General features: G+C 38.8%; 2 protein-coding genes and 1 non-coding gene across 3 annotated transcripts; 2 read left to right on the top strand and 1 right to left on the bottom strand.

Annotated features, from left to right (window-relative positions):
• Positions 1–12,966: 12,966 nt before the first annotated feature.
• Positions 12,967–21,252, bottom strand: LOC145124975 (protein ENHANCED DISEASE RESISTANCE 2-like). The gene is made up of 22 exons (XM_079060457.1): positions 20,906–21,252; positions 20,593–20,667; positions 20,394–20,447; positions 20,120–20,185; positions 19,988–20,046; positions 19,807–19,889; positions 19,606–19,728; positions 19,490–19,524; positions 19,321–19,421; positions 19,118–19,213; positions 18,255–18,319; positions 18,011–18,082; positions 17,687–17,857; positions 17,327–17,565; positions 17,164–17,218; positions 14,404–14,579; positions 14,224–14,325; positions 14,096–14,143; positions 13,783–13,926; positions 13,608–13,703; positions 13,336–13,437; positions 12,967–13,164 (listed from the first exon to the last, which is right to left on the bottom strand). Exons 1-22 carry the CDS (start codon positions 21,128–21,130, stop codon positions 13,072–13,074), a joined length of 2,280 nt encoding a protein of 759 aa, XP_078916583.1. The 5' UTR covers positions 21,131–21,252; the 3' UTR covers positions 12,967–13,071.
• Positions 21,253–22,465: 1,213 nt separating this feature from the next.
• On the top strand, positions 22,466–27,300 carry LOC145126958 (CLP protease regulatory subunit CLPX1, mitochondrial-like). The gene is made up of 11 exons (XM_079062222.1): positions 22,466–22,622; positions 25,698–25,753; positions 25,956–25,997; positions 26,096–26,128; positions 26,268–26,324; positions 26,412–26,482; positions 26,556–26,616; positions 26,703–26,768; positions 26,923–26,985; positions 27,064–27,186; positions 27,271–27,300. The coding sequence occupies exons 1-11, from the start codon at positions 22,466–22,468 to the stop codon at positions 27,298–27,300; spliced, it is 759 nt and encodes a 252-aa protein (XP_078918348.1).
• Positions 27,301–69,874: 42,574 nt separating this feature from the next.
• LOC145127921 (U6 spliceosomal RNA) lies at positions 69,875–69,979 on the top strand. The gene has a single exon (XR_013716527.1). It is a non-coding gene; the product is annotated as a U6 spliceosomal RNA (small nuclear RNA).
• The last annotated feature ends 2,110 nt before the right edge of the window (positions 69,980–72,089 follow it).

Here is a 72,089-nt window from a genome sequence, read left to right as displayed (position 1 = left end):
TAGGGTCTCTGGGAGTACGCTGGGCGTACCTCTCGTACGCTGGGCGTACTCCTCCCCATAGGGACACGTGCATGCTTCCCTTGCATGCATGGGACTTGCTTGCCAAACATTTCCATTAGGGACCATTTATGCCAAATTCTTTAAAGTGCTATAACTTCTTCATTCTAAGTCTGTTTTCGACGAACTTTATATCCACGAAAAGGTGGCGAGAAGCCCTACGCTCCTGACCACACACCCAAGCCTTAAACCTTCCGAATAAATCCCGGGACCCTAAAAGACCGAATTACTTATACATTGGGCCTCCGAGACCGCCACAAAGTGCTTTTTCAAAACGGGGTGTTACAACTCTCCCCCACTTAAATTAAACTTTGCCCTCGAAGTCCGCTACGGCCAACTACCCCGCAACCTCTCACGGTGCTTCGTTATGATTGGAAATCCTTGGTGCTGACAGGATAAAGCGTCCTTCAGCTCCCAAAATATCACACATGATCAATCCACTAATGAACACGAACACTCATTCCAGAGAAGATGATTCCACAATCCCATGCGACATACAACCATTTACCACCTAACACCCGATATCTGGAAACCTGGATTCGGTCCGACTCCCTGGCCGCCCACTCATACTATCCATCGCTAACTTTCTTCTCATTACTACTAACGGACTATACAGCCCTGGGAACCTGAAGTTCCTACCCGAAACAGAACCATGGGTCATAATCTGCTGAACCCCTGACCCTACGACTCACCGTTAGCCCGCACCGGGTATCTTGGCCTACTGCATAAAGCAGGACCGCCTCAGCCCGATCAAGCACAACATGCCATCTAATAGACCATCAGAATAATATGACCACATAATACCGACGATAATTTACCATGTCGTTCCTTGCCATCCACCACTTCCATAGAATACAGTCCCGCAAGCGATTACCACCAACAACATACCTACCACTACCGGCCAACCAGTACGGTACTCACATCTAGCCCATACCACCCTTCGGGTGGGAATACCAATATGCCAAGTGCAAATGATCATAGGGTCCGGTCATCCTCAGGATGGAATACCCTAGATTGGAATACCAACATGTCGAATCAATTCAACCATCGTGTTGAAACTCTCAGGGTTTGTTGGCCTATCGCCTCAACCCTACCGCTCCTCCTGAGCCTTCGTGCCTACGAATTTCAGTCGGCCCGCACCGGGTATCTTGGCCTACTGCATAGAGCAGGACCGCCTCAACCCTATCCAAACGCCATAGATGATCATGATAAATTTGTAACCTGGTTCCCAGAACCTGAATGACAAGACATTCTAATCCCAAGCCTTCTTAAAGCTGACGAATACCCATTCGGATCTACTCCCAGTCCCCAAGTGGAGTATTACCCGATCCAAGAAGATTAATCCTTTGAGACACTCCGAACTGATGAGATCACCAAGACCCTCTGCACTCCATCCGATCTCTAATAACAACTTCCTATCAAACCAAAAATACACCAGAGTCTTCAGCCTACTCCAGCAGCATGTTCAATACTTGGGGACAGACCTACTGAATGCTATAGCATAGCAGCATACTCAATACTCGCACATAGATCTACAAACACATACAGAGTCTTCAGTATGACTGGACCGCCTCACCAGGCCTTCAGCCTATCTGGACCACTCTCAGAACCTTTCAGCATGTCTGGACCGCCTCTCTGGGCCTTCAGTCTGTCTGGACCGTTCTTCGAGCCTTCGGCCTGACTAGTACGCCCCACCGGCCTTCAGTCTATCCAGACCGCTCTAAACTGTTGAGCATCTCCCTGGACCACCCCTCCTGGTGATCTCTCCCATGCAGACTGTTCTCACCCACTTGGGGTTCCGAACTCCTGATCCATTCCGTGGACTCTAAACCCCGGCCTAACCCTAGGCCTCATGTCGATCGTCCACCCTCTCGGAATTCCGTGGTCTGTTCCCTGACCCGCGTATCTACCACATATGCTAAATAACCCGCACACCCATGCTGAAAGTGCTGCCGATCCCTGGCAGCTAACAAAACCTTCAATCTATCAATCCAATAACCCTCAGAGTCGAGCACACCCTCGACCGAATACTCGAACTGAACTCAAATCATGACTAGAACTCCAACCTGATTCCCCAAATTCTGTTATCAACCACCGAGAAGACGTGATACACATGCTGGGGAGTTTTACCGAACTCCCAACTCACACAATCCTCAAACCAAACAGCCACTTGGGTTGTCTTCCTTCCTGACAACGATGCGAGACTTATCCCATTTTCAACACCGCTCCTGCTTCTGTATCCCGGGACGATTCTCCCCCACTTATATTCGACTAAGTCTTCACAATACATGGAAATTAGAGAATTCCCAACCATTATCACTTCCCAACGATCGATCCGATGACAACCAACTCTTTCCCAATTGATCACACACTTTTAATAACCAGATGAACACTTCCTGAATCCCAGCGAAACTGACAGTCACTAATGCTTGAATGACCCCATACTCATGTCCTGAAGACCAAAAGATAAATGCTCCAACTAATACCTCGGCGACGAACCACTTCCCTTGGCGCTTTCGTTCTTCAATCACTAACGATTGCTGAAACCACTGAATCCTGACAATGATGGATAATGATTCTGTGGGACCCTATCCGCATACCTCCCACATAATACCCCTTTTCCCAAAGGTGCTCCAAACAAGTTTCCCGCTCTCGGGATCCAGAATCATTCTATTCACGGTTCGCACCCTGACTCACTTACCCGCTCAAACGTCCACAACTGAACTACAACAGCTGAAGCAACCTCTGCCCTAACCCAGGCTACAAACTACTTCCCAAGACCTAGTCTACAATCCCAAAAGTGCAATAGATTGCACAATCAACCCTTACCGCCCAATACAAGAGATCCAAGGCAAACCAGACATCACAAAATACTTATGCCACATCGACCCACCTGAGCTCAACGACGCTGAAATAATATCGCCAATCCAAGCAACCAACTGGCCCTGAGCTAGAATACCACCTGATCCTGGGGTCACAAGCCTGCTCACTCCTTCGAGCTCGAAAAACTGAAAGGGCACAATCCTTTCCCTATAAAACGACAGTCCAATCCATCAATTAACCATTCCACTTCCAACTGAAAAACCCCAGCTGAACATAATCATCACCCCTTTCCGGAGTCCCCGCAACTCACATTACGGCCTCGAGCAAACCCCCGAGCCTCAAATCTAGAAACTCATGTGCCAGCCTCTCCCGCTCAACCCGCGGAATGCAACGAGTACAGAACATCTCCCTGATCTCAAGTAACTGCAGTCCTCTGCTCTTCAGAATATGTCCCAGCAACGAGTCCCGATACTAGAAAGCTCAACCAGATCCTCCCCCTGCCATCGTTACAGCTGCTGCAACAGCCGTCTCCGCAAGGCTGCATAGCGCTCGACAAAATACTCAACCATGACGGTCTTAAAAGACCCAATCATCTCCGGAATCTGTCCCCAAACGATCTCGATCACCTACTCCCGGATGATCCCCCTGACACGATCCTCTGACAATACTGGCCTATCCTGGCTGCCAGCTCTCGATCCTGATCCGTATCCGGTCTCAAAACGTCTCGAATAATCCATACCATAATCATGGGACCAACTTCCAACTAAACCCCAGGGGTTGTGACTTCCTTGCTACGCGTATGGATCATGTGCTTTCAGTAATACGGGCCCATACTACCTTCCACACCTACCCATATTTGTCTAAAGTATCATCACAACACCCTAACAATATACATAATCATAGCAAGTGCTCAATCCTCACTCCTAGAGGAATGCTAAAATTTCTCATAACTGGCCTCCCGGCCTCACACAACCCACCCATCCTTGAAACTTCCACCAACCCTGCAGCACTAATGTATGCTAGCCATACATAACGCTGGACCCTATACACTTTCAAATATCTGATCCTACCCTAAGCCCCTAATCAACAAGAACAGAACATAAGGCCAAATCAAACATTCTCAGGCTATAAGATCTTAGTTATGTACAGTCGTGATACATACATAAGCAACTACAGTAATGATGTCAATCTCATATAAGGAAAACCCTAGGCTAGCAGGCATCATGTAGTCAGGCAATTCTATCATGCAATTCCTGAAGATCCCTAGCCTAGTACTCGCATGTTGTTCTAGCAGATCATATAGCATAGCAACATTCTAACCAGGATACCGACCTAACCGGTCACTAACATAACATCATCCTATATACCAGGATACCGACCTAACCCGGTCACTAAACATAATACCATCCTAACTACCAGGATGCAGATCTAACAGATCAATAAACATATCAAACAAAACCAGTATACAATCCGAGAAAGGGTCGGCCTTGGTGCCTTAGACCCTGTTGATATAGTGAGGATAACTCACCTCGCACTGCCGATCTGAACTGAAGAGTCGAACTCCCGAATCGCTGCCTCACCAAAATCCCGAACAGCTGAGCTCTCGACTCCCAAAGCTATCAATACCGAAATATCACTTAGTTCAAAACAATAATCCTCCTTAGGGTAAAATGACCATTTTACCCCTAGTCCAACTTGGTCCATTTCCAAGGCCCAAAACTGCAATATAAAAAGGCCGAACACTAGGTAAGCTTCCCAAGCCCACTAGTGGTCCACTAATGGACCAATTTGCTACATTGGGCCCAATCCCCTTAATGGGCCTTACCCTAAGCTCAAACATATTCTTGGCCCATAACAACTGACTCCTGATGGCTCATCAAAGCCCAAATACCCAAGCATGACCCAAATCGTGGCCTAATAACACAAAGTCCATACTGACAGATTACACGGGGCGTACATCTACGTACACTAAGCGTATAGGCTAGAAGGTGTGTACGCTGCGCGTACCTACACGTACGCTCAACGTAAATCCCCTGTTAAGTCCTTTTCCCATTAAGGGATTAATACTCCACTTCAGAAGCTATAATCACAGATCCTGATCCTTTTCCATGTCTTAATCCATAAAGTCACTGACTTGGTGACTTTACTTGGCCCAAACAAGCCCGAACTCCAAAAATGATGCATTACTTCCATGAAGAGGTCTAGATCTCATACATGAACCCATTAAGACATTCAAGATGGAGACTTTACTGCTTATGGGACCCTTTTAGCTCTGAGGGTGGCAACCCTAAGCTCAAAAACGAGATTTCATCATGAAGGTCCATTCTTGGGACCAAAATGACTCCAAAACCAAACTACACTAGATCTAAGTATTCTTAGGTAAAGTTATGAACTTTATACCTCCAAAGAGTTCCAAATGATGATTATATTCCAGATCTATGAGCTCCAACTTCCCAAGTTCTTCCTTGCCAACTTCTTCTTTTCCTCTTCCAAGCTTACACCACCCAAAATGAGCTTCTTGAAGTCAAAATCACCCAAAGATGAAGAAGTGAGGCGTTTAGGGTTTCTCTGAGGTTGGGGTGGCTGATAAGGAGGCTAGGGTTTGAGCCATAATGTTCTTTATATAGTGGTTAGCCCCAAAAATTAGGGTTTAGGGTCTCTGGGAGTACGCTGGGCGTACCTCTCGTACGTTGGGCGTACTCCTCCCCATACCCGCGATCATTTACTCCACTACGCTGGGCGTACCCAGCCGGACACGTGCATGCTTCCCTTGCATGCATGGGACTTTCTTGCAAAACATTTCCATTAGGGACCATTTATGCCAAATTCTTTAAAGTGCTATAACTTCTTCATTCTAAGTCTGTTTCCGACGAACTTTATATCCACGAAAAGGTGGCGAGAAGCCCTACGCTCCTAACCACACACCCTAGCATTAAACCTTCCGAATAAATCCCGGGACCCTAAAAGACCGAATTACTTATACATTGGGCCTCCGAGACCGCCACAAAGTGCTTTTCAAAACGGGGTGTTACATATGGAGTTAACTAGATCTAAGAGAAGAATGATCAAGTTGGAAGCTTGATTACCAAAAAATGCAGTAAATGAAGTGTATCTCCTGGATCTACTTCTTCCCCTTTGAGCCTTTAATCTTCTTCTTCTCCCACAAGCTTCACAATGCACAAAAACACTCAAAAATGGCAAGAACTAGCTCCAGATCACGTATGGCGGATTAGGGTTTCGATAATTGGGTTTGGAGGTGGTGGAGGCTGGGGTGGAGGCCATATATGATGCTTAAATAGGGTGCAAACCCTGAAAATTAGGGTTTCCTCCTGATGGACCTACTCGCCGACTCTAGGCTCAGACTCGTCGAGTAGACCATTTAAATCTCACGACCAAGCTGGCACCTACTCGATGAGTTAGGACTACCAACTCGTCGAGTAGCTCTTACAAAAATAATATTTTAATAAATTAAATGCGTACCAGGAACGGGGCGTTACAATTTCGGTTTTCACTTCCCGTTAACTCATAAACACCGTGCAAACTTTCTCCCAAAAACAACCGAATGTTTGACTTTCGCCTTCGATTGGGTATTGAGAAGCCGAAATACATGCCTCCGCTAGCTTTTCGTCTTCCTCTTTTGTCCACGGGACCCTTTCTTGGGTGGTGTTGGGTCGGGTCGGTTTTTTTCTTTTTTTCTTTTTAGGTTGAGGTGGTGGTGAATGTTGAGTTTCCGAAACAAAATTCGGCGAATGAGGGGGTTGTGATGGTTATGGTTGGAATTGTTGTTGTTAGAGTTGTTGTTGGAAAGCTTGATATTGTTGAAGTTGTTGTTGGAAGGCCGGGAAAGCTTGATATTGTTGTTGAGAATTGGCGATGGGTTGTGTCTAACGCAAAAGCATTATCGGGTTTGCGATTTCTAAATGTTTTTTTTTTTTTTTTTTTTTTTTTTTTTTTTTTTGGGGGTGGGGGGGGGGGGAGAGGGGGTGATTTAGTTGGGATCCATTTTGATCGATATGAAATTGTTGTGTGTGTATTGTGTATAGAGAAAAAAAAAAGAATGGTGTAAAGAAATGAGTGTAAAAATGTGGCATTTAAAAGAAGTTGTTTAAAAAATGTAGCCGTTCAACGGCTACTTTCTTCTCCTCTTCTCCCATTCGTTGTTGTCCCTCGTCTTCCCGAGCACGAAGCTCCACGACCACGACCACGACCGACCACGATAAGCCGGGGTGATGTGCACAGACCACTATCGTGGCCATGTAGACCACGAACTGGCTCGTGGTTGGTATACCGTATGGTCTAACGAATGGCCTAAACTGTAACACGACGTAAATTCCATTTAAAAAGGGAAGTAAATTTGTGGTATACTATATCGTCCTAATAAATCTTAAAAACACTGTTTGAGCTCCGTGTAATAATATTATTTTAGGAATCATATCCTATCCTTAAATTTCAATAAAACACTGAGACAAATTTCGTAACTTACTCCACAAATTATTAGATTAATTTTGTAACTTCTCACTTAAGTTGTTATGTGTCATTTGGTTTGTTAAGGTCAAACCCTTATTAACAGAGTCTATGTTTTTCTTAAAATAAATTAAATTAAATTTGGAATTTTTCATTTGTTCGATTATTCTTTTCTTTATTTTGGCATCAAGTCAAAGAGCTCATGAGACATGAAACCAACTCCCCAAATAAACAAATCAGTTGGTAGAATGATTAGTTTAAATACTTGTTAACTAAACAGTTTTCTATTAAATCATTAAAACTTTTATATATCTTCTTAATATCTATTATATAAAAGTTGATATAGATGAACAAACTGTTAATATATGCAAAATCAAATAATATAAAAATATTTGATTTCTTTTACCTAAAATGCTTTGTAATTATATATTTCCATTAATGAAAATTGATTTCAAAATAAGGCTCTAAGCAAGCCCAATCTATATCAAATAATTAGAGCTATTTTGACTCAAACTCTATCAATCTCAATTTATAAATTAATATGAGTTCATAACATATAACACGCTCAAAGAATAAGCTCATAAATATGATCTATGCTTGATTAACTTATTACCCTAATTCAAGGATCAAGATTGATTTTAAAGTAGTCTGATACTATGTTTTGAAACAACGAAAGTACATTTAAGTAACACAATTAGGAGACATCTTTCAATCAAGCTTTAACTTTTCCACAAATTCGAGACACTAATTAGTAACAGCTCCCACTAATAACCTGATTGGTTTTAGAATTTTATATTATCCCTAATACTTTTGGTTTTTATTTTTATTATCAAATATTTTTTAGAAACAAAGTTTTCTTTTAACCAATTAGTACCATCAACTCTTTTGTAAATATGATAACATATTGATTCAAAAACTGAAAAATTCCAAAACACATAAAAAGTAAGGAAGACTGGAGTTACAATATTCATAGGATATCATCATATCATGCAACATGTTATTACATCCATCTCGATATCAATGTTAAATTTTGTTCGATAGCCCTAAACTAAAATGAAATACATTTTGATGTAAAAAGAATTTGAAGTAATATCTACCTTTAAAAGAAATGGCATATGTAATATCTTAAGAAGAAAAATGAATTGAATTTGTTAAATATAGTCCTTATATATATATATATATATATATATATATATATATATATATATATATATATATATATATATATATATATATATATATATATATATATATATATATATATATATATAGGTTCATGTGAGACAGCTTAATTTTGTGAGACCGTGAGACGCAATCCTAGCCACTCATTTAGTAGATAAAAAAACATTTTTAAAATGCAAAATAATTGAAAATTTTCGAATTTTTTTTTCAAATATTTTTTTCGGAATTTATATTTTCCAAAAAAAAAATAAAAAAATACCAAAAAAAATAAAAAAAATATATTCTTTTACATATTCTAGTAGAATATTAGAATATTCGACATATCTGAAAAATATAATACAATATTCTAATATTCTAAAAATCACATTAGAATATTTACAGTGTAATATTCTATTAGAATATTTCACGTATTTTTCAAAAAAAAAAAAACGGTAATTTTTTTTTAGGTAATTAAAGTTCCGAAAATAATAATTAAAAATAGAATTTTTGGATTTTTCATTTTATTTTGCATTTTAAAATTATTTTTAGATTTGGTCTCACGGTCTCAAATATTAGCATGGTCTCAAATGAACCTGAATATATATATATATATATATATATATATATATATATATATATATATATATATATATATATATATATATATGCCGTTACCCGCGATAAATGACGGGTGCCAATAATTTCTTTCAGAAATTAGTTTTCAAAAACAATTACACAAATAATATACTACATCTAAACAATTAAAAATAAAAGATAGTGGAAACAAAATCAATAAGAATTAAACATATAAATGTACATTGTTGCCTGAAAATAAACATATATTGTTCTTTTGAGTTATTCAAAAAATAACCTAACATTTAAAAGATGAGGGTTAGAAACAAAATTTTAGGAGCATGAGACTCTTTTTATCATCGTGTAAAAAGATATACACTTCTAATTAGATTATAATTTTTATAATTTAAATTGTTTAGAAATATTTCACTTTTAGATCTTTATTGCGCATAAATACTTTAATTTGATAATAGAAATTTTGAAATACAATTTTTCTATCTTTTCGTATATTACAACATACTTTTAATAGTTACTATAAATTTTTTTTAAAACTTATTAGATTACATAATAAATCAAATACTTAATTCAATTGTTTTCGAAAAAAAATCAATTTATTTGGCTGAACTTAATCAATTTTTTATTTGATATTCGGCGAGTCAAAGATAAATGGGTATTTAGTGAAGAGTTTAAGGGTTTATGATTTAGGGCTTTCGGCTTATGTATCTGAGTTTAAAAATACGATCCAAAAAAACAGACCTAACAATCTATTATTATAACTCATCCTATGAAAATGGCCTACAAACCCAATTTGTTGGAGTGAATATTTTATTTTGTTATTATTTATTGACCATTGAATATACTATTAGAGTAATACATATGATCCATTGTTTTAATAAATACTATTAATGTTAAATTTAATTTCTATAAACTTGGTTAAACAAATACGTAAATTGTAAAGGATGTTTAGCCTTTTTCATGATCCCCACATGAATTAACCTTCATTTGCTCAATTAATTGACCTCAAAAGAATAATGCTTTGTTGTAGCATCTCCTTTGTTGTAGAATCTCACGTCGTGAGATATTGCATCTCACGCCGTGAACGCTGTCTGTGGCTAAAGGTTACCATTTTAAGTTCTTAATCCATTAAGTCCTTGAACCCATTTCATCTAGAAGATAAAGGGGACTCCTAAGGTCCATAAAAATGTTTCCTTTATGGTCATGCATGCACCATGCATCATCCAACCTCTTTCTAGGTCAAAAGTGAAGAAATGAGCTTCAATCTTTCATACATGCCTCAAATCCACACCATCTTTCAGATCTGAATAATATCATGGTCTAGGGACTCTTAGAATCCATACAGTTGCTAACTTTATGGATTTACTTCACTCAAGCATGCAGTAACATGAATATGATGGACAAAACTCTAAATCTATCCATAATAAGCAATAAAGTTGGAGCATTTGATACTTACAAATGTCCAAAAGCAGGAAAAGATGGTGATGATGATGATACTTTGCCCATCCCACCACTAGAGTACTTCTTTCTTCTTCTTCTCTTCTTCTTCAAGCTAGAAATGCACCAAAATCTTCATAAACGGATGGAAGAGGAGAGGGGAGGCGAAAAATGGTGAAAGGGAGGCTAGGGTTTCTCTCAAGATGATATAGACATGATGGAGGCTCATAAAATGCCCTAAAAACATGGAACCAACCCTTATATATGTTGAAAACCCTAAAACTTTATGGGCTTGGGCTGCACAGTTCTCATGTCGTGAGCCCCTAATGCTCACGTCGTGATCACCGTTAAAATCAACAATTCTATTTAATCGCTTCTCCCGTCGTGAGCTCCAATTGCTCACGTTGTGAGCTCAGATTTCCCCCAAATCCTTGCCAACTTCGAACAGTCATAACTTCTTTGTTTCAACTCCGTTTTCGACGATCTTTATATCCACAGAAATGTATTGAAGAGCTATACAATATCATCTAGCTATCTTGGACTAGAAACTTCTCGAACAAAAATCCATATTTCATGCAAGAACCCGGCCTATGACTTTTCCCTTTCTACCCTTCGACCTAAAACACAATTCAAGGGTTAAATCTCTTAACCAACCTTACATCCTTCCACAAGGACTAAAATTTGCCTCCTTAAGGCTTAAAACCTTACACAATCGAGTTCCGACCCACGACCCAGAAATGACAGGAAACAGGATGTTACAGTATTTGTCGTGTTTTTCGTGTTTGTCGTGTTAAGTATGATTAAATATTAATTAAATAAACTAATTGTTATTTTATGTTATCTTTTTCGTGTCATGTTGTGTTTGTCATTTTTTAATTGGTTCGTTTTCGTGTTAGTTAAAAAAAAAACACGACATCGTGTCGTGTTTGTGTTACATAAAATCTTGTTGTGTCGTGTCGTTTCAGACAAAAACACTACACGATGATCCGATTTGCCACCCCTACCAAAAACCATGAAATGGTCAGCTTTCACCACCTTTCATTTTTTATTTAAAAAAATATATATACTATACAAATATTATACTCGTTTTGTAGAGAATTAAAAACCATGAATTTTAGTATATATTTTCTTAATATTTTTTTAATAATAATAATAATAATAATAATGATAATAAATAATTAAAATTTTGAAAAAGAAAAAAAGCAAGTTGTTGTCCAATCAGGAGAGGCGAAAGAACGCGGGGAGGATACCCCTCACCTCTAAACCGCACCCAGGATGTAGTGTTACCGAGTTTGGTTCCCGCTTTCTTTCACCCATCCCGTAGTTATACCGTCCAGCCTAACAACGTAAAAGTTGATGATTGGATTTCTATATTAACATTAAAATAATGCTTTTAAACATTTATGACCAAAAAAAATGATGGTCCAGAATTCTAATGTTCCATACTTTAAAATACAAAAAAATGAAAGTTCAGAATCCAAATGTTCTACTTTGAAATACAAAACAGTTGTTGAGAATGACATATTTTGGACAAAAACATTATTTTTAAAAATCACAAATAAATTTGTTATTTGATCAAATCTTTCATTTCTAGTGGTCATTTTTTTGAATATCCATTAAAATTTTATATCTTCTTCATTATTTATATAAACAAATTGATGGTTTATCCATTAAATTAAGTGAATTAAAAATCTCATAACTCGATTATTGACACCAAAATAATTTGATGATAGGATTGACACTTTAACGGTCTTATAATACTATAAACACGAACTAGCACTTTCATGACAAACTGAAAAAGACAGTCACCCACCGTGGGGCTTTGGGGCAAGACAAAGAAATCCATAATCACTTCTTTTTAGGAAAATTAAAGTTAAAAAAAAAAAAGAAAAAAAGAAAAGAAAGACAATATTCGTGGATCAAAATTTCCCCTTTTCTCTAATATCAATCTCCTGTATATCACTGCACAATAACAAAGAAAACAATAACCGATTTTTCAAAATGGTAAACCGGTGCAATGATAACTTTTATGTTATTATTTATATAATTGAATTTGACCGTTAGAATAAGATCAAATTTCATAAAAACTATTTTAGTTTAAAATTTTTTTGGTTTAACCATCACAAATATATTTTTCTGATAGAATAAAACATTTGAGATTTTTCATATATCTCATAAACAAAAATCAGTGAGATTTTGATTTTTTTTTAAACAATGTTTATAGCTTTTTATTTTATATAAAACATTTTAGTTTGGAATTTGTTCAGTTTAACCATCTAAAGTCTAAACTGCTTGCTTTTTTTTTTTTTTTTTTTTTTGTACATTAGAAGTTTGTATTTCAAAACAAACAACTTTAATAAATAATTCACGAAAATGACCACACTTAAGGACAAAAAAAAAACAAATAAAAGAATGTAGTGTACTAAGCAGCACCTAAGTTTGATAAATTAATGAATATATCAATAATCTTTACAGTTTAATAAGTTCAATAATGGATATCTCTAGGCAATAGAGTAGAATCATAAATACCAAAATTACCCCTTAACTTTCAAGAGGAACAGCAGACTCAAGCCTCACTCTATTTAATCGTACAGTTCCAAGAATGTACTCTGGAAGTTCTGCTTGTTCCTTACCCTGAAATTTATAAACGAAAGATTACGAATCACAAGTTTTCAATATAAAGGGTAAAATCGTAATTTTTGTGTATGGGAAGCAACGGCTTCTGGGGTTTATCATTTTATGATGCAAATATTTCCAACAAAAGTTGAAAAATTTGAAGGGTATTTTAGGTATTTAACAAAAGACCTCTATTAAGATGGCAAGATCAACCACGATGCCTGTTACATATCCAAGAACGATGCCAACGACACTCCTTGCAACCGATGAGGAACCAACATCCACATCAATCTGCAAAAAGAAATTTACCAAATTGCCCTTATGCATAGTCACGTTTGACACATTCGAAGTCAACAAGATTTTCCCAATTTCATTGTTAGTAAGACCTTTTTTTTAAAACTAATTCTCATCCACAAGATTTAGCCTTTTTATAATTAGTGAAGGGTAATTTAGATATTTACCTCCAAAAAATTATCTTGTCTTAGATAATTGCATGTTACAGCTTTCCCTAATAGGCAAGCTTTTGATCCAACTGCACGTTTGACCATCCAATACCCCTGTTAAACAAAATTATCATTCAACATCATATATTTAAAAAACCCTAACAAAAAAAAAAAAAAAAGATAAAAAAAATACATCGACAATGCTTGGAATCAATTTGAATCTTGAATCACGAAAAGTGTTTGTTCCATTAATAAATCTTTCCAGCAAAGAGTCTTTGGCTATTGGCCTATCAGCAGCAAAGTAGAGAACTAGGCTGTAATTTGGCTTAGCTGGCACCTGAAAAGAAAAACCAGGGTTTTCACTATTAGCAAAAAGTCTTAAATGCCCTGATAAAATAAACGGTAGATAAATAATCTTAGATTAAAAGTGTTTCCAAGGAAGGGCAATATGGTCATTTTACATCATACGGGATGTGTTTATACTTCAGTTAAAGCTTAACTCATACTTGCAAGTTCATGACCAGAACAAATGGAAGTTTTTTCCCGGCATCCGACTGTAACAAGAAAATGGAAACTATATTAGTTTTGGAGTTGTATTTTTACCATTTTACCCTTTCTATATATGGAAAGATACCTGGACAAGGCATTTGGGATGCAAAGCAACCTTGCCTACCGGATTGTCAACTTTAAACCAATCAACTGCTACGAGTCTCAAAAGGGGATTCCCTCCAGCTACCTGAAACAGATTTTTGAAAAATGTGAAATTACATATCTACCCCTAACATGACAAGACTAATGAGAGGTAAAGTTTCACCTTAGCATTATTTTGCAAGTATGTCTTTCCTCTTATCATAAACCCTTTCCCATTTGGAGATGTCCAACAATTTGTGTCACTTTCACTCTTCCCTTCAGACATAGATCCAGGAAGTTGACTAGGATCAACTGTAATTGGAGATGAAAGTGGATCTAATTCACCATCAGCACACGGATCTGATCAAATTAAAGAAAATGATTATATTATTATATATAACTAGGCATAATTTGTAAATTTTCTATTAGGTAGGGACCATTTTTGTAATTTTTTAAACACGTGGACTGTTTCTGTAAAAAAAATAATAATGCACAAGGACCTTTTATGTAATGTACATAGACAATTTTTGTAATTTATTTTCTACATAGAGACTAAACCTGCCAACGTACGAAAGTCTTAAACACATGGACCGTTTCTGCAAGAAAAACTGCACAGGGACCTTTTCTGTAAATTACAGGGACATTTTTTGTAATTCATTTTGTACACAAGGACCAAAACTGTCAACATACAAAAGTGTTGTGGTCAAAATGAACATTCCACACAAAAGACCAAAGGTGCTAATTTTCTAAACTTATTGGTAAGGTCATTTGTGGTTAAAGTGTAAAATAAGAAACTTTTGCTTGTGGCCAAAGTATGAAAAGACAAAAGTATACTATTCATAAACCAATTGGTTTTAATATATAGCATCATAGTTGTTAAACTCGTACGAGTCACGAGTTGACTCGTACGAGACGAGCCATTTGATACCCAAAACGATTCAACTCGTAAGGTGACTCGTTTTTTGTCTAACTCGTAAAAAATTTCCGGTTCAAGTATTGACTCGGACCGAGTCGAGTTGGCTCGTAAATCGGACGAGTCATGAAACCTGTGCCTTACTTTCGTTTATCCGAAGGTTAAAGTTATTATCCAGTAGTTAAGGCTATTATCCTGTGCCTTACTTTCTTTTCTTAAATTGAACTTCATGTCCGCTTTTTCTTTTCTTAAACTGCACTTCTTGTCTGCTTTTTCTTTTTTCCTAACATTCTTCATTTCCTAAAACTTCTTCTTCTTTACCTTTCCTGTGATTCTTCTTCACTTTTCCTGCGATTCTTCTTCTTCACTTTTCCTGCGATTCTCCTTCACTCCTTCATCACTTCACAATCACTTAACAAGTAAGGTTTCTTTCTTCTTTTTCAGTTTTTTGTATAAGATTATGGGAATGAATGTGAATAAATTTGTTGCATCAGTTTTTTTTATCGCAAAGATTCGAATTTTCTGGGACAAAAGCAGTCCCCGTGGGTACTTTCAAAATATTTTGTTTTTTAAACATATTTGAGTTAGTCTTCATTTCGAGGAGAACTTTAATGCCGATAAAGAAGTTAAATGCAGATTGAATGATGTCATTGAAAGGATGTATGATAGGCCAACAATGGTGACAATTCATGAACAACTTGTAAAGTTCAATGAGAGCATCGTGATGTTTGGGATATCCGCAGCCGTGCTAATAAGAAAGAAAATGCAACCTGGTGAATTTTAGGAAAAACATAACCTGATAAAATATATAATAATTACATTATTACTTATTACTCATTTGTTTCAATAAATTGTAGCTAAATGGTGGTTAAGTTATGGAGACAAGTGCCCTGAACTTCAACATCTTGTTATTTGTGTGTCTTGAGCCTCACATGTAGTGCCACCGGATGTGAGAGAAAACCGGAGCACTTTTGACCATATACACTCCCAAAAGAGGAACTGTTTGGAGCAACAAAGGTTGAATGCATTGGTGTTTGTGAAATATAACGTCAACCTTGATATACGACTTCATTTGTTTCATTAAATTCTAGCTAAATGGTGGTTAAGTTATGGAGACGAGTGCCCTGAACTTCAACATCTTGTTATTCGTGTGTCTTGAGCCTCACATGTAGTGCCACCAGATGTGAGAGAAAACCGGAGCACTTTTGACCATATACACTCCAAAAAGAGGAACTGTTTGGAGCAACAAAGGTTGAATGCATTGGTGTTTGTGAAATATAACGTCAACCTTGATATACGACTTCAAAAGAGAAAAGAAAGAGGGGAGACCCATGATCCAATATGTTTGTCGGACATGGAGGTGGATGATGAATGGATTATCGAAAAGGAGGATGTATGTCTCTCCGAAGATATCTCATGGATGGATGTTCATAAAGGTTTAAAGAGGATGAAGAAACTGGTACTAATAAAAGGAAAAGAGGTAAATTATACAAATGGATAATTATATATTATAATATTAATAAGTATCAAGTTTAATAAATACAAGCTTTACTTGTTTGTAGGACCAATGAACTTGAGCAAAGTGCCTAATGTTAAAGACAAAGCTAAAAGCCAACTTGTTCACTTAGATGAGACTTAGATGATATTGGTTTCCATGAGACAATAATGGTTGAAGATGAGGATGATGATGACCACTTTATCCTGAAGTTAAATTTTATGATTCAAACACACTAAGTCTTTTTGTTATTTGCTTTGTTAATAAATCACTAGTTATTTTTTGATACTTTATGACATGTATGACCCTAACTAATGAATTTGTAACATATTAGTAAATGTGCTTAAATATTGGGCTTATATTTTGTTTACACATGATGTTATATATAATTTTTAGTGTCATGACTCTTACGAGTCGAGTCAAAAGTTAAAATTTAGGATTTCGAGTCACCACTTAACAACTAATGTATAGCATAATTTATTTGGATAAGATTAAAATTTAATCTAAAAAAAAATGATCCGAAATGAAATTGGCACCTGGGACCCTATTTGGATTCGAGAAGGAAGCTGTCTGCAACATAATACTCGATCCCTTGTAAAATTTAAAAAAAAAAATAGAATTAGTCAAATATATTAAATGAGTACGTTTTTGTAGAAATTGAAGAAAGCTTGAAGAAAGGAAAAAAAAAAAAAAGTAAACCTTGGTGTCAAGTGGAGCATCATCATAATCACTATCATCATCATCTGATGATGAGTAAGCGGAAATCGCATCATAAAATTGATCAGCAATTTCATCTTCTTCATATTCACTAGTGGGTGACGAAACTTCATTTTGTGAAACTGTGGTGGATGATGTTGATGATGATGATGATGATTCATGTTTGGGTTCTTCAGGCTTTGCATTGGGTACATACTTTGTGTCAAGGTACGACTTTAAACCTGAAAGACACATAATACAAAATTAATTAATTCAACCTAAAATCAATTATCAATGGACATTTCGGTTGTATAATTATAAGTTGTTGAGATTATCGATGTGAGAAATTAAAAAAATACTTACCCGATGCTTGGTTCAATAAGGCATAGGGAATCGTCTTTTCAAACTTTGAAGATTGATTATTCTTCCATTTCGACCAGCTTCTAGAATGTACCTCTAACATATGTGTTACGAGACATCTACCACCATTTGAAGGCACATTTGTTGTTAAGTTCTTGATCTCCCAAGTTGATGCTGATGAAAATTTCAAAATCCATTAATAATAAAAACCGAATTCACCTTTGTAAATGGTAGATAGATATGATATAAAGTTCCTTTTTGTCAATTTCTGTGAAATAATAATAATAATAATAATAATAATAATAATAATAATAATAAGTTTCTTACGGCTGACTTTTGTTCGCTGATATCCTGATCGTGGAGGTTTCTTTTTATGTACTGCAGGGAAGTGTAAGATTGCTGCAACATAAGTTTAAAACTCAGTAATTAGAGAATATTGCATTTATAATTTTATATATCCTTTTTTTATAAATTTGCTGGCATTTATATTTTTTCTTCGATTTCCTCAAATAATTTCTTTAAGATCATTTACTTTTTACTTACCATAAAAAGTAAAGAAAATTTTACTTACTGTATGCTCCATCTTGATCACGAAACCATTGCCTCGAGAATATGAAATCGCGCTTACATTTCCACCTACAAGAATAACACCCGAGTTGATGCTAATAATATATAATGGCAAAGTATGTTGATGTAAAAAAATATAATGAATTTACAACATTCGCACTTAGAATTTTATTTATTAAGCATGGCTTGATTGTTACCAATCAACTAGTAAAAAGATCAATGAAATTGTATTATATATATGACTTTAAATATCTAGATCATTGTTGAAGTCGAAGCAGTTGATACATTTCGTTTATTATTAGAATATGGTTTTTATTTGGATTTGCAAGACACTTGTAGATGGAATTTAGTTTCTAGTTTCAAATTGGATAAATTTGTAAATTTTTAATTAGGCATGGGCTATTTTTCTAATTGTTTTAAACACATGGACGAAAGAGTAATATTTAAACACATGAACAATTTCTATAAAAAAAATATATATGTAGGGACCTTTCCGGTAGATTACAAGGAGAGTTTTTGTAATATATTTTCTACACACCAAACCATCATAACATACAAAAGTATTGTTGCCAAAATCTAAAACCCAAACATAAAAAGATGCACAGGGATCATTTTGTAAATTAAAGGGACAACTTTATTAATTTATTTTCTACACAGAAACAAAACTTACCAACATATGAAACTATTATAGAAGTCTAAAACCCAAAAGTTTACTATTCATATCATAGGCTAGTTGCTTTTTGTTATATATAATAATTTAGTTTGTCTTTGAATTCAAATGTTATGTGTATTGGTTCTTTAACATGTTGTGACAAGTTATATATGTTTAACATCATAACTTCATATATATTATGTATAACAGTGTACCTATTTATATGTCTAGGATCATAAGACCCATAAACAACATCAGAATTTCCACTTATAGAATCTACTAACTCCAAATCACTTGTCAATGCATCCCACCTACATATATACATGTCATCAGAATTCCATGTATGGAATATGGATAAATAAATAAATCTTGAATACAAGTAACATCAAAAAAATATATTATTTTAACATTAGCATACTCATATCTTTGATGTCGATCAAGGCTCAATATCACCTCAAAGGCAGAATCTGGACTCACATCCATAATACCAACAGCCTTCACTAGGACACCTTTATTACCCTGAAAATTTAGGGTTTAGGGTTGAGGGTTTAAGGTATATAATATATCTGAAAAGAAAATGTAAGCACCTTATAAATAGACGCATCCTCAAAGATTCTGACACCTGAAATCCAACATATGATCAATTAAGATTTTCGATATTTGAAATTTTTGTAAATCCACTATTCAAGAGACTCTAGGGTACCACGGAGTGTGCGAACACATTTCCATTCATGCCCTTCGATGACATCAGCAACATCGCCTTCACAGAACTCAACATTCTTATTACTTCCACTCAAGCTTAATGATCTACGAACAAGTGACTCGCCTATAAAAAAATGAAGGAATGAAAAAATAATTTTTTATCATGTAAGGGGTAATAACGTCATTTTTTTTAAAAGCATACCGCGTTTTATACTTATGAGCCTCTTTAGACCACTAGCGTATCGCTTTACCCTATTGCGAGGACCTTGTCGTTCAAGATCAATCCTTTACAAAATAAATAAAATAGTGAGACATAAATATATAAGGAGAAGACTCTATATGAAAATAATTAAATAAAAATGAAATGTGTGTTTTTAACATACTCGCTCTCCTTGCTTAATTTGTTTCTTGTATTAGAGGTTTGAGAAAGCTCTAATTCGGCCTATTAAATAAGAAATATGAAATGATTTTATTATATTGAAATATTTGTAGTAAAGTTTGCAATTATCTGTTACCTGTTTCTTTGCTTGTTCTAATGCTTCCATCCATTTTCGGGTTTCTCCAGCTGTAGCACAACCAATCTTGCAAACACATTATGAAGCAAATTGGATATTATGACATTGTACTTTCATTTTTTTTTTCTTATTAGACAATTGAAGTACAATGTTGTAATGAGATGAAATAAAGTAGGATGCGATAATAAATAAACATATGAAAGTGTGTAGCTATTTCTTGTCTTTAACCCTATAATTGTACTCTTGTAAGTTAGAATGTGTAAGTGTAACTTACTTCTCCTTTTTTCTCCTCATCTAGTCGATTGGAGAACTTCAAAACATAAAGATCCTGAAAATATGAAATTTAAAGCAGACACGTAAACTTCAATTGATAACTTGAATTACAATCTACAGCTATAGACAAGAGAAATTAATAAAAAAAGGTCAAATTATTAGCAAATAAGGAACATGGTTTAAGAATTTAAGGTGCTTACACCATCATTGACTTTCCGACATCCTAGCTCCTCCAGCTTAAGTGTGTGGCCAACAACACCCCTTCGTATTGGTTTCTGCATGAACATGCTAACATGAATATATGTTCTTTACTAACAATGATTTAATCCTTTTATGGGTTTAATTGAATGCAGAAACAAGTGAAACCCTAACGCAAAAATAATGCAAATATGTTGTTTTCGAAATTCGAACCCTAGACAATGGCTACAATGTGTGTATATGATCAGGATGTAAGGAAATGAATGAAAATGGGGTGAAAAGAATTATAGAATACGAGATTGTGTAAAAACATACAGTGCCTGAATGTTCATGAGGATCGCGCTTATACATCATCACGTATTTTCCCTTAATATGTAGAAATCGACGATTACAGGATTCGCGTTTGATGGAATTGGTGCCCAGATGATAAACCCATCCGGAGTGTTCAAACTTAGAGCGACTACTACCAACATTCTTCTCCTCCGGTCCACTATCTCCTCCACTTCCCGACGATCCACCACCACCTTCGCTCGTTCCCATTTCTCCCGCCAAAAATTTGGGGCGTCTTTTCAGATCCTAGAATCCGAAAGTATGAGAGAGAAAGAGACTGTGTAAACTTTGTACCCGACGTGTATGGTGGTTGTTGTTGTTCATGAAATCCACCGATTCCCATGGCGGAGGGAAGAAAAATATGGATTTTTATGGACCGTTGGAAGTTGGTGCATGACAATGGCGGAGAATAGTGGTATATCAATGAACGGGGTAACCGCTGTCTCCGGTTTATTAGTCTTAAAACCGGTTTGCATTGCACGATTTTATAGTTGACAAAGTTATATAAATGGTCCTTGTGCTTTACGAAATATCACAACTTTAGTCCCTACTAATTTGTTTGATACGAATGGTCCCTATGGTTTCTAAAACATACAAGGTTGGTCCTAGACCATATGAAATGACCTTTTTACATTTTAATTTCTTTCAGATTTTTCTTATATAATTTCAATTGATTTTAATTAAAAAAATGAATGTCAAATTGGGTCCACCAAACCCATTTCTCTCTCAACCTTTACCATCTTCCCGTTTTTCTTTCTGGATCGAATGACAATCATACAGGTATCGCCAATGCTTGATGCTTCCCCCTTATATATTGACGACAAACCTTCCCTACAACATCATCGATGAACCAACACACACCCCACTACTCAGTAAAAGTCACAACATCATCCATTGATTGACAACAACTTACCAGTTGAATACCTTCGATCAAAATCATTAAGATACCAAAAAACAGCAAAGTTTTGATTTCTTCTTCCCCGTTTTTTCCTTTGGAGTTCAGTTCCGATTTCCACTTCCCCATCTCTTAGAGAAAATCTAATTTCAGTTCTGGTTTTAACAGCAAGGCGCACTACAAACAACATGTTATTTAGTGGCATATATTTTTAATGACACATATATGATGTGCCACTATATCATGTTTTTAGTGGCATATTCTATGTGTCACTATTAAAATTAGAGGATTTAGTGGCACTTAACATTTTATGTCACTAATATTCATAACTATTAGTGGCATAATGTTTTAATATGCCACTAAAAGTTTTATTTTTTGAAAAAATTATATAATGAAATTATTATAACAATAAGAATAAATCATAAAATGGTCCCTAATCTTTACGGAAATTACAATTTTGGTCCAAAAATTCCATGATCTTCACTTTGTTATCCTTATGTTTTATCTTTTTACCGTCTTAATTAGTATGTATACCTTTTTGTTTTTAATCCCCTAAAATACGAAGCTGATAGTCTGATACATACACATCAATTTTTTACAAATAGAAAAATTTACCCCTTGCTTCGTTTTCTAATCCCCCCTCCTAAGAAATGATCCAAACAATCGGTACAATCGACACAACAACTCACACCATCGCCCCTGCTCTACCAGTTACCATCGTTCCTGCTGCATCAGCGTCGTCATGGATTAGCAGTTCTTCTCTCTTCCTCCTAATTCCAACCACACGAGAACTCCCCATTCGACTAGGTATATGCTTTTTTCTTTAATTATGTTATTTTTTTTAATACATTTCAAATCAACAGTTGAATTCTGCTTGGAGAATCTTGTAATTAGTTGTTTTGATTCAATTAGAGCTATAAAGTTTAAATCACGTTTAACTCAAATCAAATAAGAGATTCGTAACCAGATGAGGGCTTGTTTCAGTTCGTTATTAGGGTTTATCTATCTAAAAATCACATGTCACACCTATTCTCCATGTGCTACTTGTAGCCACCATAGATTACGAACCCCCACCCTTTCTTTGGATTGATTCAAGGCCTGGGACGCATTGTGTATCTGTAACGCCCTGTTCTAAATTACTCAATTATAGAATTTTCAGAGGCCAAGGCTAGGGGCGTTCTAGTCTTTTAAGAGTCCTAGAGGTATTATTCGAGAAGGTTTTGGGCCAGGGAGTGTTGTTAGACGCGTAGAGCTTCTCGCCACCTTTCCGTGGATATAAAGTTCATCGGAAACGGATCTAGAATGAAGGAGTTATGACACTTTGAAGATATTGACATTTATGGCCCTTAATGGAAAAGTTTACAAGGCAGTCCCTAGCATGCACAAAGTGCACGCGTGTTTAGCTGGGTACGCCTAGCGTAAGGCTGGTGTACGCCCAGCGTAGCGGGGCAAAAGATCGCGGGTTTTTAAGGCGTACGCCCAGCGTACGAGAATTATGCCCAGCGTACGCTAACGGCCTCTAAACCCTATTTTTAGGAGTGCTACTATATAAAGAACATAATGGCTTCAACCCTAGCCCCCATATCAGCCTCCCCAACCTCAGAAGAAACCCTAGAACGTCCCAACCTTCATTTTGTGAGATCTTGACCTTGAAAAGCTTATTTTGGTGGTTTAAAGCTTGGAAGAGAAAAGAAGAAGATTGGCAAGGAGGAACCTTGGAAGCTAGAGCTTATAGATCTGGGATAAGTGCTTCATTTCGGACCTCTACAAGGTAAAAAGTTTTGAGCTTGATGATTATTCTCTTAGATCTCTCTTAGTACAAGTTTATGGACTTTTAGGTCCCAAGAATGGGTCTTTGAGACTTAAGCATGTTTCTAAGACCAGGGTTGCCTCCCTTAGAGTCATATGTGTCCCATAAGCACTAAAGTTCCAACCTTTAGGACTTATATGAGTTCAAGCATGGGTTAAGACCTTCATCCATGGAAATAGATTATGGTTTTTGGAGTTGGGGCTTATGTGAGTCAAGGAAGCCATAAAGTAAGCAACTTTATGGTTTAAGACGTGAAATAAGACTTGGATCTGAGTTGGTAGCTTCTGAATCGAGGTATTCAGCTCTTAATAGAGAAAGGACTTAACAGAGCATTACGCCGAGCGTACGTGCAGGTACGCCCAGCATACACGTCATCGAGCCTGTACGCCCATCGTATATTGAATTACGCCCCGCGTAACGCTACGAGTTTGGGCCTTGAGTATTTGGGCCTCGGTGTGGGCTGTGCTTTGGACTTTGGATCTTTGGGCCTTAGTGGGCCATCAGGAGTCAGGGAATATGGGCCAAGTATGGGTGTTGGGCTTAGGGTAAGGCCCAATAAAGATATTGGGCCCAATGTAGCAAATTGGGCCATTAGTGGGCTTGGGAAGCCTACCTAGGGTTTGGGCCTTTATATATTATGCTTGGGCCTTAGTTATGGACTACATTGGGGTAGGGGTAAAATAGTAATCTTACCCTGAGAAAAGACTATGATATTGAGCTAAGTAATATTATGATCTTGGTAGCTCGGGGAGCCGAGGAAGCAGCAGTCGGGGAATTTCCAGTCAGCAGTAGAGGGTTATCAGCAAGTTCAGCAGTGCAGGTGAGTTTCCCTTTGTGTGGATGGGTCTACGGCCACAATGCCGACCCATGTAGTTATGAGTAGGAAGACCCGGGGGTTAGCCTTAGGCACTGTTTGCTAGTATGATATTCAGGACCAAGGTCCAATGTCGGGCGGGTGCCCAAGGAATGGTTTGCATGATAGAGTATACTTGTTGTCTATGTGATACATGTATGTGCCTGGTAGGGAGGTGAGTGTGGGCGAGGTCCCGTATCTCACCAATAGCAGAGTATGGACGGTGTTCCATATCTCATTAGCAGCAGAGCAGGGGCGAGGCCCAAGTTAGGAAAAGAGTGAGTGTGGGCTGGGCCCGTATCTCACTATCAGAAGGAGTGTGAACGGGGTTCCACGACTCATCAGTAGCAGGACAAGGGCGAGGCCATAGAATGGGATTCAGTAGTATATGTTCAGTTATGTGTTGTGGTATGTTTATGTGTTAGTATATGTTAGCGGGCGGGGCCCAGAGACAGGCGGGGCCTAAGAGAAACAGATCTGTATCCAAGCGGGGCTCGAAGCCAGGCGGGGCCGTTGTAGCGGGCGAGGCCCGAGATAGTGGGCGAGGCCCGAAGTAGCGGGCATGGCCCAGTATTTACAGTATGTGATTATGCAGGGTATGTGGTAGGTTGGGGAACTCACTAAGCTTCGTGCTTACAGTTTTCAGTTTTGGTTTCAGGTACTTCCAGTAGCGGAGGGAAGAGCTCGGGATGATCGCATGGCACACACCATAGTTAGTCAGCCTGGGATGTTTTACTCTGATGAAATGAACAAGTGTTTTGGAAATGAAACTATGATTTGTCATATAAACCTTTTTGTATGTTTGAATGACTTAACGCTATGAATTAGTAATGTTTTAAAAGAAATTTTTGGACTCGAAATTTGGGATGTTACAGTATCTCCCACCCTTCTCTGTCGATCTAAAGATGATTGCACAACCAAACAATATCATGGATTGAGATAATCGTGCGATTTTGGCTGAAAGGAGAACTAAGTTTGTGATGTTGGTTAGGGCTGAACATGATGAAGGCGTAGAGGAGCTTGAAGATGATGGCATATGATGTGCTGGTTGTTTCAATCAAGTATCCATCTATTACACAGGTACCTAACAGGAAATTACCCCACCATTTTCCTTGGAAAATTGAGTTTAGATGTTCCCTTTTTCCAGTGTGTCATTCTTCTCCTCTGTTTTAATTCGAATCACATCCCTTCTTTTATCTTTTTTTTTTTCGAATTACAGGTGTGGGTTGTGAAATGGCGATGAAGACTGATTTGTGGTTGCTTATCGGAGATGTGGTTATGTGATTGTTAGATACTATATATGCTTACTACATTCAAGTCCATGATATACTTTGCTAAAACTAAGGTTAGATACTAGTAATGGATATTAATATCATCATATTCCTTTCCATATCCCTTTAAAAAAAGGATAAAGAATGTCCATACAAGTTAATAAACTATTTGATTCGGTAGTAGTCACATTATCTATTTTCAACAGGGTATTGTGTATATAGATGAAGTTGAGAAGATTACAAAGAAGGTTTTAATTTTGCTTTAGATTATTCACATGTCAAGGCTCAAGTTTACCATAATGTTGAATGTTATAATAATGTTTCTTAATATTTTTTTTTTCACAAGATGAAATTAATAACATTATTAGAGATGTTTCTGGTAAGGATGTCCAATAGGCATTATTAAAGATGCTAGAAGGGACTGTATCTTCTTGGTATTCCTTATATCCATTGTATTAGTTTTATTATGTCTAAAAATGGAAATTTCATTAATTTTATTAGAATTGACCTTTATACAGGTAGTTAATGTCCCTGAAAATGGTGCACAGAAACATCCTAGAGGAGACAACATTTGGGTAAATAAAAGAAAATCTCTTTAATTTACTAGTTTGTAAAGTAAATCAAATTATGAATGTTTGATACTATAAGGATATTTGTTACAGATTGATACCAAAGTCATCTTGTTTATTTATGGGGTTGCCTTTATAGATGTTGAAAAAACCATTTCAGAAAGGTAGCATTTACTAAGTACTCTTTGGTGTTCCTATATCATATTATAAATATAATATTATTCTAGAATTTTCAAGTACACAGATTTTATTTTCAGATGCCAAGATTCTTCTATTGACTTCGTCTTTATTGGAGATTGTAAGTCCCTTTTCTTCCATAAGTGTATGTGTTTGGATATAGTGTTGTATGGATGGATTTGGTTGGTGTTTGTTTATGTTTGTTAGGTTGGAAGTAGTGATCTTATTGCATATGGTCTCATACATGAATGTGTCATAAGGTTTCCAATTCTTGTCAATTTATTAGCTCTTACATATCCTCAACATGTCCAGATACCTTTTCATTAATGGTAGGCATTAAGTGGTTTTAATATGTCTATTTCTTTTTGTTCTCATTAAGTGTTGTATGGCTAAAGTAAAGTGGATGAATAAATAATAATTTTTATAGGTGCTAACTGATCCAAAGAATCCGTTAGGGAAACAATACAAGAAGTTATTTAAGATTAATGAAGTAAGTATTCTTTCATCTTAATACATTTACTAATGGAAAATGTTGTTAATTGTTTATCATTATTATTATTATTTACAGGTTAACCTACATTATACAGAAAATGCTTTGAGAGTAATTGCAAGAAAAGAAATAACTAAGAACACTGATGCTCGTGGTTTGAGGGCCTTATTGGAAAATAAATTGATAGATGACATGTCTAAGGTTTGTAGCTAAACTCTTGTGCCTAAAATAAAACCTTTTTCTTTTTATCAAATGATAGAATGATAATTTGTGAATGTATTGCAGATTCCTGATGAGAGAACATGTAAAGAATAATAGATGATGTGGTAGTTAATGAGGAGACAGTTGGAATTGATGTACCAGGTTCTGGTGCTAAAATCCTCCATGGGCAAGATTCTCTTGCCCATTATCTCTCATAGCGTTACATGTAACGTAAAAGGTTATACTATTTTTATTAATTAACATTTTAAAAATGCTCTAATGTAACTATAAAAGATTTACGGTTGTATTTCTATTTGTAGACGAGCGTAGATAAAGAGGCAAATGGTGGGGCTGAGGCGGAAATGGGGGTGAAGATGGAGTTGGAGGCAGAGGCAGAGTTGCCTTCTATTGATGCCATGTAAATCATGGGATGTATCACCTTGTGTATGTATAAGACAATATATACTAATTTAAGCTCTAATGAGAAACATTAATTTAGTAATTATATTATATTGGATGCTTTCATCATTTTCAAAAACAGTTGGATTGTCATGATTTTTGACACATAAAAAGTACAACAAAATATTTTTTTGTATTGTGGTAAACAAAAAGTGTCACTAAAAATAGCATCAATTCTTGAAGCAAATGAGCATTCAGTGGCACACAATATGTCACAACAAACTTTTCTTCTATTGTGACAAATTAAAAAATGTCACTAAAAACATAAAAACTGCAGCGGAAAAAACAAAAGGTGTCACTATAGGGTTTTAGTGGGAGCGTTTCTAGTGACACTTATTATGTGTGTCGCTGATTAGCTGAGAAGCCTTTAGTAGCAGTTTTTGGGGTTTTAATGGCACTTTTTGTATGCCACTAGATGACTTATTTTTTGTAGTGGCGATGGTGTTAGCCTCTGGAAAATACGAAGGGAAACTATCATCTAAGAATACCAAAACCCTTCTCGGTGAGCGATGAATCAAGCGGCGATGACTAGGTTTAGTTGGTCTTCGTCCATTGCAGGAGAGGTTTCATCAATGGAATAGGTGGTGCTGGTTTGTGAAATTATAGGTTGGTTAAGAATGAGATGAGGGAGGAGTAGGGTCTTTGGAAGTTTCATCGGATAAAGTTGGAAAGAAAAGTGATGTAGGTTGATGTGGTGAGAGAGAGAGAGAGAGAGATAGATGAGGGTGAGGATGGATTTTCGACAAAGGATGAAGGGCAGCGGGTGTTGGCGGTTTAGATAAGTTAGATTCAGATGGGGTTATCGGCAAGAAGAAGGGAAGAAGGGTGGCCGGTGGGTAAGAATGAAAGAAAGAAACGTGAGGGAAGAGATGATGAACAGTTTTAGGGTAGTTATGTATTTTCTTTTTCTTTATAAATAGATGTTGTTAAAAGAAAATATAAAATAAATTAAAAAGGGAAAAAATGTCATTTCATGTGGCTCAAGGACCAACCACGTAAGATTTAGAAACCACAATGACCAATCATGCGAGTTGTAGAAACCACAACGACCATTGTAACAATTGGTGAAAATAGGTCAAGGTTCGTCGGTCAAACCACCGTGAACACAACTATAATAGGACCTATTGTAGGCTACTGTATGTTATCAATACAAAATATCTATTCGTTTTCAGAAGCAACCTAAAAATTTATTGATTTCTCTTAAAATAGAAACTGAAAGACACGTTGAGGTAATTGCACACCTCATTAGAAGAGAACATTTTGAACTCAGACTTATGTATACGATTGATTTCATTTTTATAATATTTTTATCCTGAAGTTAACCCAGTTTTGTGAAAACTGTCGAATAGTACCCATTTAAACGCGAAACTTTAATTGTGGTTTTAACATAGTTTCGAGTATTAGAATTGAATTCCATTTACGTTTTTAGATTCACCATGTCAAAGACTATCAACAGGTACACTCATAATATTTTTACGAAGTCGATATTTATAGCACATAAATCGAGATAATGGGTAATAATTACATCACACAAAGTGCACATGCATGTGCATGGTTTGTGTACATGGAAACTTCTAAATTCCCATAAAATCTAACCTAGTACTACTAGATCATGCAATAATATATGTAGTAGACTTACAATCCATCAAAAGATCACAAATGTCACTTTTTATGTCTCATTCTCGATCTCTATCTCACATTATCCATTTCTAATTCTTTCTAGTACCATCCATGCATGTGTGTATATCTAAGAAAAGATCCACCAAGTACTAATCAATCTCTTCCATATCTATCTCTCCCACTCTCTCATGTATTATGCATATATCTCTTGCACATGCAAGGAATATATTACAAGATCTTGAGGTACAAATACAAGTGGGTGTATCTACTTGCAATCCAACCAAAAATCTACCATATCTTGCTTAAGATCCGCCCTTGTACTACTCAAATCCTCACAATCATTCAAGCACTTCTTACCCTCTTTCTGGCTATCATTCTCTCTCCCTCTGTGTGTGTGTGTGTGTATTTTCAGTGAAAGAAAAAGAAGAAGGAATCGGCAAACTGTCAGCGATCCCCACCCCTTCCAGCCTCCCCTCCTTCGTCGATAACCACCCCAAAAACCCACTTCAACGTAGGGACGAGATTTAGAACCGGAAAACCGGACCGAAACCGGAATCGGACCGGAACTGAAACCGTTAGAACCGAAATATATAGAACCGGTTCTGGTTCCGAGTTTAAAAATTGGCTTTATCCGGGTTCCGGGTAATCCAGGTTTGGGTCCATCGGGTCCGGCTAAACCGAGTCTAAAAACCAGAACCGGTGTTAGGAACCGGAACCACTTTTAGGGCTGGAATCGGTTTTTGTGAAACGTTTAAAAGATGCATATCTCATTCGTTTCAACTCCAATTGACATGCGGTTTTTTCCAACATGTAGTTTAGAGCTTATACATGATTTTAGACTATAAATTTTCTATTTTTAGTTTTATATTAATTGACTTATAGTCCCCCAAAGTCGAGATATTAAAGCTGAAAGTTTTTAGTTTTTCAGTTTTTTGTATTCCTTGAAAGTTTTAAAACATGCATATCTAATTCGTTTGAAGTCGGACTGACATGTGGTTTTTTCCAACTTGTAGTTTAGAGTTTGTACATTAGTTTAGACTATAATTTTATCATTTTTTGTTTAATATTCAATGATTTACAGTCCCCTGAAATCGGGATATCAAAACTGAAAATTTTCAACTTTTCAGCTATTTGTTTTTGTACTTTGTATTCTGTGAAAAAGTTAACACATGCATATCTCATTCGTTTAAAGTCAGATTGACATGCGGTTTTTTCTAGAGTGTAGTTTAGAGTTTTTACATGATTTTAGACTATAATTTTGTCAATTTTGGTTTCATATTCAATGAGTTACAGTCCCCCAAAGTCGAGATATCAATATGAAAATTTTCAAAGTTCAACCCACTAAGTAGTAAGTAATTACCAAAACATTCCGGTTTTTCCGGTTCTAAACCCACTTTATCCGGTTCCAACCTACCCACTTTGATGTTTCCGGGTTTTCCGGTTCTAGACCCACTTTACCCGGTACCGTACCCGGAACCGAACCAGAACCGTTCCTATATACTGGTCCGGTTTCCGGTTCTATAAAATCTGTAACACCCAAATTTTCAAAACAATTTTTCACATTTTATAAAACACGTTTTCATTCATAATCGTTATAAAAACACCATTGTATCACATAACATCATCTCCCAAGATCATAATAAAATCTCCCCGCGTGTGTATTGATCAAGCCGGCGCCTTCCCGCGATCCTCGCTGGTACCTGAGACACATAACACAACACTGTAAGCATAAATGCCTAGTGAGTTCCCCAAAATACCACACATAACACATATTAGCCACTCGAGGCTATAACTCTGTTTGACACTCTGGTCAAAGTGTCTCTGTGGGACCCCCCAGTCCCATAACTCTGTGGGCCCTCTGGCCCTAACTCTATGGGTCCTCTGACCCTAACTCTGTGGACCTTCCGGTCCTAACTCTGAAAACTCTGTAACATACATAGCATATAACACATAGAAATCACATCATGCAAAAGCATACACAATACTCTGTCTCATAGCTCTAATTACCACTCTAGGTAAAGTATAGTGAGAAGACTCACCTCGGGTAACTCGGTAAAGCTCGAACTCTGTAAAATCGGGTCTAGCCTCCGCCTAATCATGTGAAATAAATACTCTAAATCAATACATCTCTCAAGGCTAGACTATTCCTCCTCTTAGTACTCTCAGAAGGGTAAAAGACCATTTTACCCCTCTCATAACTCAAAGGCCCCACTATAGACCAAACCCTAAAAGTCAACCAAAAGTCAACCCTCCGGGTTACGCTGCGCGTACCAGATGTGTACGCTGGGCGTACCCGGCAGTCTCTCAGAATCGGGGAACGCCACCCCGTTCGCCGCGCGTACTGGGATTACGCCCGGCGTAAATCCCAGTTTCAGTCCCTTAGCTCTTGAGGTCTTAAACAGTTAAGACTCACGTCCAACTTTTAGATCTGACCATTTCTAAGCCTCTTAATCCATAAAGTCGATGACTTTAAGCCTTTGCATGGCTGAACAAGTCACTAACACCCAAAATATACCATTTCCTAACACTAGAAAGCCCAATACTCAAGCATGATCTCATATCCACGACCAAGATGGGAACTTTATGGATCTATAACACAAATACCACTGAAATGGGACAGATCTAGGTCCATGGAGCTCATTACACTCATAAAGTCTCCACCTTTGGGACTTTTAACCCTAAAATGGTCCATGAAGCAACAAACCAAATTAAGAGGAAAGTTTTGAACTTTATACCTCCAAATGTAGCTCCTTCCTCTGTAGATCTCAGATCCAAACTTGCACTTCAAGCTCTAGTCTCCACAAACTCCTCTCCTTCTTCTTCACTAGCACACCAAGGCACTTTTAGCTCCAAAATCACACACACTCACTAAGAACGATGAAAAGTTCTCTCTTAGGGTTTTACTCACTGCTATGGAGGCTGAGAAATGAGCCTTAGCATCCAATATATAGGGCACAAGTCAGAAATTAGGGTTTACACCTGGACGCATTACGCCCAGCGTAACCCTGAGTACGCCTAGCGTACTCAGGCGAGTCCGCGTCCAAAATAAGCGCATGAGTATGCGCATCGTACTCTTGAGTACGCCCAGCGTACTCATTTGCTACCAATTCCTCTTAAGGGCTTAACTTGACACTTTGAATAAAAGAAGGGCTACATAGCTGTACCTGAATTTCGGGATGTTACAAAATCCCATTAACCGGTTCCGGGTTTTTCGGGTCCGGGTTCATCTGGTCCGGGTTTGGACCCACTTTCATCCCTACTTCAACGTTGTTGCTTCCCTCGACCCACAACAGTCGACGAGTTAAGCAAACAGAGAGAAAGAATCCACTAGAAAAGATCACTGCCACACCCTTTTCACCGCCTTTTCCAATCCACTCCCACCACCACCTGCTGCCCTACTCCACCACAAACATCTGCATGCCTACTTGAGCTCGCTGCTTCCTTCCTTGACCCCCACAGTTCTGATAACAGATGAAGAAAGGACCACTGGAAAACCGGCAGTCCTCCCCTTTTCTCGACAGTTTCCAGCCATTTCCACCCCAAAAGAGGCCAACACCGCCAACCAAGCGCCACTATGGCCGGTGGCGTGTGCACCTCTGGTGACCCTTGTCTGGTGTTCCATTGAGCCTAAATATTTGTATTGCAGGTCCCTTGTGTAAAGTTGGTCAAGTCTCGCGTGTTGTTTCATTTAAAAAGGTTACCGGTTGAAAAAAGAGAAAAACCCTAGTCGGGTCCCGAAAATCGAAATGAACTTGCCACATGCGACTAGGGTGAGTTTAACGGACCCTTTTACCTCTTTAAAGCTTTCGGGGGAGTTTACATGCAAATTTACGTTTACGTTTATTCACGTTAAATTTACGTTTATTTACAATTATTTCGTCTATTTACGCTTTATTACGCTTATTCATGTTCACTACACGTATGTATGTTCATTTCATTATTTACGTTATTTATGTTTAAGTTGTGTTTATTTATGTCACAGTCATGTTATTTAATGTCTCATAATGTTTACATAACTTTCATGTCATTTTGTTATTTATAACAATCATGTTATATATATATATATATATATATATATATATATATATATATATATATATATATATATATATATATATATATATATATGTGTGTGTGTTTGTGTGTTTGTTACACAAAAAAATGTCATAATAAGCATATATACATACATGTATTTCACATAAAAATGATGTAGAAGTTATATATATATATATATATATATATATATATATATATACATAAAATAATTATACATATCTATAAATATTGACAAAAATGTTTATACATGTGTACATGTCAATTGTAAAATCCGAGATTTCTATGTGAGTTTAATATTCATCAAACTAAGAACACAAAATTATTAAAGACCTCTGGAATAACAAGTTAATCTTTGAGAGCGGAGAACGTTGTGTATAGATCTATACGGGTTGACACCCCCACCCCCGCCTATGGTTACTAGCTACAACCTCCATCTGACGTGTCAAAACGGACAATAACTTCTTATTCCCTATTTATGACGTTGATGAAGCGTTGGTGAGCCTTACTGCACAACCCTTGTGGAGTGCTTTTCTTTTCCCTATTTACGACGTTGGTGAAGCGTTGGTGAGACTTACAGCACAACCCTTGTGGAGTGCTTTTCTTTTCCCTAATTATGATGTTGATGAAGCGTTGGTGAGACTAAACACACCCCTTTTGAAGTGCTTCGCAGAGGCTGATTCAAGTCATATAGCTCGGTTATAAACTCGATATAGCCCCGGAATTCACTATATAAAGAAATTGTATAAGATTGAAATCGGATTTATATATTGTAAAATACTAGTACGAGTTGAAATAGGATTGTATGTAGCATAAGGTTATACATTTAGATCATTGGTGAAGTGTTAGTGTGTTATTTAAGTAAAATAAACACTTAATAATACATAACACAAAATTATGTTGATTTTAAACTTATGTATCATAAGTAAATCAATAGCATACTTGTATAGGATTATAAGTACAATCATACCTAAGTCGGGTCAACATTTTTCATGTTTGTTATATACTTTGCGTTATAAAAGTAACTTTTCATATAATCTGATAGTCATTCATTTATATACAAAATTACACTTTTAACAATATACACAAAGTCAAAACTATTGGATTAGGTGTCTAAGCCCATAACTATAATTGGTATGTACTTGATTTGATAGTAGCATGGTCCTTTTGGGTTGGCTTCACCATAGCAACTTGACAGGATGACTTTTGGAAAAAGAGGTTAATGAATGATTTATTAATATATTATAAGAATAATATATTAATTAGAAATGGGATTGATACAGACCTAGGGTTGTTATGGACCTGACACAGCCACATGCTGTTATATTTATGTGTATGATGTATGTGGTATTTTGGGGAATCTCACTAAGCTTTGTGCTTACATATATGTTTTGGTTTCAGGTACTTCTGGTACTAAAGGGAAGGGCCCATCGTGATGGCACAACATACTCCCCTTCACGATTTCCACATTTTATGATATCTCTTACTCTGATATTTTGTGATAGTTTGTATTTTTGGATGATTTCGAGACATGTGGTATTTGGATCGATGAAATTAAAATGAAATTTTTATTTTTAAATTTTGCGTTGTTTCAATTTTCTATTTTGGTATCCACATGAGCAACCTGAATAATTGTACTAATCAAAAAAAGCAAGTCACCTTTACTCATGGTTCATTATGGTCAACAATCTCATACAAAGAAGATAGAAGGGAAGAGGGAGCAATTTCAGGTTTTCTGGTAGTGTTACTTTAAAATCCTAAGTAACCTCTTTTAACTCATAGATATTCATAACATGTTCGTAAGGAAGCAGTTGAAGCAACCAAATGACCATCAGATCAAAACCAAACCGAGCAAATTGGCAAGTATGTGAAACTCATACGGTTACATGTCTATGTGATTTTACACATGATAATCACATGGTTGTGTGTGTAACATCCCCCTCTGGCATTCATTACAATACTGTCCGCTTTGGGCTCCCGGCACGGAAACTTACCAAGGGCCACCCATCCCTGAATTGATCTCGCCCGGGCACTCTTAACTGCAGAGTTCTTATGGGATTTGCTGCCCCACGACTTTAAAACGCGTTGTGTTAAGGAAGGTGCGACAACCCGAAATTTCTATCTTGTGAAGCCATTCAATTCAATCACAAGTCAGACTTGTTTCTGCTATCTTTTAGCATTGTTAAGAGTCTGTTTGAGTGTTCTAAGCCTAGTACATTCAAGGATTGAGTGTTAGGAAGTATCTGCTAGAGCTCATTGTGCAACATTCAAGCCGGAAAACTCCAACAATTGGAGTTTACGGCCGTAAACTAGAGCTTACGGCCGTAAGCTCTTGGCTGGCCGTAAACTAGTTCCATAAGTATGATATTCCTTCATTTTTCTTCACTTCTCACACTTCCAACTCAAGAACACTCATTTCTCTCTCAAGTATCATCAATAACACTTCCTTTTCTCGACAAAATTGTAAGTGATTCTTCCATTTATTAGTTGATATCCTTCTTAATCTAGTAAAACCCCATGATTTCATCCGTGAATTCATCTCTTTTTCGGGTTAGATCTTAAAGAACACCAAGAACACACACTAGTTCTTTGGGCCGTAATCACTCTTTTAGCTTCCAAATCGTAAGTATCCTTTCCATATACTTAGTATTCATTATAAGCTCTTGAAATACGTCCAAGAATCAACCATTTTAGCTTGAACATCAAGAGTTTACGACCATAAATTCTCCCTTGGCCGTAAACCCTTCTCAAGAACATCATTGGCCGTAAACATCTTTGGCCGTAAACCCTAGCTATTTCATGTGTTGGCCGTAAACATCTTTGGCCGTAAACACCCATGGCCGTAAACACCTTGGCCGTGAACACATCTAGGCCGTAAACACACACTTGTGTGGCCGTGAACATCTTTAGTACAATCATATGTGATTGTAACACTTCATTCGAAGTGTTTCCTAGTCCCTATGGTTGTTCCCTATCATGATTAGTTGTTATATACACTAATTATATACATATATGTGTCATTATATGCTTAATAGGATCCGTTTGTGCTCGAGACTTCACTTGACACTTAGCATCCTATATCGATCTTACATTCGAATCACTCACTGCAGGTGCGTTCATACCCCTTAACTTATCTTTTAAATGATTTTAAATGCTTTTATGGGGGGGGGGGGAATACAAGTAGAAAACATTATAGTTATTATATCAATCACATGTGATTAATAACTATCAAACAAGTGGATTTCTTATACTTCAAAACTGTGTTATCAAACAAACTATTTCAAAACATTTTATAAACTGAGATCAAGTCATCTATAGCAATTAAAATGGTTAAAACTCTTTTATATGCTAAACTATTTATCAAACTCTTTTAAACTTATATGTTGTCAAAATTATGTCTATATAGATACAGTTATATAAATAAGGTTGAAAGGGCTTAGGACTGATAGCTCGCTTTATTTCCTGTTCCTTGTTTGGTTGTGGACTTAGGGTATCAATTGTTTGTCCGAGTGTCGTTTGGATCTTAGTTATATATTATGTATATGTGTATAGATATAAAAGTTCTTACATCAGTTCAATACATTTGGGTAGGAAAGGTGTACAAACATGATCAGTCATTCAAACAACATCACTAGTAAACTATAATAGGTATAGTTTAGAGGATTACTACTCACTATTTCTAGTACAATGAAACATACAAGAGTCAGTTCATACATGAGTCAGTTCAAACATACTATAACGAGAAACAGAAAGAACATACTATAAAGAGAAACGGGGAGGAACATACTATACAGAGAGAACATACAATACACTAGAAAAATGAGAACATACTATACAAATACAAGAATACTATAACATTAATGTGAGCCACTACTTCATGGCATGGAAATATACTGTTGTGTCATGTTTTGTAACCAGAGTCTCCTGGAGGGAGAGCGTGAATTTGTGTATAGATATATACGGGATTGACCATCCTACACTTTGCTGCTAGCTACAGTGGGACCTGCAGGTCTACGGGTGACGAATATCATACCATTTCGATGTCTTCGAACGTCGTGTTTTACTAGTCAATCAAGCATGGTTATAATCTCATCACATTTTACCTTAATTAAACAATTGGTTTAAGGTAGTTAGTATAACGGTAGTTACTATATACAATACTACAGTACATCTTTATTTTCCCATTACATTCACATTGTGATCTTCTCACATAAACGGTAATGTAAACTATATTTTTGGTAATGATAGTCATACTTGGGAAAAACACTCACTTTTACAAAAGAACAAACATACAGAACAGTCGGATCTTGGTAGAAGACTACATTTCATTATAAGTATAAAATATAGGATTTTCTAGGAGATACAAACGTTTACATCAAACGCTTACAAACATTTACATCAAACATTTACAAACACTTTCATCAAACTTATACAAACATCGACACTAAAATACTTATGAACTCACCAGGTTAAATGCTGATCTACTCTTTCAAAATAACTTGTATTCTCAGGTCACCAGTAGACAGGTACACTGGACCAGGTTTTGAGAAGACGGAGCACATTCGAGACTCGTCTTTTATTTTGATTCATATTTTGGTGTCTTTCAAACTATACACAGAACACACTTGTATTAAATTATACTATTAATTCAATGGATGATGTTGTTTCTTGTTTACTATTATGCATTGATATGATACTGTACATGACGTCCTCCGCCCCCAACGTTTCCGCCGTTCTGGTTTGGGGGTGCGACAGATTGGTATCAGAGCTTTGTTTATAGTGAATTGAGTATATAAACCCATAAAAGATATACAACTATAAACACATCGGGATTAAAATACTCTGACCAAGAGTTTATACTTTTAAATAATAAAATATTTAACCAAAGTATACATACATGCATTCATACTAATATCAGTGTCATACTAGATCAGAACAAAAGTATTGCGATTGTTGGACAACACAAGTAGGCTTGGGGACATATGATCAGATCTGGGAGTGATATAGCCTGATCAACTATATATATCTTTCCGAGAAGTGATTAGCATGTGCCTAGGAATGGTTGTGGTGTTGTAGTAAGTCAAAAAAACTTACCAACACTACTATAATGAAAACATTAGAACATAACATAAACTTAAAATACTATAGGAGTATTTTGTGTTACTATAATTACTTATTTGAGAACTAAAAGGTATTTATTAGTAGGTCAATAGTTGTTGAGTGGATACGCTAAGGTTATATGTGACTAGGGTGTCATAGACTTAGAATCTGTGATCTTTGCTTTACTTCCTGTTCCTTGTTTGGTTGTGGACTTAGAGTTAGGGTCACTTATTCGAAGGTCTATCCTATTTTGGTTACATATGACTGGTATGCACTACGCAAGTATTGAAGTAACTGGTAAGGATCATCCTATAATTATCTTAAGTAGTATGTCTATTACCTATCTCTTTTATCCCTATTCTCGCGTAGATAACATGGTTGGATTCAATCTCCCCGGCGACCCGTACTTTCCTAACCAAGGTAATGGTGGATGGCTCGATGCAGAGCCATATGAGAATCATGCAACTCCTTTAGATTACGACTTTGCAGAAGACTTCCCAGAGGATTCTGACTCCGAGCCGGAAGTCAATGATCTACCCTTAGTAGCTCCAATCCCAAATCCTAACCCTCGTCCGGCTTTTCAAGGCCCGACACCTCAGTGGGCTGAGAACTTGGGTAGGTGGAGCTGTGAACAAGGTCAACCCTTACCATACAACAGAGACCGAAGCTTCTACAACATAAGCGAGGGAGGATCTACAGACAGGATTATTCCCATCTTGGTTCGCCGTGTAGCTCGCAATGTTGAGCTTGGAACGAAAGCCATTCAGCAAACCATCGAACTAGATGCTGACACAAACACCAACACGGATAGTATTCGCAATCTTGAAGTTGCTCACGGGAGAGATATGAGAGACAATGAGGCTTTGCAGCAAGAGCTAGCTGTAACCCGAGCCGAAGTCATAGAACTTCGAGAACGCCAGACAGTGTATGAACAAAACCTCCTTGATGTGGAGCGTCAGCTGGTTGAATTGAGGGTCCATCGGAGGGGTGCCCGTCGCCAGTAGAAGATGCTCTGCTCATCCTTTCTTTTGGTTTAAGGAATAGCCTTCTTATCTATGCTCTAAGTAGCACTTTTCCCTGTAAACATTCCTGTACTGCAAGTACTGTTGCTAGGTCTCTATGCTGTCAAAATTTTCTTTTTATGGTTTGATGTAAGACCTACTTCAATGTCATTTTTCCCGAAATTGTTACATCATTAATGCCAATATATTTGACAAACATCTAATTTTTTTTTGGGAAATCTTTATCCAAGTGCTTTCATCCTTCTACAGTTAGATCTCTATTTCAATCATACTCTCATCTATTTTGTTGGGCTATGGAAACTTAGTTCATGGACCACTCTCATTATGCTCACAACTGATTCTTACTATCATCTTCATCTTTGTAAACTTTTAGTTGAAAGATGCCTCCACGCCGATCACCGAGACGCAATCCTCCGATAACTCCTACTCAATCACCACCACCTCCTCAATACAATTCGACAGCTATCCAAACTGCAGTGGCTGCGACTGTTTCGGCAGACTTAGCTCAATTTAGTGATAGTGGTACTAGCGGAAGTGGAACGACTATTCATTCCACTCAAGGTGATGCTCCAGTGCGCTCTAGAGAGTGCTCGTATAAGGACTTCACCAACTACAAGCCCAGGACCTTTAACGGGACTGGTGGAATCATTGCCCTCTCGCAATGGTTCGAGAAAACGGAGTCGATCTTCGAGATCTGCTCCTGTCCGGAAGGGAGCAAATTAAATTTGTTGCCTACACCTTAGCGGACAGAGCCCTGACGTGGTGGAATAGCCATGTCAAGTCACTAACTCTGATAGTGGATAATGCTATGGGCTGGGAAGCGCTGAAGGAGCTCATGATTGAGGATTACTGCCCGAGGGGCGAGGTTCAGAAACTTGAACAGGAACTCTGGAGCCTAACCATGAAGGGCTAAGACATAGTGGCCTATACTGCCAGATTCAGCGATCTGGTGGCACTATTTCCAGGAATGGTCCCTACTGAGGGAAAAAAGATTGAGAGGTATATCTGGGGGCTGGTGCCTCCATTTCAGGGGAATGTCTTAGCTTCAAACCCCACTACCTTCGATAGTGCCAAGGGATTGAAACAACGGCTCATTGATCATGGAGTCCGCACTCCGACAACGACAACAACCCTAGCCATCTCAGAACCATCCAAAGATGCTAACAACAAGCGGAAGTTCTGGGATAACAAGAAGAACAAGGTGGCGCAGAACTCTGCCAATAAGCAGCAGGTTGTGGCTGTTCATGCTGCGATAACACCTACTGCTACTGCGTCGATGAATCAGTATGCTGGGAGCTTGCCCAAGTGCAACAAGTGCAGCTTCCACCATAATGGACCCTGCTGGGAAATGCAGTGTGCTAACTGCAACAAGAAAGGGCACACTGGCCATTTCTGGAAGTCTCCGGCAAGGCTAATCAACCAAGTACCTGATGTTGGTATGGGCCAGACTTGCTACGGATGTGGCGAGGTGGGTTACTACAAAAGAAACTGCCCAAAGGCAGGGAACGCGGGTGGAGTAGGAAGAGTTTTGGCTATAGGCCACGAGGAATCAGTAGCCGACCCTACAGTGGTCACTGGTACGTTTCTCCTCGATAACTCTTATGCATGCATACTGTTTGATAGTGGAGCGGAGAGGAGTTTCGTGAACCAGAAATTTGCTTACTTACTTAAACAAAAACCACGTGCACTGAAAGAACCGTTCACTGTAGAAATGGATAACGAAAAAACTGAGAGCACTACCAGTATATACATAGGATGTACTCTAACTCTAGATAGCCATTCGTTTCCAATCGACCTCATTCCGGTCTCAATTAAAAGTTTCGACGTCATAATCGGCATGGATTGGTTGAGTCTTCATCGTGCCGACATCATGTGTTACGAGAAGGCCGTTCGCCTTAATCTATCATCTAACGAAACTCTAGTTATCTACGGCGATAATCCCGACACAAACCTTTGTATCATCTCGAGTATACAAGCCCAAAAGTACTTACGAAAGGAATGCCATGCATTTCTTGCTCATGTTGTCGATGTGAGCCAAGAGACGAAAGACATAAAGAACATCCCAGAAGTACACGACTTTCCCGACATCTTTCCAGAAGAACTACCAGGATTACCACCACAATGTCAAGTCGAGTTCAGAATCGACTTACTTCAAGGGGCTACCCCAGTAGCCAAATCGCCCTATCGTCTAGCACCAGCTAAGATGCAAGAGCTATCCGGTCAACTTAACGAACTGCTCAACAAGGGCTTTATTTGTAGCACCTGGTTCCTGGTATGAAATTTATTTAAGAATTTTGCATTTCTGGCCTTGGACTCGGCGAGTTGAAGGACCAACTCGCCGAGTAGAAGCGGGATGAGATGCGGGATTTAAGTGATGGACTCGTCGAGTCGGGTCCCGGACTCGACGAGTAGGCTCTGACTGGACAAAACCCTAATCTGAGGGTTTGCACCCTATTTAAACAACCTTATACAGCCTCCATCGCCCCTTTATGCTCCCAGAAACCCTCCATAGCAAACCCTAAGTGTTTTGGTGCAAGATCTAAGGCTTTTGAGTGATTTTTGTGGGTTTTGACCTCAAGGAAGAGGGAAGAGCATAGAAGGATCAAGAGGAGACTAAAGGATTCGAGTTTGGTTCATCATTTGCAGTCTTTGAAAGGTATAAAGTCTGTACCTTGCTTGCTTGTTTGTTAGATCCCTTTTTGGGGAAGATTTAGGGCTTTTTAAGCCATATGAGGTGGCCAACCATGATTGCAAACATGGTTGGGGGTCAAGACTTCGGATCTAAGTCTGGGGAGGGGTCACAAGGCAGATTTGGGTTGCTTTTGCACTCAAGGAAGGCCCCATGCAACATAAGAGCCATTTTAGAGCCTTTTAAGCTCAAAAGTCCCATGCATGCACGTAAAGTTCGAAACTTTACGTGCTAGATCGAGTTTAGGGGCTTGGATCTATCATTTGAACAAGTGTTGTACATTAGAAATCGAAGATTTAGGGTGTGGACGTTATCGACTCGGCGAGCCCGTTCTTGGGACTCGACGAGTCCAAGGCTTTGAAGTCCCACATCTGTTGAGGGTCAAAGAACTCAGTTGGGTGTTAGAAGGGTTGTAGCAGGACAGAAAGAGTGACCCAACGCATTGGACTTAGTTTTATACCTGGAGTTCATGGGACTCGACGAGTGCTAGAACAGACTCGGCGAGTCCAAGGCAATCTTCTTATGTTTGAAGATGAACTCGACGAGTTGTTCATACAACTCGGCGAGTCAAGGTCAGGACTTGTTCATCAGTTGAAGGTGAACTCGACGAGTGTTCATCCGACTCGGCGAGTCAGATGAAGGTTCATTGATGTTCGTAAAGAAGGGAAACTCGTCGAGTCGTTGCCAAACTCGACGAGTCGAGTCGTGGATAAGGACGAGTAAAGGGAAGGGACTCGACGAGTTGACGGCCCAACTCGGCGAGTCGGGTCAACTGGAAGTTGACTTTGACTTGGACTTGGTTGGGGGTAAAATAGTCATTTTACCCTAAGAATAGATATCAGATTCTGACTGAGTGTTTTGTGGGGATTGTAGCCGGAGGATTTCCGGAGCAGCAGCAGACAGAGGTTTTCCGCACAGATTATCAGCAGCTACTCGTACGAGGTGAGTTACCTTCAAGTAAGGGTGGGTCTAAGGCCACAATGCCGGCCCACCAAAGAGGAGTATTTAGAAGATGATTGTCTTTGTGATAATTATCTTGGTCTGGTTACGTGCTTTGGTCATGAGTTTTATCTGTATGATATGTTATGTGAATGATAGGGATTAGTTTCCCTGACAGCGGTCCTTAGGACCGAAGGGTAGGTCAGTACCCGGATATGCCTGACTGTATGTTTATATCTTGTTGTTGTATGCTAGTGGTAGGGGGTGGAATAGTCCCCAGTTACCGGTTGAAAGATACCGATGACAGTTACCGGTTGAAAGATACCGACGACAGTTACCGGTTGAAAGATACCGATGATGATTACCGGTTGAAAGATACCGACGATGATTACCGGTTGAAAGATACCGATGATATTGTATGGTATGTGGTATGATGGGGGAACTCACTAAGCTTTGTGCTTACAGTTTTAGTTTTGGTTTCAGGTACCTCTTCGTCTAAGGGGAAGGAGCCGGCAGTGTAGCAGCGCATCACAGACACACATGATTTCCGCATGGAGTTTTCTGGGATTGTACTCTGATATGTTATTATTCTATGACTTGGGTTTTCAGATATGATACGTTGTTTTATGAGATGATGTGTTTTCACAGTATTTTCTTATGAATGTTTTTATGAGCCGGTTAATTAAAAAGAAATTTTTGGACTTGAAAATTGGGGTGTTACAAGTTGGTATCAGAGCCCTGGTTTGAGGGATTCGGACGCACCCTCGGGAGTGTCTGGACTCAAACCGAGGGATTTAAAAGATTTTTACAAAGAAAATGCTTTTCTAAAATCTGAGTCAAAGGGTTTTGAGAAAGAACAAGGTGTGTGATGCGTGCGACATGGAGCAGGAGGTTCCGGATCAGGATCAGGATCAGGCTCGGGTGCAGGATCCGAGCAGGTTGATGACAGACTGTGTGAGTTCATCGCGTCTGAGATCATGAGAGGCATTCTTGAGTCGACCCCGGTTATTTTCGGGTCGATCAAGGAAGGGATTGTTGAGCTGATGGAGGATCGCCTCAGGGCGTTCAGGAGTGACATGGCGGCCAGCCAGTCAGGATCACGCACACTGTCCTTTAAGGACTTCAGAGGGAGTGGTGCGCCGGATTTCCATGGGGTGAAGACCCCATTGCTGCTAGGAGATGGATCACAGACATTGAGTCTGCACAGTTGACGAGCTTCTTCCCGGAAGGGTCGAAGGTCCGCTTTGCTGCGAGATGTTTGAGGGATAGAGCTAGAGACTGGTGGGAGTCGATTGGTGACTCATTGGGAGCCCCAGCCGTTGAGTGAAGAAGCAAAGAATCGAGTAATGAATTAATCAGAGTATGAATTCAAAGTATTAATGCGAGATTTGGACACAGTATGTAAATATGATCTGTTATGCTCAATTACGCTTCCAAGTTTTACAGAGTAAAAGAAGTAAATCTGTAAAGACTTTATTACTATGACCCTAGTAAACACTCCTATTTATAGGAGAGGAAAGCGTACAAAAAATATACTAAGGACTAAGCGTTAAGCTTCGAATACAATGCCCTAGTAAAATAAATTACAGAATGTTCGAAGACACCAAAACATACTTCGACTAATTACAACACTTCGACTCTAACAATCTCCCCCTTTGTAATCATAGTCGAAGTCTTCAGTTCGTAAGAAGTGTGATGGAGTACAACAAAACTCTTCGAACCTCTGTATACCATGAAATAATCTTCTTCAACTACTTCTTGTCTCCTTCATTGTTTTTCTTGCAATGATTCATACGAACAATTAAGTTCGTATATTGAGACGTAGAGTACCTTTCTACTTCACTTGCATGGAACAAGAATCGTTTAGCTTTTCCTGTTTTGTCTTTTCCAGCAAAAACTATTCCAAATGGCTTAAGACAAATTTCTCCATCAGCATATTTCTTCAATTCAGTCTGAGTCTTCGAAGGAGCCATTGGAGCTTTTATTTCCATTCCCTTGGCAGTTGCTAACTCCACATCGGTCATTGCTAAACACTCATAATAATTTTCGATGAAGATTTTGATGTGAGCAACTCCAATCTTGAATTCTTCTGGATCTGTGTTTTGTAGGAATGAAAAAGATTTGTCTTTTAAAAGCAATGCAACTTGTATGAGATCATACAAGTTCATCAATGGAAAATCTGCAACAGTGAATTCACAAATCTTTCCATCTGCCCTGGCAACCACATATTTAAAATTTTGGACTGTGTTTTCGAAAACCACATCCTTTTTCATGCTGATCACTTTCTTTATTTTGATCAAAGACCAAACATCTTCAGGGGCTTTTCCAAGAACAGCATGAAAACGTATTTTCATGTGTGTACCATCATCTTTGTTTTTAAAGTTCCCTTCTGCCTTGAACTGTGGCATAATAAACATCATTTCATTTATTGGGAAATCCAACTGACATGCATCTGTATTCGTGACCAGGTAACTCTGCTTTGGCTTCTTTTCAAATGTATACATGTGATTAAAAGCAACCTTGGCTTTGACTGTCTCGTAGTTATAGTGTTTCGCTGGATCACCTTTATCCATCCCCTTTGGATCATTTGCTCTCTGTACCATTATACTCTAAACAATTCTGAGCTTTTCAATCTCAGCTTCTGCTTCCGCCTTCTTTTCTTCCTTCGATTTTTCAACAAGAATCGATTTCCCTTTGTCTTTTGAAGCAGGTTTTTCAGTTACTTCTTTTGGCTTCGATCCACTCCCACCAGTTTCCAAAGGTTTACCAATTACAATTCCTTTCGAAATTGGTCTTGTAGTTGGCATCGTTGTTATGATAGTTGAAGTCACTGGTTCAGCAGATACAATCACCGGTTTTGTTGAAGGGATGTTCGAAGAAAATACTTTGCCCACCACTTTCGCATCTTCTTCTCCTGACTTCGTTTCTCCCCCTTGCACCCCTGTGAAAACAGGAGGGGCAGTTGTTGTTGGAAGAAGACTGGATATGCGAAAGAGTGGGGCAAGTTGCTTGTTAAGTATAGCTTCGAATTGAACAAACTTTTGAGATAGAAATTCCGGAGTAATCAATGGATACGAAACCGGTCTTTCTAAAATTTCCTTTAACTCTTTGAGCAGCTTTATCACTTCCTCAAAACTTGCAGTTTCGGATGTTGAGATTTGAGTTATTTGAGGACTCAAATTTTCGTATAACTTCACAAATCTTGTTACCGCATCACAAATGATATCCACCTTTTGATTCACAGATGCATAATCATGGTGAACAGCTGCAACTTCTTTTTGCATTTCTTCGCGGAGTTCACGAATTTGCATGTTAACATCTTCCCTCACCTTCTTCACTTCTTGAACAAAAAGAACATGACGTTCTTTTGTTACGCTTTTCAGATTCTTGACTTCACCCATAAAATCTGAACTTTGATTTTTAACACGAAGTTCATTATTTTGATCAGTGTAGTCAACCTTCTCCAAAATACTAGACTCGGAATCTTTCACCATTCCAGAGACTTTGCTAATTATTCGTGATTCCATCATCTTTAACATAGTATCAATTTCCAGACTTGATACTGATGAACCTCCTCCAAGATCTGCTTGAGATTGAATTATAGAATTCAATTTCTGATTAAGAATTTTATACTGCTTCATAGTCATCAGCATATGATCAGGAAATTCCTCTTCTTCATCTTGAAATTCCAAATCTTCAAATGTACCACCAAACCCCTCATTATCATGCTCAGTCTCCATTTCAATGGTTTCTTGAATGGGTGAAGTTGATTTGAGTAGATCAGTTGATTGTGAAGAAAAGATTGAGGTAAAAGGTTGATCAAGAATATGTTCGAAGGTTGGAGAATGAGTAGATGATGTAATGGGAATAAGAGATGGTGAGACAGAAACAATAGTTTCGAAGGAAGTAGAAATAACAGGACCTTTATCTTCAGGCTTCGAACCTCCTTCACCCATATCGACATTTGCATCCGTATCAGATACGTGTGCAGGGATGCCTGAAGTTCGAACCCCGTCAAAAATTGATTTGGCAATCGAAACTTCGGGTGGTATTACATCAGTCTTCTCAGGAGTAGAACTCGTAATGAGATGAGTGAATTCTGGAGTTTCTGGAATTCGGTCATCATTATCTTCGGTTGACTCAGTTGAAATTACCAACTTTCGAGCCTTCTTCTTCTTTTTCTTTGATAACTTCTTTGCCATATCCTCAGCCCTCCTTTTCTTCGACACCGAAGAAACAGGTGCTGGTACTTCTCGAATTAGCACACCCTGATGAGTGATCTGAGGTTTGCGAACCATCTTCTGTGTAGGAGACTTGCGTTTGTGGGATGACTTCATCTTGATTCTTCGAAACATCCCAGTCTTCGAAGGAATATTAACATTCTCTTGTGTTTCTTCGATGATGGGCTCAATCACCTGGGTCTCATCAACCGATACTTCAACAGTTGCAAGCTTCTTCGTTGGAGACTTTGAAGATTTCGAATCCTTGGTTTTCTTTTCAGAGGAAACAGGATCAGCCTTCTTTGACTTCTTGGACTTCTTCTCTTCCCTAGGCAACAAGATCCCAGTCGGAACAGAAGAATCGATTGTCTTCAAATATGCTACCAAAACGGAATTCGTAGGATCCACCCTTTTAAGCATCGCATCTGGAATCCGAGCAATAGATGGGAATTCATCAGCATCATCTACAACTTCCTTCGGATAATGATATGATTGAAAATTAACTTTCTCTTCGTCAGTTGGTATGAGTATCCCTTCCTTATTATAAAAATACTGCAAAATAAGGCTCCAATATCATGCACACGAAATGCCATGAACAGCATTCGTATGTTCTACACCTTTTTGGAATTCCTTCCATAATTGTGTAGAATAGTCTGCCTGAAGATCATAGTATAAGCCTGCCACCATAGCATAAACTTCCATTCTGCCTTTGTCTAACCCAACAGTTCTTCCGGTCAAACATCGAAGAAAAATCCCAAACAAAAAATTCCATAATCGTGGAAGTCCAGACTTCTTAAAATCACTGATTTTTGACAATGGGGGCTGATATCCCATCTCATTAAACATATGGACTATTTGTGGGAATGTGAAATCAACATAAGGAGGTGAATTCGGAATATCAAGAATCTGGCAGAAGAGTTTCTTGGATAACCTAACCTTTTTATCGTTCACAAGATGAAAAGTGAGCGTATCGGAAGCTTTGTTGTATGTTGCAGTGGATCCTGCTTGAGAAAGCCAGGACAATGGAACAGAAAAGGAATTGAACATCGCCGTGGATAAAACATAGTGTTTGAGAGCAACCACGAGCATCTTCAATTCCTCTGGGTATAGAGAAACTTCACCATCCACGTAATAGTTAGTGGATTGAATCTTCATGACTGGTGCAGATGAAATATCTTCAATGGATGGATCAACATGAGCAGTAGTCGCCATTGCTAGGGTTTGAGAAATTGAAAGATCAGAGAATTTAGGGAATTTTTGCTTTTGGAATGCGTAAACTGATAATAAACCGTTGAATCCCCTTTTATATGTAGCCCTGAATTTTGAATTTGAAGCGGGATGTGCATTTAATGATATCCAACGTGGCACCTTGAAAATCAGACTATTACTGCGGAAAGGTAGCCATGCGTCAAAAAGTAGCTGTCACATCGCCTTGAAAACCGGACATAATACCATACGTTATTTAGACACAGCCTGTCTTTATAACCCCAAGAGAATTGTAACCGTCAGAACCCTTCGAATGGAGGCAGGGCTCTTTCACTTTTGGGATAAAAAGCGAAGTCATATGCCAGACATTCGAAATCATCAGCCTAAGTTGGTATTACTCAGAACCTCAAGGATTTCGTGAGTGCAGTGTTCCAAAGAATGTAGATAAGAAGCAATGAAATTTTTTTTTTGGATTAGTGTGATGTCAAACAACTGAAACAAAAGTAGATGAAATCCCGGGCAAAGATTACTTCATTAATCATTAAGAGAAATGATCAATTGCTTGTGTGGTTTCCCGTGAATTACAATCGAAAACTTGTAGAGAAGTTTTGAAGGGCTTCTTTTGTAAGGCTACATAGGAGGCTTAAAAATTTCGTTACATATCCGCCTTAACATAAGGTGAGAAATTGTAACAGAAATTACTTGTTTGACCAGTGTAGTCAGTGACAAGTTGGCTTTGATAAATTTTAAAATGACTAGGACATTCGAATAAAACTCACACTAAAATCATATCCAAGAAAAAAATTTGTGTGCTGGATCTTGTTGGGTAACAAACATTGTGGGCTTCGAATGTTTGATCAAGACCACTCATGTGAAATGAATATGATTTGGAGTTTCGAATATTTGTACTGAAACAAAAGTTTCGTTAATATCTGGAACATTGTTCCCCGTCAATTCCTTAAAAAGATTATGAAAATTGGGTTTCACTTTCATCACGGTCTCATGATATCAGATCATAAACACAGAGTTTTGATATGTCTAAGTCTCGATTGTTTTGATCAGAGACCTCTCGGACATATGTCTTCGTGTGTGATCGTGTAAGAATTTTGATGAAAAAGATGGATTTAAGATTCGAATTGTACCTCTGTTGATTTTTGGACTAAACAGTAAACTCTTAACTCATATGAGAAGAGTCAGGTAGCTCAGTAGACTAATGTGAATACAAGCCTGATTGGGAAGAAAACTTCGTATGAAGAATTTCATTAAGGCTTTCGTACACACACATTGAGTCTTTGGAGGCGTCGGACAACATGCAGCAGCATGCTTCTAGGGACAACTTAACTAGTTCAAAGTAAGTAAAATGGAAAAAGTTGTAAGATTCATTTACCTGACCCTAGAGCTACAAGCATGTGCCTCTTCGAATGTTCAGAAAGATCTGCACCAAAATACTTAAAAGAAAACTATAAAATCTTTTTGTTGATTTGAATTTTTCGAAAATTGAAAATACAATACAAAAGAAAATCTTTTTGGATTTTTGATTTTTCAAAAATTTGAAATACAAAACAAAAGAAAATATTTTTGGATTTTTGATTTTTCGAAAATTTGGAATACAAAACAAAAGAAAATCTTTTAGGATTTTTGATTTTTCGAAAATTTGAAATACAAAACAAAAGAAAATCTTTTTGGATTTTTGATTTTTCGAAAATTTGAAAAAGATACTGTATTTGTTGCAAACAGACAAATTTTTTATCATTCCTTTATGAGTGATAAATATACGAATTCGAAGCGGTCGAAGCGTTGACCATGAACAGTAACCGCTGAATCAACACTTAAAATAAGTGACAAACGTGCGAATTCGAAGCGGTCGAAGCGTTGACCATGAACAGTAACCGCTGAATGCTGAATGACTTTGCGTTATCTTTTATTCAGCGCCTCTGATTCATTCTTTGTCACCCATCATTCTTCTTTTTCACATGGAACAGAATTTCCATCGATCATTCCAAGTCCTTCTATAATTCGTACAAGAGATTTTTCATCTAATGCCTTCGTGAAAATATCAGCTAACTGATAAGTGGTTTTCACAAAATGTACTTCAATATTACCATCTTCCACGTGATCCTTGATAAAATGATAACGAAGAGCTATATGTTTAGTCTTCGAATGCTGCATAGGATTATGACAAATTCTTATTGCACTTTGAGAATCACAATATAATGGAATCTTTTTCATATTAATTGCATAATCACGTAATTGACTTTGAATCCATATTATTTGTGAAGTGCAAGCAGCAGCAGCCACATATTCTGCTTCAACTGTTGATATTGATACGCATGTTTGCTTTTTCGACTGCCAGCTCACCAATTTGCCATCAAGAAATTGACATCCACCACTCGTGCTTTTTCGATCAAGATTACAACAACCCAAGTCTGCATCTGAGTATGCTTGTACGAAAAATCTAGTTTTCGAAGGATACCACAATCCTAACGAAATTGTTCCTTTAAGATAACGAAATATATTCTTTACAGCAGTGATATATGGCTCTCGTGGATTGGACTGATACCTGGCACAATTACACACAGAAAACATTATATCAGGTCGACTTGCTGTGAGATAAAGTAATGAACCAATCATGCTTCGATAAAGAGTTATGTCAACTGCCGGTTTATCTAACGATGGTGTGAACTTTATGCCAGTAGCCATAGGAACACGTAGCTTCGTGCTATTCGTCAATCCAAACTTTTCTAACAGATTCTTCGTATATTTTTCTTGATTGATGAAAATTCCTTCTCTGTTTTGACGAATATTCAGCCCAAGGAAATTATTGATTTTTCCCATCATGCTCATTTCGAACTTACTTTTCATCAAATCTTTGAATTCTCTAGACAAGGCAGGGTCAGTCGAGCCAAAAATAATATCATCAACATAAATTTGAACAAGCATAAGATGATTCCCCACTTTCTTTCGAAATAATATGGGATCAACTGATCCTTGTTTAAATTTAGATTGTTTCAAAAATGATGTTAGAGTTGCAAACCATGCTCGTGGTGCATGTTTCAGACCATAAACTGCCTTATCTAAAACATACACATGATTAGGATTTTCTTTGTTAATAAAGTCTGGGGGTTGTTCCACGTAAACCGTTTCTTCGAGCTCTCCATTTAGAAATGCACACTTCACGTCCATTTGATAAACATCAAAGTCCTTGTGACCTGCATAAGCCAGAAATATACGAACCGCCTCGAGTCTTGCGACAGGGGCAAAAGTTTCTTCATAGTCGATTCCTTCTTGTTGTGAGTATCCTTTAACAACAAGTCTGGCTTTGTTTCGAACAATATTTCCATCTTTGTCGGTTTTATTTTTGAAAATCCATTTTAACCCGACAATCGAAACATTTGCAGGCTTAGGAATTAATCTCCAAACCTTGTTTCGTTCGAATTCTGACAATTCAGATTGCATTGCAACAACCCAATCTGAGTGTTCCATTGCATTCTTAACTGTTTTTGGTTCAATTTTAGAGATGAAAACATTGAACATGCAAAATTCTTGATGAGTATTCAATACCTCATTCGTTGCACGTATTTGAGCTCTTGTTAAAACTCCCTCTTGTGGATTCCCAATTACTTGATCCTTCAGATGATCTCTTGTCCATTTTTCCATTGGTGGATAGGCTGGATCAAATTCCAAAGGTGCATCTTCGTACATTTCATCGTTTTCTGAACCTGTAATTGAACAAGCATCATCAACATCATCATTATGCTCCCCCTCAAAATCAGCATACAATCTTTCTTTCTCCCCCTCGAAAGAATGCTCTTCTTTATTTAAAGTATTCTTGTCCAAGTGCTCCCCCTCCACTGGATTATGTTGCATACTTTCGCCTTCTTGAGGAGTCGATGTTGATTCATCAGTAAACTTCGTACATTCTGGCACGTGATTATCAGGAGCATTAATTTCAGCATCGACTGCATGATCTGAAAATCCAAAAATCAAATCATAATCAATATCATCCATTTGTAAAGATTCAGTTTCAACTTGTGTTTCTTGTAAAATTGGATGATTTGTAAATTTATGCTCATTTTGTTTAACATTGTAATCATCGAATGTGAGATTGAAAGTTTCTTCCACTTTTCGTGTTCTCTTATTTAACATACGATAAGCTACTGAATTGTGCGAATATCCAAGAAAAATCCCTTCATCAGCTTTTGCTTGAAATTTCGAAAGATGATCCTTGAGATTCATAATAAAACACCTACATCCGAAAACATGAAAGAATTTCACATTAGGTTTACGATTATTCTGAATTTCGTATGGTGTAATATTAAATCGCCTGTGTATGAAAGATCTATTTTGAGTAAAACACGCAGTGGATATTGCCTCAACCCAAAGATATTGGGGTAAATTCGCATATGCCAACATGGTTCTTGCTGCTTCGCATAGTGAGCGATTCCTTCGTTCTACAACACCATTTTGTTGTGGTGTGTATGGAGATGAAAAATTATGCGAAATCCCTTTGTCCACCAAAAATGAATCAAGAACATTGTTCTTAAATTCAGTTCCATGCTCACTCTTGATTTTTAAAAACAGTCTTCTTCAACGTGATTTCCATCTTTTTGATAAAGTCAATCATGATTTGTGCAACTTCAGATTTAAGCCTGAGAAAATAAACCCACGTAAATCTGGAAAAATCATCAACAATCACTAAAATGTACCGTTTATTGTTGAGAGTTGAAACAGTCGAAGGACCACATAAGTCAATGTGTGAAAGCTCCAGAGGTGATACGATTTTCGAATCAATCGTAATTGGATGACCTTGTTTATGTTGCTTGCCAACTTCACAAGCTGCACATAAAGAATCATTGTCAAATTTAAGTATAGGTAAACCTCTTACCAGATCTTGTAACACCAGTTTATTGATGTTTCGAAAGTTGAGATGTGAAAGTCTTCGATGCCATAGCCAACTCAAGTCTGCTTTTGGTTTCGAAAGGAGGCATATAGCAGGTTTGCCTACAATAGGATTGGTGTCCAGAGTGAACATGTCACCTTTCCTTTTGGATTTCAGTAATACTTCGTTTGTGTTGACATTCGAAATAATACTTCCTTCTTCGTTAAAAAGAACTTGATTTCCAGTGCCCACAACAAGTTGAGAAACACTAATCAAGTTATGTTGAAGACCTTCAACATATGCAACACGATTCACTGTGAATTGTCCATTCGTGATCTTCCCATATCCTTTGACTTGACATTTTTGATTGTTCCCAAATTTTACTACACCAGCATTCTTGAGACTTCGAAAATCTTTTAAATTCTCCTTCTTCCCAGTCATGTGACGAGAGCAACCACTATCAATGTACCATTTGTTATCATATTGCTCGTCACAGAGTACCTGCAATCAGTGAAAAAATTTAGGTACCCAAGGCTTTTTGGGTCCTTGGAAATTAGATTTCAATTTCGAATGTAATGAAGAACTTTTAACCCAATCACAAACTTTGGTTTTGAGACTATCAATTAAGTTCACTTCATCATCTAAAGGAACCGAAACATAAGTGTTTAATGGTTTCGAATGTTCACTGACACTACCCTTCGAATTCTGAGTTGTAGAATAAACATTTGTTGCCTTTGATACTGGTTTCCAAGCTTTGACCGAGATGTTCGAATCTTTAGAATATGAACTTCCATTCGAAGAGGTATTCACATACTTTTCATATGCGTCATTAATTTGCTCCTTTGAATATACATTCGACTGATACATATTTCCTTTGCCTTCAAGCCAATGATCAATGTTCTTTCTTGAAGTTATTCCTTTTTCCCGTGAAGTTTTCATTGTATCTCTCTTCGTATGATTAGGAAAATTTGGTTTTTGAGGAACAAAATCAACTTTTGGTTTTGTTAGAAAAGATTGACTATAAGATGTATCAACTGTGGATTTAAAATGTTGACGTGGAGAGAATTTTTGATTTGAATGTGATGTTTTTGAAAATGCTCTTGTTTTGTTAGTTTCAGAAACTTTCGAAAATTTTGATTGCTTAATTACTTCAGACCTTGTATTATTTGATTGAGTTGAATGTTGGGTTTTTGTTGAAAAAGAGGAATTTTTAGCTTTGGAAACATTTTTGGTTGATTGTGATTCAGACATCTTTTGAGACTCAACATTTTGCCAAAATATTTTCTTTCTTGCTTGTCTTTTTGAAATGTTGTTTTCCTTCGAAAATTTGTCAATTTGATCTTTAATTTCCTTAGAATTTAGTTTAACAACTTTTTCAGTTTCTTTTTCAACAGATTTTGTATTCTCTTTTTCAATTTTTGATTTTTCAACCCATTGTCTTTGTGGTTTTTGACGTTGAAATACATACGAATTCTTTGTTAAGTTGTTTTCAACTGTGCTTAGATTTGCGAAAAAACCTTCTTCAGTTGTTTTTGAATTATCCTCCTCAACCAACTTCTTTAATTCTGGTTTGATATTGTCAACATTTCTAGTTGTGACGAAAACTTGATTTGGAAAAATGACATCATCTGTACATTTGAAATTTGGATAAACGACTGTATTCGTTTCAAGATAATGTTCACCTTTTTCATTCATTACTTTTTCGAACTTTTGTGTATCACCATACACTTGATCAACAACTATTCAAGGAATTTCTTCTTCCTTTGAAGATTCCTTTTCTTTCGAAATTTTTCTCTTCATCTTCAACATCACTATCGTCAGTTTGGCTGTCTTTGAGATCCACGAAGTTCATTTCACAAACTTTCGAAGTAGAAGGTATATCAGTTTCATTTTCAACCATCAAATCCTTAACTTTTTCTTTCCCTTTAGATGATGATGCAACATTAACAACAGACAACTGAGAACAATCAATATCTTCAAGCTCACTAATTTCACTAATATTATCAGAATTATCTTCAATATCAGCAAAATTAGATTGAGAATCAGACGTTGAATTCTCAGTCTTTTTCAAAATTTGAATTTGTTCAGATTTAGTCAAAGTATCATTCACAATATTAACTAATTCATTCGCATCAAGACATTCATCAACTTTGACTATTCCATATCTATACTTATCATTCGGAACTTTGTTAAAATAAGCTATTTCTTTTTCACAATCATACGAAATGTTATCTACTGTAGCTCTTTCATAAGCTAAAAATGGCAACAATTTTCTATGTTGTTCTTTACTGATTTCGCATGAATGATGTAGTTCAGTTAATTTCCCATACAATCTTTTAGCCGAATTATAGTAAATGTTTCTCTAGGCTAACAACATTTTGGTTTCACTTGACAAATTATCCCTATCAACCATGATATTTGTTATTTGAAGTTCCAAACAATCTATCTTAGTAATTTTCGAATCTAGTTTCTTCTGTGTCTCTAGCAACTGCATAGACAGCTTCTTAGCCTCATTGCTAGCAGATACCACAATTAAATCAAAATAAGTAACAGTTTCATCGAAAGATACTAATTCAGAATTATAAGCATGTACTGGAATATTGAAAGATTCAAGAATATTTCGTACCTTTGTGGTCATTGGAGATTTGTCAGCGGCTTTTGATACGAAGCATCTTCCACGAACTTCGTATGCCTCCTCCTCTGATTCTTCCTCCATTTTTGCATACATTGCTCCGTGGGTCGGATTTCGCATCTCCTCATCGTCTGATCCAGATGACCAGATTTGATAAGTTCCTTCTTCATCCTCATTCTTACCCTTTGCAACCAATGACAAATTCTTGGCTTTTGCACGAACCACCTCCAGCTTCTCTGCATAGTACGCCTCATCCTTGACCTTGTTCTTCGTTTCATCCTTCTTTCGAAGCATACAGTCATTCGCAAGGTGATTGGCACCGTTGCAATAATGACAATCTATCCCAACATCTCCCTTTAATTTCTTCTCTGTTTTTCCCTCAACAGGCTTCGAATCTTTCATCTCTTCCTTCTTCTTCTCATCCCCAACATTTTTACTCATAAAATTCCCTTTTGACTCAGATGACTTTGCCTTCGGATTGAATGGTTTTTTAAAGAACTTTTTCACACGATTGTTTGAATAAAAAGCAATTGCCTCATCATCTGAGTTCATGATGAACCCTTCATCTTCGTCCGAAACATCTTTCTCAACTTCCCTTTCAGAGATCTTTGAAACCAAAGCTAGTGGACCTCCCAAACTTGCCTTCAATTCTTCAGCAATTTCGTTCACTTCGCTTTCATGAGACTTCAGTTGATTGTACAAGTCATTCAAAGTTGACGTATCAAAGCTCTGTTGATTCTTAACCATCATGCTCACACTACGCCACTCCTTACGAAGTCCCATAACAAAAATTAGATTGAACTCCATGGCTGATCTGGTGATACCATATCTATTGCATCGATAGATCAGTTCATTAAGACGATCGTAATAAACTTTAATCGTTTCACCATCTTTCTGTCTGAAGTCCTTCAGTTCCACTAAGCATTGCTTCACAGAGTTAAGTTTTGTCTTCTCACTTCCCTAAAATTTCTCCTTGAGATTGTTCCAGATTTCTTTTGCAGTTGTACAACTCCTCACGTAGTTGTAAACAACTGGAGGCAAAGCTCCTCTTAGCTCTCTCACACATCTTTTCTCTAACTTTTTCAGACGATCAGACTGATTTTCAACTTCAGAACTTCCAGAAAATGATCCAATTGGTTGAACATTCGTTGGTGGATTAAAATTGCCAGAAATGCAATTCCACAGTTCTTCATCCAATCCATTGAGATAATCCTGCATATGATCAGCCCATTGATCGTAATACTCAGGAATTAACATAGGAATTTTGGTGGATGATCCTAGAAGATGAGAAAACGAAGTCATGGAATTAAGATTGAAAGACGCCATTGATGTACGGAATAAATTCTTGAGAATTTTTGAAGAAACTTTGAGAATTTGACAACAAACTATATGATTTAAATCAAAATCACTAGTAGAACACTCGATTCAATGATTCAAATGCAGAATCGAATCACAGACTAAGATCTAGACAATTTTTCACTTTCAAAAAGTGCGGAAACTTTTGAATCCAAAAATTAATTCAAAAACCTTTTGAACAACGTGAAAATCAGATCAGAGATATGATTTCTGCTCTGATACCAAATGAAGAAGCAAAGAATCGAGTAATGAATTAATCAGAGTATGAATTCAAAGTATTAATGCGAGATTTGGACACAGTATGTAAATATGATATGTTATGCTCAATTACGCTTCCAAGTTTTACAGAGTAAAAGAAGTAAATCTGTAAAGACTTTATTACTATGACCCTAGTAAACACTCCTATTTATAGGAGAGGAAAGCGTACAAAAAATATACTAAGGACTAAGCGTTAAGCTTCGAATACAATGCCCCAGTAAAATAAATTACAGAATGTTCGAAGACACCAAAACATACTTCGACTAATTACAACACTTCGACTCTAACAATTTCGTGACCAGATTTCGTGACCAGATTCAGAGCTGAGTTCGCGCCGGCTGTAGAGATTCAGCAGCTGGCCAGAGAGTTTTTGGATATAAGGCAGACTACGGAGACTGTGGCGGAGATCACCGCCAAGTTCCGGGAGAGGGCGTTGCTGGTGCCCCAATATGCGGGTGATGAGGATATGAAGAGGACCCACTACCATGACATGCTACGAGCTGACATCCGGGAGCATGTCAGTTTCTTAGCTTGCCCTACCCTGGATTCCATGATTGCCAGGGCTAGGGGGAGGGAGATTGATCTCGAGCACATCCGGAAGAGGAAGGCAGCAGAGGGGCTGACGACGGGGGCTTCGGGGAAGAAGCCCAAGGGATCCAATGGTAGGCCGAAAGGCCAGTCAGGGCGGGACCGCTGTGGGAAATGCGGTCGGTCACACGAGGGAGCTTGTCGCACTGGGCCGGGTTCAGGCTGCTATAAGTGTGGCAAGGTTGGGCATTTTGGCAGAGATTGTACTGCCCCTGCTCCTGCGAATCAGACATCAGACCTGATTTGCTTTCATTGCAATCAGAAGGGCCATAAAAAGGTCAATTGCCCTAGATTGACATCAGCAGCGGCGCCGACAGTGGCGCCGACTCCAGCGACAGCACGGGTTGTGGATGGCCGGAATGCCAAGTTGGAGGCTCCAGTGGTTCGGAGCCGAGCATTTCACCTGACAGCTGAGGAGGCACGCGTTGCACCCGATGTGGTGACGGGTATGATTCTTATTTTTATGCTTTTATGTTATGTCGCTGAGATTTTGATATATTATGTGCCTTGCTTAGGATCGTTCCATGTTAACGGTATCCCAGTTCAGGTGTTGTTTGATTCGGGTGCCACGCAATCGTTTGTCTCTCTTGCGCTTAGCAAGAAGTTTCCGGAGTCTTCGGGCATGTTAGATTGCTCTCTAGAGGTCGAGATTGCGGACGACCGGTCGGTACGAGCGTCAGAGGTCTACCGGGATTGTGTTTTGAGGCTGTTCGAGGAACGTTACCTGGTTGACTTGGTTCCCATACCTTTACGGGGGAACAAGGTTATTATTGGTATGGATTGGCTGAGCCCCAATGGGGCAGTGATTGACTGCGCGTAGCAGTCAGTACGGATTAGGACCCCTAGTGGGGGAGAGCTGTTGGTTCAGGGCGAAGGGCCACATCGAGGACCAGCTTTATGTTCAGCAGCGAGGGCTAGGCGCTACCTCCACCAGGGTTGCGCAGGTTATGTCGCCTATGTTATGGATACCCGGGAGGCGGGTAGGGCGACGGTGGGCGATGTGCCCGTGGTACGAGAGTTTGCGGACGTATTCCCCGAGGAGTTGCCTGGGATACCTCCGGAGCGGCAGGTGGAGTTCAGGATCGACCTAGTCCCTGGTGCGGCTCCGATAGCCAAGGCACCGTATCAGTTGGCTCCTCCTGAGATGCAGGAGTTGTCTACACAGCTACAGGAGCTGTTAGACAAGGGATTCATTAGACCGAGTAGTTCTCCCTGGGGAGCCCCGATTCTGTTCGTGAAGAAGAAGGACGGGTCGCATCGGATGTGTATAGATTATAAGGAGCTGAATAAGGTAACGGTGAAGAACCGTTACCCACTCCCGAGGATTGATGACCTCTTTGACCAGCTACAGGGAGCATCTTGGTTCTCCAAGATTGATTTGCGATCAGGGTATCATCAGATGAGGGTCAGAGAGGAGGATGTATAGAAGACCGCGTTCCGGACGCGATATGGCCACTATGAGTTTGTGGTGATGCCTTTCGGGCTCACCAATGCTCCTGCAGTGTTCATGGACCTCATGAACCGCATGTGTAGACCAATGTTAGACCGGTCTGTGATAGTGTTTATTGATGATATCTTGGTTTACTCCAAGACGCGAGAGCAGCATGAGGAGCATCTGCGAGAGGTTCTGGAGACTTTGAGGAGGGAGAGCTTGTATGCTAAGTTCTCCAAGTGTGAGTTCTGGTTGCGCGAGGTGCAGTTTCTTGGGCACCTTGTCAACCAGAACGGGATATCGGTAGACCCGGCCAAGGTTGAGGCCGTAATGAGGTGGGAAGTCCCGAGGTCTCCATCTGAGATTCGGACCTTTCTGGGATTGGCAGGCTACTATCGGAGATTCATTCAGGACTTCTCCAAGATAGCCGTGCCCCTGACCAGGCTGACAAGGAAAGCCGTGGTCTTTCGCTGGGGGCCTGAGCAGCAGGCCGCATTCGAGACACTGAGACAGAGATTGTGCGAGGCGCCCATCTTAGCCCTGCCAGAGGGCATGGAGGATTTTGTTGTATACTGCGATGCGTCCATCTCGGGTTTGGGCGCAGTATTGATGCAGAGAGGGCATGTCATTGCTTAAGCTTCGAGGCGGCTGAAGCCTCACGAGGCGAACTACCCGACGCATGATTTGGAGCTGGGGGCTGTTGTGTTCGCCCTCAAGATTTGGCGTCATTACCTCTATGGGGTTCGTTGTACGATTTACACGGACCACATGAGCCTGAGGTATCTCATGGACCAGCCAAATCTGAATATGAGGCAGCGTCGGTGGCTTGATGTGGTAAAGGATTATGACTGTGAGATCCTCTACCACCCGGGAAAGGCCAATGTGGTGGCCGACGCACTTAGCCGCAAGGCAGTGCCGATCAGGGATATCTGTCTGAGGATGACAGCGGTGACTCCGCTTTTGGAGCAGATTCGGGAGGCCCAGTAGGAGGCCATGAAGGAGGAACATCGGAAGAGCGAGCGGATTGTTGGACAGGTTTCCTCCTTCGACTATGATAGCCGAGGGTTATTGACTCTTCACCGTAGGGTGTGGGTCCCTTATCATGGAGGCGTGCGCCAGATCCTGATGGAGGAGGCACACAAATCCAGATTTTCTATCCATCCCGGAGCGACGAAGATGTATAGCGATCTTCGTCTTGACTATTGGTGGCCCTGCATGAAGCGAGATGTAGCATGGTACGTGGAGCGGTGCTTGACCTGCAGGAAGGTCAAGGCCGAGCACCAGAGGCCACACGGCAAGATGCAGCCGTTGGATATTCCGCTGTGGAAATGGGAGGACATTACGATGGATTTTATCACAAAGCTTCCCAGGACCGCAAGAGGGGTGGATTCGATTTGGGTCATCGTCGATCGATTGACCAAGAGCGGTCATTTTATTCCGATTCAGGAGAGCATCTCGGCCGAGAAGCTGGCCGACATCTATATCAGAGAGGTGGTGGCGTGGCACGGGGTGCCAGTGTCGGTGATTTCAGACAGAGATGTTCGGTTCACTTCCAGGTTTTGGAAGAAGTTTCATGACGAGCTGGGTACTCGTCTGCATTTTAGCACCGCCTTCCACCCGCAGACCGATGGTCAGAGTGAGCGAACCATCCAGACTTTGGAGGACATGTTGCGGGCGTGTGTCTTAGACTTCGGAGGTAGTTGGGATACCTACCTTCCGTTGGCGGAGTTCTCGTATAATAATAGCTATCATACGAGTATTGACCGTCCTCCCTTCGAGATGTTATACGGGAGGAAGTGCAGAACCCCGATATGTTGGGGTGAGGTTGGCCAGAGAGTCATGGGGAGCACCGAGGTGGTGCTCAAGACGACATAGAGGATTTAGCAGGTTCGGAGCAGACTTCAGACTGCTCAGAGTCGGCAGAAAAGTTATGCCGACAGGCACCGATCGGACCTGGAGTTTCAGATCGGGGATATGGTTCTCCTGAAGGTGTCGCCATGGAAGGGCGTCATCCGATTCAGGAAGCAGGGCAAGTTGGGCCCCAGGTACATTGGACCATTCAGGGTCCTAGCCAGAGTGGGCAAGGTGGCGTATAGGTTGGATCTGCCAGCCGAACTCAGCCAGATCCACAGTACTTTCCACGTTTCCCAGTTGCGGAAGTGCCTGGTGGACGACTCAGCAGTGGTACCCTTAGAGGATATTCAGGTCGATGATAGCCTGAATTACATTGAGCGGCCTGTAGCGATTCTCGACCGGAAGTCGAAGGATCAAAGGAACAAGAGGGTGGAGCTCGTGAAGGTGCAACGACAGCACCGGAAGGGCTTGGAATGGACCTGGGAGCCGGTGGATGAGATGGTGGAGCATTACCCAGAGCTATTCCAGGATCGAGCAGCAGACTTCGAGGATGAAGTCTAAAATAAGTAGGGGAGATTTGTAGCACCTGGTTCCTGGTACGAAATTTATTTAAGAATTTTGCATTTTTGGCCTTGGACTCAGCGAGTTGAAGGACCAACTCGCCGAGTAGAAGCGGGATGAGACGCGGGATTTAAGTGATGGACTCGTCGAGTCGGGTCCCGGACTCGACGAGTAGGCTCTGACTGGACAAAACCCTAATCTGAGGGTTTGCACCCTATTTAAACAACCTTATATAGCCTCCATCGCCCCTTTATGCTCCCAGAAACCCTCCATAGCAAACCCTAAGTGTTTTGGTGCAAGATCTAAGGCTTTTGAGTGATTTTTGTGGGTTTTGACCTCAAGGAAGAAGGAAGAGCATAGAAGGATCAAGAGGAGACTGAAGGATTCGAGTTTGGTTCATCATTTGCAGTCTTTGAAAGGTATAAAGTCTGTACCTTGCTTGCTTGTTTGTTAGATCCCTTCTTGGGGAAGATTTAGGGCTTTTTAAGCCATATGAGGTAGCCAACCATGATTTCAAACATGGTTGGGGGTCAAGACTTAGGATCTAAGTCTTGGGAGGGGTCACAAGGCAGATTTGGGTTGCTTTTGCACTCAAGGAAGGCCCCATGCAACATAAGAGCCATTTTAGAGCCTTTTAAGCTCAAAAGTCCCATGCATGCACGTAAAGTTCGAAACTTTACGTGCTAGATCGAGTTTAAGGGCTTGGATCTATCATTTGGACAAGTGTTGTACATCAGAAATCGAAGATTTAGGGTGTGGACGTTATCGACTCGGCGAGTCCGTTCTTGGGACTCGACGAGTCCAAGGCTTTGAAGTCCCACATCTGTTGAGGGTCAAAGAACTCAGTTGGGTGTTAGAAGGGTTGTAGCAGGACAGAAAGAGTGACCCAACGCATTGGACTTAGTTTTAGACCTAGAGTTCATGGGACTCGACGAGTGCTAGAACAGACTCGGCGAGTCCAAGGCAATCTTCTTATGTTTGAAGATGAACTCGACGAGTTGTTCATACAACTCGGCGAGTCAAGGTCAGGACTTGTTCATCAGTTGAAGGTGAACTCGACGAGTGTTCATCCGACTCGGCGAGTCGGATGAAGGTTCATTGATGTTCGTAAAGAAGGGAAACTCGTCGAGTCGTTGCCAAACTCGACGAGTCGAGTCGTGGATAAGGACGAGTAAAGGGAAGGGACTCGACGAGTTGACGGCCCAACTCGGCGAGTCGGGTCAACTGGAAGTTGACTTTGACTTGGACTTGGTTGGGGGTAAAATAGTCATTTTACCCTAAGAATAGATATCAGATTCTGACTGAGTGTTTTGTGGGGATTGTAGCCGGAGGATTTCCGGAGCAGCAGCAGACAGAGGTTTCCCGCACAGATTATCAGCAGCTACTCGTACGAGGTGAGTTACCTTCCAGTAAGGGTGGGTCTAAGGCCACAATGCCGGCCCACCAAAGAGGAGTATTTAGAAGATGATTGTCTTTGTGATAATTATCTTGGTCTGGTTACATGCTTTGGTCATGAGTTTTATCTGTATGATATGTTATGTGAATGATAGGGATTAGTTTCCCTGACAGCGGTCCTTATGACCGAAGGGTAGGTCAGTACCCGGATATGCCTGACTGTATGTTTATATCTTGTTATTGTATGCTAGTGGTAGGGGGTGGAATAGTCCCCAATTACCGGTTGAAAGATACCGATGACAGTTACCGGTTGAAAGATACCGATGACAGTTACCGGTTGAAAGATACCGATGATGATTACCGGTTGAAAGATACCGATGATGATTACCGGTTGAAAGATACCGACGATGATTACCGGTTGAAAGATACCGATGATATTGTATGGTATGTGGTATGATGGGGGAACTCACTAAGCTTTGTGCTTACAGTTTTAGTTTTGGTTTCAGGTACCTCTTCGTCTAAGGGGAAGGAGTCGGCAGTATAGCAGCGCATCACACACACACATGATTTCCGCATGGAGTTTTCTGGGATTGTACTCTGATATGTTATTATTCTATGACTTGGGTTTTCAGACATGATACGTTGTTTTATGAGATGGTGTGTTTTCACAGTATTTTCTTATGAATGTTTTTATGAGCCGGTTAATTAAAAAGAAATTTTTGGACTTGAAAATTGGGGTGTTACATTATTAGACCAAGCTTCTCACCCTGGGGAGCACCGGTCTTGTTCGTGAAGCAGAAAGATAGATCGTTCCGTATGTGCATCGACTACAGAGAACTAAACAAGCTTACCGTCAAAAATCGTTACCCTCTACCTCGCATAAACGATTTGTTCGACCAACTACAAGGGGTGAATTATTTTTCGGAGATAGATCTGAGATCCGGGTATCACCAGTTACGAGTGCTAGAGGAGGATGTTCCCAAGACAGCCTTCCGAACTCGTTATGGACACTACGAGTTTGTAGTGATGCCATTCGGATTGACCAATGCGCCCGCAGTATTCATGGACATAATGAATAGGGTGTGACGTCCTTACTTGGATCAGTTTGTCATTGTATTCATCGATGACATACTTATCTACTCTCGAAGTAAGGAGGAGCATAGTCAACACCTGCATCAGGTCTTAGAAACGTTACGATCAGAGAAGCTCTACGCGAAGTTCTCTAAGTGCGAATTTTGGATTCGAAGAGTTCAATTCTTGGGTCACATTGTTAGTGAAGAGGGAATTCATGTAGACCCTTCCAAAATAAAGGCCATTAAGAACTGGTCAGCACCGAAGACGCCTACAGAAATTTGTCAAATTCTAGGTCTCGCTGGCGACTATCACAGGTTCATTCAGAACTTCTCTAGGATCGTGAAACCGCTTACTACGTTGACCCAGAAAGGCGTGACCTTTGACTGGGAAGAGAAACAAGAAAAAGCATTCCAAACGCTGAAGCGAGCCTTATGCAGGACACCGATACTATCCATCCCAGAAGGGATAGAAGACTTCGTAGTTTATTGCGATGCATCCAACCAAGGGCTCGGCTGTGTTCTTATGCAACGAGGTAAGGTCATCGCCTATGCCTCAAGACAGCTAAAGACACACGAAGTCAACTACACCACACACGATCTTGAGTTAGGAGCAGTGGTATTTGCTCTGAAGATCTGGAGACACTACCTGTATGGTACAAAAAGCACTATCTTTACAGACCACAAGAGCCTTCAACATATTTTCGACCAGAAGGAGCTCAATATGAGACAACGACGAAGGGTCGAGCTACTCAATGACTACGAATGCGAAATTCGTTATCATCCCGGTAAAGCCGACGTAGTAGCTGACGCCCTAAGTCGGAAAGAATACTCTGGCCGTAGAGTCAAATCATTGACTATGACTATCCATTCACATCTGTCCACACAAATTAAGGAGGCTCAACTTGAAGCCTTGAAACCTGAAAATGTGGCGGGTGAATCCCTAAAAGGGATGGATAAAAACTTGGAAGTCAAGGGTGGCGGAGCCTTATATCTCATGGATCGGATCTGGACACCGAGGCACGGTGGTTTCAGAGACTTGGTCATGACCGAAGCGCACAACACTCGATATTCCGTCCACCCAGGTTCAGATAAGATGTATCTGGATCTCAAAAAGCTATACTGGTGGCCTAACATGAAAGCAGAGATTGCTACCTTCGTGAGTAAGTGTCTTACTTGTGCCAAGGTTAAGGTCGAATACCAGAAACCATCAGGTTTACTACAGCAACCGGAGATACCGAAATGGAAGTAGGAGCGAATCACAATGAACTTCATAACCAGGTTTCCCAAGACAACGGGTGGTCTCGATACCATTTGGGTGATCGTAGACAGGTTAACAAAGTCCGCATACTTCCTGCCCATCAAAGAAACTGACAATATGGAGAAACTAACGAGAACCTACATTAGGGAGATCGTACAACTGCATGGTGTTCCCATATCCATTATTTTTGATAGAGATAGTAGATTCACTTCAAGGTTCTGGCAGTCGCTACAAGGTTCCCTAGGAACTAGGCTGGACATGAGTACAGCCTACCATCCGCAAACCGACGGAAAAAGTGAGAGGACTATTCAAACTTTGGAAGATATGTTGCGAGCCTGTGTGATTGACTTTGGGAAGGCATGGGATACTCATTTACCCATTGTCGAATTCTCCTACAATAACAGTTATCACACGCGCATAAAGGCTGCTCCATTTGAAGCCCTATATGGTTGGAAGTGCAGATTCCCTCTGTGTTGGGCTGAGGTGGGTGACACATAGTTAGCTAAAGGACGAGTTCCTGACAGCACTCTCATAGGTCCGGAGATCATACGGGAAATGACAGAGAAGATCATTCAGATTCATGAACAATTGAAAGCCTCTAGAGACCGACAGAAAAGCTACGCAGACAAGAGAAGGAAACCTTTGGAATTCCAGGTTGGTGACCGTGTTCTATTGAAGGTCTCACCCTGGAAGGGCTTGATATGCTTCGGAAAGCATGGAAAGCTAAATCCAAGATACGTAGGGCCTTTCGAGATTATCGCTAGAATCGGCCCTGTAGCTTACAAACTCAAACTACCTCACGAACTTAGAAACGTACACCCTACTTTCCACGTTTCGAACTTGAAAAAGTGTCTGTCCGACGAGACTCTTGTAATCCCACTCGACGAGATCGAGATCAACGAGAGCCTCAACTTCGTGGAAGAACCAGTAGAGATCATGGACTGAGAGGTCAAGCAAACGAAGCAAAGCCGTATCCCGATAGTGAAGGTTCGCTGGAATGCCAAGCGGGGACCTGAAATCACTTGGGTGCGCGAGGATCAAATGAAACTGAAATATCCTCATGTTTTTACTTATTTTTTTGTAATTGCTTAAACTCTAATTTCGGGACGAAATTCTCTCTGACGGGGGGATGATGTGACAACCCGAAATTTCTATCTTGTGAAGCCATTCAATTCAATCACAAGTCAGACTTGTTTCTGGTATCTTTTAGCATTGTTAAGGGTCTGTTTGAGGGTTCTAAGTCTAGTACATTCAAGGATTGAGTGTTAGGAAGTATCTGCTAGAGCTCATTGTGCAACATTCAAGCCGAAAAACTCCAACACTTGGAGTTTACGGCCGTAAACTAATGCTTACGGCCGTAAACTAGAGCTTACGGCCGTAAGCTCTTGGCTGGCCGTAAACTAGTCCCATAAGTATGATATTCCTTCATTTTTCTTCACTTCTCACACTTCCAACTCAAGAACACTCATTTCTCTCTCAAGTATCATCAAGAACACTTATTTTTCTTCACTTCACTTGACACTTAGCATCCTATAACGATCTTACATTCGAATCACTCACTACAGGTGAGTTCATACCCCTTAACTTATCTTTTAAATGATTTTAAATGCTTTTATGGGGGGGGGGAATACAAGTAGAAAACATTATAGTTATTATATCAATCACATGTGATTAATAACTATCAAACAAGTGGATTTCTTATACTTCAAAACTATGTTATCAAACAAACTATTTCAAAACATTTTATAATCTGACATCAAGTCATCTATAACCATTCAAATGGTTAAAACTCTTTTATATGCTAAACTCTTTATCAAACTCTTTTAAACTTATATGTTTTCAAAATCATGTCTATATAGATATAGTTATATACATAAGGTTGAAAGGGGTTAGGACTGATAACTCGCTTTATTTCCTGTTCCTTGTTTGGTTGTGGACTTAGGGTATCGGTTGTTTGTCCGAGTGTCGTTTGGATCTTAGTTATATATTATGTATATGTGTATAGATATAAAAGATCTTACATCAGTTCAATACCTTTGGGTAGCAAAGGTGTACAAACATGATCAGTCATTCAAACAACATCACTAGTAAACTATAATATGTATAGTTTAGAGGATTACTACTCACTATTTCTAGTACAATGAAACATACAAGAGTCAGTTCATACATGAGTTAGTTCAAACATACTATAACGAGAAACGGAAAGAACATAGTATAAAGAGAAACAGGGAGGAACATACTATACAGAGAGAACATACAATACACTAGAACAAAGAGAACATACTATACAAATACAAGAATACTATAACATTAATGTGAGCCACTACTTCATGGCATGGAAATATACTGCTGTGTCATGTTTTGTAACCAGAGTCTCCTGGAGGGAGAGCGTGAATTTGTGTATAGATATATACGGGATTGACCATCCTACACCTTGCTGCTAGCTACAGTAGGACCTGCAGGTCTATAGGTGACGAATGTCATACCATTTGTATGTCTTCGAACGTCTTGTTTTACTAGTCAATCAAGCATGGTTATAATCTCATCACATTTTACCTTAATTAAACAATTGGTTTAAGGTAGTTAGTACAACGGTAGTTACTATATACAATACTACAGTACATCTTTATTTTCGCATTACATTCACATTTTGATCTTCTCACATAAACAGTAATGCAAACTATATTTTTTGTAATGATAGTCATACTTGGGAAAAACACTCACTTTTACAAAAGAACAAACATACAGAACAGTCGGGTCTTGGTAGAAGACTACATTTCATTATAAGTAGAAAATATAGGATTTTCTAGGAGATACAAATGTTTACATCAAACGCTTACAAACATTTACATCAAACATTTACAAACACTTTCATCAAACTTATACAAACATCGATACTAAAATACTTATGAACTCACCAGCTTAAATGCTGATCTACTCTTTCAAAATAACTTGTATTCTCAAGTCACCAGTAGACATGTACACTGGACCAGGTTTTGAGAACACGGAGCACATTCGAGACTCATGTTTTATTTTGATTCATATTTTGGTGTCTTTCAAACTATACACAGAAGACACTTGTATTAAATTATACTATTAATGCAATGGATGATGTTGTTGCTTGTTTACTATTATGCATTGATATGATACTGTACATGACGTCCTCCGCCCCCGAACGTTTCTGCGGTTCTGGTTTGGGGGTGCGACATAAGGTATCCACACCCCTTATAAGGAATTCTTAGTTCTCCTTCCCAGTCGATGTGAGATCAGGTGTACCCACCTTCACACCCCCATTATAAGGTTTGACGTCCCTGTCGAACTCATCGACCCATGCCCTAGCTCTGATACCATTTGTAACAGCCCAAAAACCCGGTAAAAATTTTCATTTTTGAAATTAGAAGTTCATTAATAATATGTTCCTAAAAATCCATTACATCATATTGTATCAAATACCAGGGTATCAAAATAGATAAATGCGGAAAGTGCTGGAGAGTGAATGGTGCGCCATCAAGCTGGGCCCTTCCCTTTTGTACCAGAAGTACCTGAAACACCCAAATAAACTGTAAGAAAAAGGCTTAGTGAGTTCCCAAAATATCACATAACATATAAATAAGGGATACCATGTAACATACATAAGCTGCCATGGGCTATCCCCATGGTCTTTACTTGGAATGCCATGGGCTACCCCCATGGTCTTTACCTGAAAAGCCATGGGCTACCCCCATAGTCTGATATCCAGGTGCCATGGGCTACCCCCATGGTTTTCACATAAGTGCCATGGGCTACCCCCGGGGTCTTCATACAGTCAATGCATAACAATAACAGTCCACATATCAGATAATCGACCGACATTAATGCCTTCGACCCATTGATATAGTGAGAAGACTCACCTCAGTGTGCTGAAAACAATAGCTGCTCGACTACCAATCCAAAATCTCACACTTCAAAAGAAGCCCCCATGGCCTATTTTCGTCCTTAAACCCTATATTTGCGAGAGAGTGTGAGTCTTGATCCTAAAGGTGATTTTGGTGGCCATTATAGTGGATTTGCAAGAAGAAGGAGGTGGTGTCCAAGCTTTGAACGTGGGAAGAGCTTGAGGATTCTGCATCTATCCGATAAAATTGGAACGATACAGAGAAGATTAGGATTGCCCATGCGCAAGGATGACACGCACAAATTGAGAAATCGACCGAGCTCAAAGGTAGGTAACATCTGATCTCGCATCGGTTGGGAAGGAGAAATAAGCATTCCTTATAAGGGGTGTGGATACCTTCCTTAACACAACACGTTTTAAATCCGTGAGGGCAGCCGATCCCATAAGAACTTTGCAATTAAGCGTGCCCGGGCGAGAGTAATTCAGGGATGGGTGACCCCCTGGGAAGTTTTCATGCCGAGAGTCCAAAGCGGACAATATTATGATACGTGCCAGAGGGGGATGTTACAAATGGTATCAGAGCTGGGGCACGGGTTGATGTGTTCGACAGGGATGTTGAACCCTATAATGGGGGTGAAGGTGGATTACACCTGATTTCGCATCGGCTGGGAAGGAGAACGAAACATTTCCTTATAAGGGGTGTGCATACCTTCCTTGTCACAATGCGTTTTAAAGTCGTGAAGGCAACAGATCCCACAAGAACTCTGTAGTTAAGCATCCTCGAGCGAGAGCAATTTAGGGATGGGTGACCTCCTGGGAAGTTTTCGCGTCGGGAGCCCAAAGTGGACAATATTATGATACGTGCCAAGGGGGATGTTATAGTGTGTTTCACCCAACTTACTCATTACTATAAAAAACGCAAAAAATGTTTCTATAACTTGTTCAATTTGACTGCGAGCTCTTCCATTTTGAATTCTAATGAATTAAGATGAATCTAAATGGTTTAAAAATATGTTTAAAAACTTAATCACAACCTAATTAACATCATTAAGAAGCTAAATCCATGATTTGATGATCTAATCTTTATCTTCATCAACATAAACCTTAAAAGCTCGCAAATGACCACAAGATTGGATTCCTTTGACAATTTCGAAATATGGCACTTGAATCCACATGCAAATCATTACAATCATTATCGATTTCTAAATTTGATGTATATAATGATGGGTTTTATGTGTTACAAAATTTTATTTTGGAGGAAAGACATAAACCCTTAGTTCACATGCACCCTAAAGGATCTATGTTCTCACTATGATTTGCAAACAACTATTGGATATCAAGAACCCTAAAGTACATTGCTATTTTCAAAATCACTAAAGGGTTATTAGAAAAATACATATCTTAGTTTATTATTGCAAATAAACTAGTAATACTTCCTTATTGGTCTTCAGAAAGCAAGCACCAGAAGTGTCGTGCCTTTAATGGCTCACATCCAAACCCTAGTAATTTGGAGGCTAAAGAGGAGAGAGGATGTAGAAGGGAATTATCGAAATTCTCTTTGGAATGAGGTGAATTTCGAAATTCATAACCCAAAGGGGTTTATATAGATGATAGGGAGGCTAAGGATAAGACAGGTTTCCACAAATAAGCTTTTATCATTTTTTTGCTCCCTAAGGCATTCCAAGCTTCCTTAGAGCCCAAGAATACCTCTAGAAACCATTTAGAAACCCTATAAGCATCTAGAATTTCGTCTCCCCTCCTAGGGAGGTTCTAGAATTGGCCAATGTTCAACTTTTAAACATTGTCACCTTTAGTCCTTCCATTTTTAATTAATCCAATTAATTCCAAAATTAATTTCAATTAATTTCTGATTAATTCTTAATTAAACAATACAATTTCTTATTAATATATTATTCTCATAATATATTAATAAATTGTTTATTTTTATTCTTTATTAATCATATAATAAATTAATAAATCACTCACTCACTCACTCTCTCTCTTTCTCTCTCTCTCTCTGTCTCTATCTCTCTCTCTCTCTCTCTCTCTCTCTCTCTCCAAAAAGCAATCCAGTCAATTACTAGGCTTGAGGGCAACCCAAAAGGACTTTGCTAATAATTCAAGATTATAATAATTTAATTTTTTGCTTAGACACCTAATCCAACATATAAGGGTTATCCATCATTGTTGAGACAAAAATGTCATTCAAAGTTAAATTTTGACCATAACATGGATTTATGCCGATATATTGGACATCGAACAATAGAAATATAGAATCCAAGCCCAAACATATTGAAACACCAACATACACCAACACGTTCGAGATAGATGGATCTAAGGGACGATTCACTATTTGTGGGAGCTTCAAAACCCAAATCAAAGCATCAAACGAGCAAATAGATTATCTTAGGTGCTTCAATATTTATGATTGATGT

The sequence above is a fragment of the Lactuca virosa genome, chromosome 7 (genome assembly GCF_052849685.1).
Source record: "Lactuca virosa cultivar CGN04683 chromosome 7, Lactuca_virosa_CGN04683_v6, whole genome shotgun sequence".
Classification (NCBI taxonomy): domain Eukaryota; kingdom Viridiplantae; phylum Streptophyta; class Magnoliopsida; order Asterales; family Asteraceae; genus Lactuca; species Lactuca virosa.
Note: the sequence above shows the minus strand (reverse complement) of the source record. Positions and strands in the feature narration are given on the sequence as shown.

What these genes read in the sequence shown, in the direction of transcription:
- LOC145126958 (XM_079062222.1), top strand. Translation starts at nt 22,466, where the DNA reads ATGATCCAAACAATCGGTACAATCGACACAACAACTCACACCATCGCC. An exon ending in AGTTATTTAAGATTAATGAA is followed by an intron (nt 26,986 to 27,063) that starts GTAAGTATTCTT and finishes TATTATTTACAG; the next exon opens with GTTAACCTACATTATACAGA. An exon ending in TGATAGATGACATGTCTAAG is followed by an intron (nt 27,187 to 27,270) that starts GTTTGTAGCTAA and finishes AATGTATTGCAG; the next exon opens with ATTCCTGATGAGAGAACATG.
- LOC145124975 (XM_079060457.1), bottom strand. Translation starts at nt 21,130, where the DNA reads ATGGGAACGAGCGAAGGTGGTGGTGGATCGTCGGGAAGTGGAGGAGAT. An exon ending in TCAGCGAACAAAAGTCAGCC is followed by an intron (nt 17,858 to 18,010) that starts GTAAGAAACTTA and finishes AATTTTCATCAG; the next exon opens with CATCAACTTGGGAGATCAAG. An exon ending in TTCTGGTCATGAACTTGCAA is followed by an intron (nt 13,927 to 14,095) that starts GTATGAGTTAAG and finishes TTTTCTTTTCAG; the next exon opens with GTGCCAGCTAAGCCAAATTA.